The sequence below is a fragment of the Gossypium arboreum genome, chromosome 6 (genome assembly GCF_025698485.1).
Source record: "Gossypium arboreum isolate Shixiya-1 chromosome 6, ASM2569848v2, whole genome shotgun sequence".
Lineage (NCBI taxonomy): Eukaryota > Viridiplantae > Streptophyta > Magnoliopsida > Malvales > Malvaceae > Gossypium > Gossypium arboreum.
Window position 1 is genome coordinate 140,779,875 of NC_069075.1, and position 72,089 is coordinate 140,851,963.

Sequence of the window (72,089 nt, forward strand, 5' to 3'; positions counted from 1 at the left end):
ACAAAAACACTCGACAAAAACGTAAAAATTAATATTTCGGAATGTATTTAAATTTACGAAATTAATTATAAATTATTGCTGACATAGAGTAATGTAATAAATAGTAACTTTTATAATTTTTAATTAAAAATGGTTCTAACCTTAAGCTTTTATGTTTTGCGGGTCTTTGGTTTTGACCTCTTCGATTAGCGCTCTTTGCTTTGCGTTCGCTTAGTTCCTCGTAGCCACGTGGCTATGGGAATTGTGAATATCCGTCACTTTATGGATGGTTTTTAAATTAAGTTAAAATATGTAATAGGTGTCTATACTATTCATAAATTTAGAATTTAGTCTTTATGTTTTTATTTTTAAAATTTAGTCCTTTTACTTTTCGGATTTCAAAATTTAAGTCTAATTGTTAATATTGTTAAATTTGTTGGTGTGATATTTTGAAATAAAAAAAAATCACTTGATAGTAATGTAACTAAAAAATGACGTTCTTTAAATCTGAATTTAACAAAATATTTTTAACAGTGTTAAGAGTTGGACTTAAATTTTGAAATTTAAAAATAAAGAGACTAAACTCCTAAAAATAAAAATATAGAGATTAAATTTCAAAATCATGAACTTCCTAAAACTTGTTTAAGCAAGTGAGCTAGGTTTGTTGTTTTGAATGCAAGTTTGTAAGACTTTTAGAACTTCAACGATCAAATTTTGATTTTGATGATTTATGGACCATTTAGACATACTTAAAATATGTTGTAAAACTTAAATAAACTAGAAGAAACTACTCCATCTTCATCCATGGCGTTCTCCTTAGGAATCCACATTTTAACAACCTCTTTTATCCTTTTAGAATGAATCATTCTCAAGATTTTCAGAACTAGATCAATAGTCGAACTGATCAGATCATTGGTTTATCGGTTTGAGTGGTTTGATTTATGTCTAATTTGATTAAATAAATCATTAAAAATTTATAAAACATACAAAAATATTAAAAATCCAATTTAATATGTTCAACTATCTGGTTCAATCAGCTTTTTCTTCTTTTTTTAAATCGATACTCTAATTAATTACAAATCCAACTAACAGATCCAACCTAGTTCAAACATCCTTGCTTCACTCCACATGCCCAAAGGTACAACCTTTGAAGCACCATTTTGGAAGCCATGGAACATCCCCTAATATAGACTTAGTGGATCTATCCTTCAATACGACATTAATGGCTCTAGGTATCACTAAACTAGTATTAATATCAACACAAACTTTTGCATAAGCTAATATGTTTTACCCTACTATAACACCATCCACATCGAGTGGATTACCAAATGCACTCAAATTATAGCTTATCCCTAAATTTGTATAGAGCTCTAAGAGAACATCCCTCAAATTTATCCATACAAGCAACTTACGCAAATTAAACTCTAAATTTTTCATACTTGGTTCTCATTTGTGAACGATAATCAACTTATTTTGGATATGTTGAGGACCTTGATTCAAAACTCAATCTCTAGACCAACAAGTATTGAATGTAATAGTAAGACACATTATACTCACTCTTAAGAGAGAACACATGTTCGAACTCTTATAAACGATATTACTAGAAGGGACAATCATAAACCTCGAACATAAATTAAAAAAACTTTGGGCCACCAAAGATAACTACCGTACCTTCTCCCTTGCACGGAGTTCTAATTGAAAACCCTTAACCCACTATTTGTCACTTTTAGATGAATGACTATATGACATAGAAATAAATAATTGAAATATAACATAAAATATAATATAAAAATAGAATAATAACACGAATATATAGGAACTTTTAAAATTGGGATTGAAAATTGAAATATGTAAATTAGAAAGTTAGAAATTGAGATTTAATTTATGGAGAAATTATTTAATGCATTATCAATTAAATTTTATTTAAAAAATAAAGATGATATTAAAATTATTTATACTTTGTAATGCTATACATAATTTAATAAATAATTATTATTTAATTTTGATTAATTAAATTTTCTTTTACACTCATTTACGAAATTAAATAAATAATTACTAGTTAATTTAATCGTGGTATTCTTCTTGGATTAAGGGTGGCTCATTCCGGACCTTTAGAAATAATGCGCAAAGCCCAAGTGCCCAATGCCTAGCTTGCTATTCTCCTTTACAAATGGGTTAAATTAGACTTATACTAAAAAGCCTTAAACTGGAAAATTTATCTTCAACGTGTTCATTTGCATCTAATTGGTCTCTAAGTGTTTTACTGGATTTAGTTGGTCCTGAATTTGTATTCCATAAATCAGATTGGTACCTTCTACTAACATTGATAGTTTGTATTGACGTGGTATTGTTAGCCAATCCGGTGGTGCCACGTGGTAGTCTCTCAGTATATCACGTGCAATCATAAATTAAAAAAAATTAAATATATATAAATTAATTAAAAAAGTATAGTTTTTGTTTTATATAAAGAAAGAACCTAGACAACCAGTTGTCCAAATACAGATAGATATGTATAAATTTATAAAAGTTGACATGTTATCCTTTTGTTAGCATTTAACGACTTGTGACAAAAAAAAACTCATAATTAAGTGATTATTTTGTAACTTTTCATAATTAATTGACAAAAAAGAAATGTATTAATATTTGGGTGACTATCAATTTAGTTTACCCTAAAAATAAATAAAGAAAAAGAAAGTGTATATATATGCGTGTGTATGGCTTGTCGAGTTTTTAATTATAAATCTTGCTAATAGGGATGTTCATAAAAAAAATGTAAACCCTAATTTGATTGGATTGAATATTAATAATCAAGCCTTTAATTGATATCTTTTTCAAGTTTAATTGGTGGATCCTTACCTTTATATATAATGTGAGTAGAGAAAGATTGAAAGGACAAAGAAGAGACACATTGTCCTTTTCCTAAGGTCTAAGTCACTTTCCAAGATATGGTTGCAAAATCTTCCTGAGAAAAGGTATGAAAATATTAACAACATATATTTGGATTAAGTTTAAATTTTGGAGTCATTACTGTTAAGAGAGTTTTATTTAAATATCGCTCAAATAAAATTAAGTTCAGATTATAAAACGGATACGATCATTTGTGATTATACCAAAAAAATGTATATATATATAAATCGAAAAAATATTATCCAAGTTTAAAATTTATGGTTAAGATTAAAATCACAAAATAATTCATCCATTATTAAAACTGAAGTAACAGTGTATATACATGAATTCTTGAGTTTTTCAGAGTAAATTTTGTTAGCACTATGTATCATGATTCATATAAATAAAGAAAATCAAGTTGCACAATAATATATATATATATATATGTTGGGTGGGGTTCTTGAATTCTCCACCATAAATTTTGTTAACAAGGATGCTGATATAAAAACTATAAGTGGAAGTGTTGAATATTAATGTTTAAGTCTTCAATTGACATCTATTCCTAACTTGATTGCTGGATATCTTTACACTTGTCCATATATATGTATGTGTGTGTGTGTTTGGGGTATTCTTGAGTCCTCTATCATAAATTTTGCTAATAAAGATGTCCACGTAAAAAACTACAACATAATCTGGCAACATTGAATATTAATGTTCAAGTCTTCAGTTGATATCTATTTTAAATTTGATTGTCAGATTTCACTTATGCTCTACCCTCATAATATATATATATATATAAAGTGACAATAAACAGAGATTGAAAAGATAAAAGAAGAGACATATTGTCCTTTTCCTAAGATCCAAGTCCCTTTCCAAGATATGGTTGCAAATTCTGAGGATGGCCAGGGAAAAAAACACCTTCACTAAACCAAAAGCAAATTTCAATAATTGCTTTGCTCCTTCTATTATATGGATCATATTCTTGGTTGGTAGCTAGCTAGCTATCAAAAAATATGGAGGATGGAGTTTGATTGATGCTTTTGGGACCCTTCTTTGGTGGAAAATGATGTTTGCCTTTTTCCCTCCCCATCTTAAAATACTTGTTTGTTTTCAATCTGAAATAAGTTGTATATTAGTTTCTCCAAATTTAACCAACCCTACCTAGTTTTTAAGCTAGGTTGGCATTTTGCAGATGTGGGGAAAATGGTGGGTCATATTTCTTTTGAGGCTATTTGGGATCATTGAATGGGTATTAGCTGTTGAGGAGTCGGATCTTCGTCACGATAAGTATTGTTCTCGATCAGGGGTTTATCTTTTAATTTTATTAAGAGCTTTGATAGATTCATAAAATTAGAATAGCTCGAAGTGTTTTATATATTGTATTTTTAACCTGTAAATCTAACTACGACCTCATAAAACTGAGCTACATTGACATTTTCTTATACTATTTCTTCAATTGTTGTGTTTGGTGGGTGGAAATGAGTTCTATGGGTATTCCCCTCAAGGACCACCTTTTTTTTTTTCTTTGGTTATAATATGAAGTTTTTTTTATTAATATTGTATTCCTTATTTTCACTTGTTGTAATTGTTCTTATTTGAATTTATCTCACGGATTAATGATATCATTTCAATTAAAAAAGATAAAATAATTTTTTTATATATAGAGTAAATTGTACTATTTTAAGGATATTTTTATCGTGTTATATCGTAAAATAAAAAAATACTCATAATATTTTAACTCATACTTTTTTTATATTTATACTTCATCATTGAATTAAGGCCTCATTTATAATTAATATCAAAATTTTAATAAATATACTTTTTATATAATTTTGTTTTTCACCCGTATTGTAGATGTGTTAGAATGTCATATTTATTATATAAACCTTAAGAAATTAGATTCTATGCTAATAAAACCAGATTCTACAGGTTGGGGATAGATTACATGGTTTATATACTATGAAACGTGATGTCAAGAAGAGAAACTGGAGAAAACCTACAATTTTCACAAGTGACCTTATGTCATCACTGATAAAAATATATATACATATGCATATATAATATATTTACACCCCCAATGACAGAAATTTAACTTATTTTTAATGTTCATGGGTTGTTTCCCATTGCATTAGCAGGAGCAGATAAATAAGTAGAATTGGAAAAAGGAAAATGAAACAAGAATAAAAAAGGGAGTAACAAGATCCTTTGAGACAAAAGCTGTTACAGTCTACCCTTTTGTCAGTCCCAGTTTCTTTCTTGAAAATCACCTGTTCCAAGGATTATTATTAAGTCAATGCAGATTAAGCCATATATGTATGTATATATATATAAATTATATATCACAGCAAGTGAAAGAAAAGACCAACCTGAATCTTTTGTACCAGCTTTATTTCCAGGTTTCAAGTGCAATGTTGATTTACCCTGGAAGAAAGCTCACAGTTGACAATAACAATGGAAGGAAAAAAAACTGGTTCCAATTGAGGAAATAGTAAATAAAATACCTTAAAACATGTACCAGAGAAGCTTTGTGAAAAGTCCAACTTCTTGCTGCAATTCTTCTATACATACATGCATACATACACCAGTTATAAAAGAAGATATATATATATATATATGTGAAGTATATTGTACTTATAATGTAGAACTTGCCTTGGAAAAACTTGTTAAAGGGGAGGTGGCAGTGTCATCATCAACACCATGTTCTTTGATTTTCTTTTTGGCTTTGCTTCTTTTCTTAACTGGTCCAGAGCATTGGTCATAATCATCATAGTAATGTTTTGGACCAGAAGATGCATCAGATACCATTGATAAGTCCACCTCAGCAGCTTCTTCAGCCATGAATATACCTCCTTTTCCTACATATTCTTCATTTGGACGCTGAGTTTGTGAGTAGTAAGAGGATTGATACAAGTAAAATGTCCAACCAGACTCACAACCATTACTACCACATTGTGAAAGTGATATATTCATTATATGAAAATGAATGAAAAATAAAGGAACCTTTTTTTTTCTCTTGGATTTTCATGCAAAGTCCTTGAAAGGTGTTTGTGTATATATACACTCAAAATCTTAGATTAGTTTTGTCCTTTCTCGCACCCTTTGGCCCATCTTGTTTTTTCTTGTGTAAATCAAATAAGTGGTGAATGGTGATAAAGGGGGAATGGTTTGAAGTTCATTTTACCTTAGGGGAAATGACCATACATACGTGATGTCCATTTGGGGAAGCTGTTGGAATGCATTAAATGGTGGAAAGAGGGTCTAAAGTGACCCCATGAATGTTTTGTTAGATCATTGAAAAAAAATATAAAGCATCTAATGAATATTCCATCTTCCCAAATTAAGGCTAAGTTATCTCAAGAACTATATGCAAAAGCAGTAAAAGCCTATAGAGACTATGATTTAATGCTAATGCCAACACTTCCAAGAACTATTGATGCATTTGCTTGGTATTTGATGAGTATATTCAATTTTTTTCTTTTTAAAGCATATATATTTGGAGAGTTATACCTTATACTTGTATTTTAATATATGTTTGAGAAGCAACGAGTACTTGCCGCCTTGGCTCAGTTGGCAAAGGTTGTTGAGTATCAACACAAATTTATTGGAAAATATATTTTGTTAATGTTTAAATGGTAAAAAAAAAATTAACTTTTTGTGAGTAGTCTTTAGGTAGTAAGTTTAGTCTTAAATTTTATATTAGTAGGGGAATGAATTACACATCATTTAGGAATAAAAAAACAGAGGATTGTTAGTTTATATAAAACTCATATCTCACATTGCTTATAAAACCGAAGGTAGTGAGGCATTGGGTCTATATAAAAAGTTATATAGTAATTGTTAAGTGTACCAAATCAAAAATTGAATCTTTTATTTGATCTTTTAAAATCCTCATTTATTTCCTTATTTTGGAGTTTTAGGAGATATAGCTAAATTTTAGTTTAGTGGTGTTGTGAGTTTAGGTGCTCTACAAAAAGTATCAGAGCCAAGTTTAAGGAGTGAAACTTTTCTTAGTATGCATTGTGGTTGCAGTATTGTCTGATCTTTCACATTAGAAAAGACATTCTTATAGCTATTTGAAGATTATCTTTGGTTGCTTAATTGTAAGAATCATCTGTCAATACGATGACGGACCTGCAAGTTGTCAGTGGAATGAAGAAGCTTGATAACAACAACTATAATACATTGCCAACTTGTATAATGTCTTATATGTAAAGAAAAGACCTTTGGGAGGTTGTCAATGATAATGAAGTGACACAACCAGAAGTCAAAGATGCAAGTGGCACGCTAAGAAAATGGAAAATAAAATATGGTAAAGCAATATTCACGTTGAAGATGACGATTGAAGAGGATGTGTTGGAGCACATCCGAGATGCCAAAACTCCTAAAGAAGCATGGGATACCTTAGAAAGTTTGTTCTTCAAGAAAAATGACACAAAGCTTCAACTCTTTATGGGCGCGTTTTTGTTGATGGTGCAATGTGACATGACAATCTCGTAGGATTTCCACAAAGTGAAATCATTATGCCGAGAGATAGGTGACTTGGATCCACAAGCTTGATGGTCAAAGAAAAAGCCCGTGAAAGGTAATATTGCTACTGCCAACAATGAACAATAATGGGATGTCGACGCACTGTTTGTTGCAGAAGAAGAGATGACTCTTACAGCTATAACGTGCAATTGAGTCAATTATGAGAACGATTGGATTGTTGGTTCAGACTGTTCAAAGCACATGATAGGTGATAAGAAGTACTTGCAAAATTTGTCGGAGTACAAAAGAAGCCGTGTCGTGATGATTGCAATCTTGTTTACAAAAGGCTTGTGTGATAACAAACTCAAAAGTTTTTGTTATCAATTTGGCATGCTGAAAGTTGGTGTTGAGGGGGAGTGTTGAATATCAATACTAGTCTTAAGTTTTAGGTTAGTAAGGGAATTAATCCCATATCATTTAGGAATAAAAAAGCACGGGATTATGAGTTTATATAAAAACTCATATCTCAAATTGCTTAGAAAAACGAAGGTAGTGAGACCTTGGGTTTATATAAAGACTTATGTAGTAAATGTTAAATGCATCAAACCAAATTTTAGTTTAGTAGTGTGGTGGGCTTGGGTGTTCTACAAAGGTGAAGGTTCTGGGCTCTAAGTACCTAGATTTGAGACTCTTCGCAATTAAAATTTATAGATCTCCAAGTCCCACCATGAGTTATTTCCATGTATGAATTTTAGTTCAATGTAACGCCCCCTTTACCCGAGACCGTCGCCGGAGTCGAGCACGAGGCATTACTAAACTTATTTGAGCACTTAAACAAATTCAAACAATTTATATCACACTTTCCAGACAAGCTGTCCAACTGTGTCATAGTTGCTAAATAATTCATATCTCGAGTTATAAAACTCGAAATCCAAATCCGTAAATTTTCTCTGAATTTATACTCATATATCTACTTACCAATTTTTTCTAGAATTTTGGTCAAGCCAATTAGTACAGTTTATTATTTAAAATCTCCCTGTTTCAGGGTTTGACTACTCTGACCTTTGTGTATTACGAATCAGATATCTCTCTGTACAGAGCTTCAATGACTATGCCGTTTGTCTCTAATAAAACTATACTCAATAAGGAATCTGTACATATAAATTATGACTTCTAATTATCTTTGTAAAATTTATGGTGAATTTCCAAAGTCAGAACAGGGGATCCAGAAATTGCTCTGGCCCTGTTTCACAAAAATTTAAACATCTCATAAAATATAGCTCATATACCTGTTTTGCTTCTTCCATATGAAAATAGACTCATCGAGATTCGATTCCATAATTTATTCATTATTTAATTCCATTTCTACTATTTTTAGTGATTTTTCAAAGTCAAACTACTGCTACTTACGAAAACTATTTTAGTACAAATATTGTTAACTAGTTTATAACATCTTTACTTCAATTCATTCAAACTCTATACATGCCATATAAATCTTCAAACATAAAACAAAAGCTACGGAATTGATCTGGATAGTGTGCTTTGTTGTGTTGATCCGATCTACCCACTTCACTTCAAGTCAATCTACATAAAATATTAAACACACACAAGTAAGCTTATTGAAGCTTAGTAAGTTCATAGGTTAAAAGTAATGCTTACCAAACATAATATTTCCAAACAATACCAAAACATTTACTAAAGTTTCCTGCGATTCACAACCATTGTTATAATAATTCACATAGTTGAGCTCAACAAGATAACAACTACTCAATCTCTTTCATTTGGATCACTTCTCTTTATTTCTTATAATCAAATTAGGAAACGGCTTACGAAATTGAGTACGTCGTTGCTCAATGCCACGATTCACAACTCAGTATGGTTTTCCTCATTGAAATACCATACCTACATTTTTTAACTCGGTATGGGAAATGCCATACCTACATTTCTTAACTTCGGTATGGATTTGATAATACCATACCTACATTTCACATTTCAGTATGGATAATACCATACCTACATTTCACAACTCAGTATGGATGATACCATACCTACATTTCACACTTTGCCATGGAACAACCATGGTCTTATCCAATCAATTCATCACACGTCACGATACGAACGTACTCAATCCTGCGTTTTCCTAATTTGCATTTCCACATTTATTCTTTCATTAACAAAATCTACACAATCCCACAACAAATTCGTATATAATAACACATTATATACTTCAATCATTCACAAATAAACATCTAATTTCAACCATATGAACTTACCCGGCTAATTTGTAGAAGATATTGAAATTTTGGGACTATTCGCAACTTTTTCTTTTCCTCGTTCTTCTTTGGATTCTTGATCTATAATATAAAATATTTCTACTCATTAGCATTTATTTGATTTCTATTTCACTTCACAATTTATGCTGTTCAAATTTTGAAATTGCACTTTTACCCCAAAATTTACAGTTTTCACAATTTAGTCCCTACTCAATTCACCCATCAATTGAACTAATTTTTCTCAATTAACACTTTATTTTATCATTATAAACTATTTCAAAACCTTTTATATTCTGAATTTCAACAGCAACCTTCAATTCACAACTTTTTCACAATTAGGTCCTAAATATCATTTCCTATCAAAATCACTTAATAAAACCACCTTAATATGAAATTAGAACTTAAATTTCATAATAATTCATCATAAAATTCCCTTATCCATCCAGGGTAACTTCCAATTTCACCCATAAAATCAAAAACTAATGAATTCTACAAGTGGACCTAATTGTAAAAGTCATAAAAACATAAAAATTATCAAGAAAAAGCAAGAATTAGACTCACATGATGTAAAAATATGAAAAACCAGCTTTCTCCAGACCTTCTATGGCGTTTTGGCTGAGAAATTATGAAGAAAATATCTAGATTTTTCAATTACATCATTATTTAACTATTAACTTTTATCTATTTCCAATTTTGCCCTTGTTCACATTGTTTTCTTGCTTATTTCATACCCAAACCGTCCAGCCATTAATCTTTGGGTCTAATTGCTCTTTAAATCCATCTTTTAAATACTTAAGCTATTTACTCACAATTTAACAAATTTTGTGCTATTTTCAATTTAATCCTTTTCAATTAATTAGCCATCCAAACGTTAAAATTTTTAACGAAACTTTAATACTAACTCAATGACACTCCATAAATATTTATAAAAATATTTATAGCTCGATTTTCAACTTTGAGGTCTCGATACCTCATTTTTGACCCGTTTGACCTAATAAATTCTTTTAATTCACTAATTTCACCATTTCACAAATTCTTCTAAATTCTTACTTGACTCATAAATATTAAATTACTATCTTGTTCAATCTTATTTGTCGAATTTAGTGATCTCAAATCACCATTTCCGACACCACTGAAAATTAGGCCGTTACATTCAATTAGTTAGTTCATAGTTTGGATTGATGCAATTTATAGTTTGTGTTGTAATAGTTTGATTCTACACCAAATGGTTACTCAGACATGTATGTGTACTGTACTTATAAACTTTCACACACACACACACACACATACATACTTGAGAAGAGTAATGGATATTTTAAAGAAAAGAGTTAATATAATTTTGTGCCCTTGAACTTGACAAGTAGGTTCACTTTGATACTTTTTTTTTGTTCACTTTGGTACCTAAACTTGGCAACTAGTTCCATTTTGATCCCTTAACTTGGAAAATTAAAAAAAAATTAATGACGTAACTCTATAAGATTGTGTAATGTCATCATCTGAAAAAAAGTGGATCTAATTACGTGACACAACCTTATAGTGTCATGCCATCAAACTTCAACAATTTTCCAAGTTAAGGGACCAAAATTACCTAGTTGTCAAATCCATGTATCAAAGTGAATAAAGCAATACAAATATTAAAGTGAACCTAGTTGCCAAGTTCTGAGAAAAATTGCATTAATCCTAAGGAAAATGAAAAGTTCGGGTAATATAGAGTTAATGTGAGCTGAACATATATAGATGATGGATTAAATATATACAGATCTATTGCTTAAGAGCAATACCTTCTCCGATTTTAAGGTAGAAAATTCACAGTAAAGTACCATACGTTTTGCCCCCTCTATTAAAAAAAAGGGCAAATTGGTCATTATACATTAAATCAAAGAGCAAACTAGTCCTAATAAAAAAAATCATCCACTTTTACTGTTAAAAATTGGTCTTATACCTCTGCATGAAGTACACGTGGCATGCCGCATGTAACTATCTGGTTATTTTGCCAGCCACACCAGCTTTTAACAATAGAAATGAATGAAATTTTTAACAAAAAGGACTAGTTTGCTCATTAATCTAGCGTACAAGAACTAATTTAATCACTTTTTTAATAAGGAGACAATGCAATCTAACTCCTAATATATAAACCTCCATAATACTTTTAGTAAAGATTAACCCTAATATTTGCATTAATGCCAACACTTCCAAGAATTATGATGCACTTGCTTGGTATTTGACGAGTATATTCAATTGTTTTAAAGTTTATATATATATATATATATATATATATGTGTGTGTGTGGAGGATTATATTCCATTCTGAACATATGCTAAATAAGAATATTAGATATTTTAAAGAAAATGAAAAGTTCAAAATAGCTGTTCTTGGCCCCTACTAATAATGTTGAATCCTCATGGTTTCCAATGATGCAAAATGATTTATATGCACATTTAATATATGAGTGTAATAAGGCAAATCCTATAGCTACAACTTGCCTGAAAAAACAAAAAAACTGTATACATTTAACCAAAAGGTGAAAGACATTAACATATTTAGGCAAAAGTTGAACTTAGATAAATATAAAAAAACAAATGACAAGAACCAATGGCCCTTAAATTAGGCCGAAAGTCGATGCTTAATTTAAGATCATTTTAGATGAATATTTATTTTTAATACTATACGTTTAGTTTTTTTTTTATCTTACATTACAGTATATTTAGTCTCGTCGTCACCATTATTTTTATATAAACTAGAGATAAACGCATTGCTTATCTAAAAGGACCCTTAAAAAACAATGATTAGAAATTGCAACCCAAAAAAAAAAAACACATGAAGGGGGCCATTGTAGGATCTTGCTGTGGATCAAACTGGTCCCTCTCTCAGGGCATTAAACTCATCAGCACATGCCCTTTGGTTGTTTGTGGCCCTTTGCCACTCCATTGGCATTTGTTTTTCTGATATTATTGCATGATTTAATCTTTGGCATTTGTGTTTTTTTCTTCTCCTCTTTGATTGAAAATGATTCTAAGTTTACTCCATTATTATCATCGATTCAATCGGTACAAATCAAAATTTTCATTGATGTGAAAAAAATAATCGAGTGTTTAAGTTTATTACTGAAATTATGCACACTAAACAATACAACTAGAAAAGCAAACTCAAGCTTCCTTCAAACAAAAACTAATGTAAAATCTCTCTAGTTGCCTTTTGTGGTATATATAATTTGGTTTGCACAAATGATTGTGAAGTGGACAAGGATAGGTTAGTTAAAAAATTACCATGAAAGTCCCTATACTAGAAGTTAAATTGCATTTTATTCTCTTTATTTAAAAAAAATAGGTGAATTAGTCCCTATACATTAGAATAAAAAACAAACTAGTCCTTTCTGTTAAAATTAGCATAGCTCACGAACTGTGTATCATGTGCACTTCATACAAATGTACAAAGACCCGTTTTTAACGGTAAAAATAATAAGATTTTTAATAGAAAAACCAATTTACTCTTTAATTTAATGTACAAAGATTAATTTACATAATTTTTTAATAAAGAAGACAATTTAGTCTTACAATAAACTCCTCATCCATCGATTTTTTAATATTTAATATTTAATTAAGTTTAAAAATTATATTTGAGGGTTTTGAATTTTATCAAAATATTAAATTAATCTTTTAAATATCTTAAATTTAAAACAATTTATTATAATAATTCAATGGCTCTCAATTGTTTGTAAGTATATAGACTGTGAGCTAAGTCTCACCACAAATAAAAGCCTGTTGTTGGTTGAACACAATAATGTTTAAATGGGGTTTAAATGGGATTCAACTAAAAATTGATTGAAATACCGATTTGAAGAATGATATTCAATCAATTGGATTCAAAATTGATATAATCGAGTTTTTTTAATTTTAAAATTTTAATAATTTTTAATTAAATCAATTAGACCAACGAATCGATAACTTAATTAATTTAACCATCAATTTGATTCTAAAAATAGTGATCGGATTACCACATCGAATAAAATATTTATTTTAACAACGTTAATTAATAAAAACAGAACCATTTAATCATTTGTTATTCTAAACTTTAAAAAATGAGTTTAATTATAATATTTAAAACTAGACAAATATTTACTCCAATTCCAAATATTGGATTCTTTGTGCCTGCACAATTCTTCTTTTTTCTTCATTTTACTTCCTTCCTAAAACAGCGTCGTTTAAGAACCCTATAAATTCTAAACCTGTTTGTGAGCCTGCTCCAAAATGTTGGTTCCATTTTCTCCCCAAACTTTATCCAAATAAAAATTAAAAAATTTAAATTCAACTCAGACCCATCCATATTTAATAAATTAAATGATCTTTTTAATGATTTAAATTTCGTACAAGAAAAAAAAATCAAAGCTACAATAAGTTTTTCAAAATTAGAACATCTTAAGATAGTTAAAAACCAAAGTTTTTAGAACCGGATTAATGATTGAACCGGTCAAATTGTTGATTTTCGGTTTAAATAGTTTATCTGATTTAATTAAAAAATATTAAAAAATATATAATTTTAAGAAATAGAAAAAATTAGTTCAACTAGTTTTTTAGCTTGACTTAACAGCTTTCAAGCAATTTACGAGTCAACCAATCTAACTCTTCTTTTCAAACTAGTATCTCGATTGGTTTCAAGTTCAACCAGTGTTCGATCCAACCGATCTAACTGCCAGTCTAGTTCTATTTAAACAACATTGTTGAAAACTAAAATACACGAAAATTTATGAAAAGAAAAAAGAGCTTAACACATCATTTGTTACTTGAGTTTAACACCTTTTTTAAAAATATGGTACTTATATTTGGGAAATGTTATACATTTGGACTCCAAAGTAATAATGTTAAATTTTTAATGTTTAATTTGAGTTTTAAGATTAAATTAATAAAAATTATAATTAACTAGTAATATTATCAATTAACTTCCATCAAGTTAACTCAAAAACATCCTTAAATATTTTGCCCAGGTTAAAAAAATTTGCCAAAACTCGGCTCCAATATAAAAACAGACCTAGTATTTTGCTCAATCCCATTTTTTTAGCCTTTGTCCAAATCTTCTATATTTTGGATAGACTTTCAAAATTGGACATGTAACTCAAATTTTTGAACAAATCTATTTTTTTTTTCTTCACTTCTTCTCATCTCCTTTCTCTTTCTAACCCAAATTTTCTGACTCCTCTCTTCCATCAACCCAGAAGTTGGCTAAAAACCTATGTCACCCATTGTCGTCGATAGCCTATGGAGCCCTAAGACTCACCCTTGATTATTCTCGACTTCCCAAACTCAGTATGTTTTGGCCCCACCAAAGCTGTGTCGAGCAATGGAAGATACACGGAATGCACTAAATGGAAGATTTTTAACTAACATTGGTAATTAAGTTATTTCTTTTAACAATTAATTAAATTTTATTCTTTCATTCAACTATAATTTGATAGATATATTAAATTGAAGTTGATCATATATAAATTAATACCCCTTTTCTTGTTAAGATCATACACACATAAACTAATAAAATTTTATAGCTTCAATCATTACTGGTTCATGTAACAAAAGGGAAAAGGCCAAGAGGAAGAAACAAATTTATCATGGTATTTTTCCTCGACTCTGGTGGGCAATTCCAATTTTCTATTAAATAATTTTATTATTTGTGAAAATAATATTATTCTAAAGATCCTATAATTATTATTTATACAATATTAAATTTTGGTTTACATAAAATTAACATCATGAATTTTATACATGAAATTGCCAAAATTTCTTATTCATTTAATCATGTAGAACATATACTCGACACCTATCAAAATCATTTTCATCAATAAAGATATATCTTTGAACATTATCATGACTTCATCGCATAGAAAATGAAAAGTATGGGTCTTGAGTCTTCCCTTAACTAAAGAGACAGTAAACCCTAGCACGCAAAGGGAGTGGCTTGTTTGAGTTAGTGTATATAAACAACCCTAGTGTAATCCGAGGCTTTAAAATTCAGATTATGGTGCGCACGACATTCTTATCTCCACCTTGTTAATAATTGCAAAGAAGTCTAACAACAACAAATTTCTGATAATAATGTGAGAAATTTTACCATATTTGCGGCAATAGAAAACATTAATTTATCTTGCAATATCAATAAAGCCATTTTACCATATGGAAATTTTGGTTATAGTAAGAAAAATTATGATTTAGGGTACTTAAAGGAGAAGCAAGAATTTTTAGTTAGATTTTTGTTATACAATTATAGTAAAACATATCATAATCTGATTTGGTGTCCGACACAAGGTTTAACCCGAAAACTTCTCTTATATATACATTTTTAAACATCCTCTTTAGAAGAAAGATATTCTGAATACTCCACTTTGTTATCTTTTTTTCTCTGCTTCTTCACCAAAACATTCTCTCTTATTTTCCATTTCTATTGATGCCGTGTATTAATAATTATGTATGAAAATAAAAGGTAGGATAAATAAATATGACTTTCATATTCATAAATGTTGATATTATATAATTTAATTTAGATAGTTACAGGTGACATGTCGCGTATACCTCATTTTGAATTACGGGGGTCAATTTTTAACAGTAAAAATGAATGAATTTTTAACAAAAAGATTAATTTATTTTTTGATTTAACGTATAAAATTAATTTATTAATTTTTTAAATAAAAGAGAAAAATGTAATATAGTGTTATTCTACTTTTAGTTATTAATGTATGATATATATTAATTCTTTTAATGTTGGAGATTTTCTTTTCCATTAATATCTAAATATTTTTCTTGATATCCCAGAAAAGCTATGACTTGATCCCTCAAGGGGTATGAAATCACCAACAACAGATAGACAAAAACATGAATACACATCTCTAGAACCAGGACTTCTCAGAGAGAAGAATCTCAATTTTTTACTTCAACGTGGCAAACACCAACAGCACCGCTCTAACTGGGAAGAAAAAGCATCACACTTTTCAACGCAATAAGACCACGTTTTATCGAAAACCCATCACACAATCAGCCACCTGTAAGTAGAAACCCCTCCAATCACATTCTCACTCATGATCCATCCCCCCCCTTTGCATGCAATAGGAGACTAAGCCAATACCACGTGGAGCGACGACCCTCGAAATTAAACCGACAGAGAAACCCAAAGTGCCAAAAGTGTGCTGTTGTTGTGTCGTAATTTTGAAGGGTGGTGAGGGTGTCGAAGCCAAAATGAAATACTCACCAAACCAAACGCTGATAGGTGTAACAACGCATGGCCGCCAACGCCACATGTAGTTGTAAGTAGTAGTGACACACACAGGGGTTTTGATTGGTGTATGAGCGGTTCTAAAGTTACGTGTGGGATCGATTTCAATGCCTTTGCTTTTGCTTCTCATGCTATCTTTTGCTTTCCTATTGGTTGGTTTTTGACTCTGGATTGGTTGGATTTTGGTTTAGTTTATTGGTTTCGGATCATTTGGGTTTGAAATTTTTATATTATTTTATATTTTAAATTATTTTAAATTTAGATTATTTTATGTTCGAATCATTCATGGCGAGTCATTTAAGTTTGTCGATCAATTATTTAAGTCGTGTTTAGGATATTTTAAATTTTTTTATTCGAGTTTGAAACTTGAGTTTGAATTATATAAGTTATTTTTATTCTGAATTCGGGATCAATTTAGATTTAGATAATTTCGTGTCAAATTATTGAGGAGTTAATTCAAAATGGATGGATTTAATTTCTAAAATTTTCGAATTATTTTAGATTTTATATCATTTTAAATTTAGATTAATTTCAATTTTTGGTCGGTTTAAATCATTTTCAACTTATTATTTAACAATTCTTATTTGTACTTATCATTTTAAATTTGGATCATTTAATATTGAATTATTTTATATTCGAGTTGTGTTCATTTCTAATTCGGATATTTTTAAATTTTTTAAAACAATTCACACACCTTGAGTAAGAGCAAATCATTATCATAAACACACCAACTCGAATCCACGACATAGTCTACAAGGTGAACACTCATCATCATTAGATCAACTTGGGTTTGAATTATTTTAAATTCGAGCCTAGCATAATTGGATTATTGGTTTTCTATTAGTCATAATGATTTTGTTGGCCCTCTAACTTTACAGAAAAAAAAAAAGCTTTTCATTTAATTTTTTAACTCGTTTAGCTATTGAACTTGTATTTTTTGTCAAATCAACCCAAAATAGATGAAAAGGTTAACATTTGTTCACTTTACTAACGTTACATGCACACGGATTGCCATGTGGATGACATTTCAACATTTAATTAATTTTTTAAAATTTAAAAGTATTAAAAATATTTTTTATACTTTTTATAATGATTTTTAATTTTTAAAAATCAATTAAATATTGAAATGTTCTCCACGTGGCAACCTACGTATATGCCACACCAGCGAAGTTAAAAAACGTTACATTTTCTATCTATTTCGGATGATTTAACATAAAACACAAGTTTAAGGGTTAAAAAGAACAAAAATTAAATAGAGGGTTAAAATGATTTTTTTATAAAATTAGAGGGCCGAATAAGTTATTATGTTTTTTAATTATGGTTTTTTTAATTATTAAGGAAAAGGTATTTGAATTGATTTGTGATGTGTTAGCATGCATGTACCTATTTGCTACTGCAAAATCCCACATGTCTGTATCTTCTTAAGCTCCTCAAACACGTACCCCATCATTCAAATATCCAAATGTCAACATCTCCCCCGACCTCTAAACTTGCTTTCAATTCATTGGCTAATTTTCTACTCTTTAAAACCACCCCCATCACCCCTCTTCCAATTCCATACCTTTTGAGTGTTCAAACATAAAGTTTGAGAGAAAAAAAAGTCACCACCATGATCAAGACCTTGAATCCTTATTCAGCTAAAACAGCTGAAATTATGTCTAGGTACCGTCCTATAGCTCCTAAACCTGAAGTGTTACCTGAAAACTCCATTGATGAAAGCTCAGCTATGTCTCAAAAGATGAGACAGTCACCTTATTTGAGGAATTTATGGCCTCAGTTACAAGCTCGACCTAGTAGGAATAGAAAGAGAGGGAGAGGTACTGGCTTATCACCACCACCGCCAACAACAACAGCACTGAAAAGAGCAAGAACCCAATATTTCTTAGGGCTTTCTCCACCGCCGCCGCCGCCACCACCACCACCACCACCATCAACAACAAGTTTGGTCACACTCCCTCTTCTTCCATGTTTAAAGGTGGCTGCTCATGAAATACCGGAAGAGAAGGATTTTTTGAAGCAGCTCCAAGGTCTTCCTGTTCTTCCCACTAGTAGTCTTATAACACCTCAGCCAATTAGACCAGTGGGTTCAACCATCATTGTTGGGTGCATTAATGAAGCACCAGCACCAGCAGCACCATTGCAAGCCCCTAAGAAACCAGAGGAGGTTGAAGATGATATAGAATCTGAGTCCATGCCAACAATTATATCTGATTCCAACAACAAAGTCAGGCTAGCAAACTCAGCTTACAAAGCCATGGTGGGTCAACCTGAATGTCCCTGGCTTGATTCCATGGTGAAAGGCAGTGAATGCAAAAGAATCTGTGGGGAAGTGATGCTTAATCTATCTAATTCAAGTGTGCCTGTTAAATCAAAACGGTTCTCTTGTTGGGTGAGGATTGAATGGGGAAATGAAGGGAACAATAACAACAACAAAGGGTCGATCACAGCTTTTTGTGATGTAGTGAGATTATCTTGCCAGTCAAAAGACTATCTCTTCACATGGAGGTTCCATATACCCACCATAGGGAAAACATCTTAGTTTAGTTTCAATGTCTGAATTGCGAAAAATGTACAAAGTTTTTCTCTTTTTCTTTTACTGCAAAATGTAACCTTAACCAGTTAGTACTATATGCAAGTACAAATGTCACAAATATATATAGCATATAGTGTAGTAGTTTTTTGTCAGTATCTTTTGTGTATAGATATGCTATGAGAAGCTTTTAGTACTATTCTATATATGTACTTCTTCAACTTTATTGTTACTATCATATAGGAATTTGCAATTTGATCCTTAGTTTATCATTTATCAGCTCTTTTTTACATGAAGTATATGATGTATCAAATAAGAATATTGATATTGGTATACTGTTTTAAGCTCTGGTATTTCCTCCATGTACTGATTCGTTTATAACTTGGTGTCATCTTTTGCTGTAATTTAACTCACGGGTACTCACCAGAAACATGAACAGGTAGGCAACCGTGAACTGCTAACCATAAACTTCGATTGGGCCCTCTGAACATGAGAACATGAACTGGTAGGCAACCATAAATCCATGTTTATCTTAAGCAAAACATTTCACTTTCAATTAGGCATTTGGTATGCAATTTATGTTTCAGTTTATACCCTTGCCTTCTACCTCTTTTATGCAAACATTGGAAAATTACAGTGCAAGATTTTCCCTCCTTGAAACTAGAAGTAATAATATAACAAGCATTGACAGACTCAATAGTATATATACTATAAGAGACTCAAAGTAGGTCTTGTGGCATCCCATTTAAGTATACTACAAGATGCTGCACAGTATAGCATTTCAACAAAAACAAAAACCAGACACAGTAAAAACATATATGATAATATAGAAGAAAAGAAAACTAAAACACCATTGATGACAGAGATTTTAAGATTCAGCAGCAACTTCAGTTCCAGCCTTCTCGCGATCGCCTTCGAGCTGGCTTAAGTTCCCTTTTTCCTTAATGAGTTGACCATGGTGGTGCTTGCAGTAAAGTCTACCTTCATGTGCTATATAATTTGAAGGGCTTATAACACATCCTCCATGTGTGCATTTGAAACAACTCTTGTGGTAAGGGGTACCATTCACTGTAACCTTTTAGACAAATCAAAAACATTATTTTTTACCGTTTATATGTATACTAGGTAAAAGTATAGTAGTATAGTATCATGGACACCCCTCCAATAGGATTCAATTGCATTTTGTCCTTTTACTAAAAAATTGAGTAAATTAGTCTCTGTACCTTATATTAAAGAGTAAATTGATCATTTCTGTTAAAAATTCTTTTCATTCCTATTGTTAAAAACTTGTATAACTGATTGAATAACCAGACAACTACTCGTGATCTGTCATGTGTACCTTATGCTGACATACGAGATCAATTTTTAACAATAGAAATAGATAAAATTTTTAACAAAATAACCAATTTGTCCTTTGATCTAATATACATGGACTAATTACCATTCTTTTAGTAGAAAGAGGCAAATACAATCCGACTCCTAATAAAATGATTACCATGTCAAATGCTGAAACATCATAGGATAATGTTTACCCTCTCAGTTGGATACACTGTGTTTTTACAGCCAACACATTTATCTCTTGTTCCACCAAACATGCCTGATACTTTAGTAGCTATTGGTTTCTACACAAAGAAGGTTCATATAATCATGAAAATTTACATATAAGGACTTGTATATGTAATAAGCAAGGTAAATATACCTGAAAAGCCCCTCTATTATGGAGACCTGATCAAATTAGTCACTATTATTAAATAGATAAACTTAGTCTCTGTATAACAAAGTTAATATTTTAAAGTATTTATGGTTCTATAAAATAAAATATTTTTGTTTGGAATTGAAGTACAATTAAATAATAATAATTTTTGAGACATTTTTTATACAGTAAATGTTAATTATATTACAACTTGGAGATAAAACTACTATGGTGACTCGTGTATTAGGAACTGGATTGCATTTTGTCTCCTCTACTAAAAAATGAGTAAATTAGTCTAAGTATGTTAGGTCAAAGAGCAAAATAGTCCTTCTGTAAAAATTTCTTCCAATTCTACGATTAAAAATTGGCCCTTATATGTCAACATACTGATTATTTCATCAACTACGCCAGTTTTTAATAGTAGAAATCAATAAAATTTTTAACAGAAATGATCAATTTGCTCTTTAATCTATAATATAGGGTTAATTTACCCATATTTCAAGTAAATGAGGTAAAATGCAATTTGGCTCCTAGTACAAGGGTCTTCATGGTACTTTCACCCAATTTGAACTTATTTTATTTTTTTAATAGTATAAGGATTAAATTGATCCATTTAATAATAGAGGGATTAATTTGATTTAGTGCCTATAATACAGGGACCTCTCAAGTATTTTAACCTAATAAGCAGGCATAGTATAGCTTCTTCCATGTAATTTACCTCACCATCAACTGGTTTTTCTGGCTTTGCAATCTTCGGTGTACCTATGAAAGACAATTGAAAATTGAACTTGAAAAAATCAACTAGATCTATTCAAAATCATACCATTTTGAATCTATTTGAAATATATATATATATATATATATATATAAAGAAACCCAGAATTTTTATACCTTCAAAACTTTTCTCAAGACTACCAGTTCTTTTGAAAAGTTGATCAAAATGAGGCCTGCAATACAAAACTCCTTCAAAGGAATTGTAGTTGCCAAGCTGCAAAATGAGAATGAGATGTGTATGTCAATATTGATTTTGATGAAAAGACTTCATGGTTTAAATTATTACTTTCCAGTCCTCCACTGGCAAATTGACAATATTATGACATAATTTATCATACCAACACATCATGTATTGAACCATTACTTACCTTCAAAGTACCTTTGCAGTGATGGCACCTAAAACAAGCCTTGTGATAAACCCTGTTATCAGCTGTTAATTTATCGACCAAATACACAGTTTTGTCACAAGCCATACATTTCTGGGTTGTTCCTGCAAATGCCATGGTTGGGTTCTTTTGATAATATTCCCTTTCTCTTTGCAATTTGTTGTTTTGATGGGGAGTGAAGAAAAAATAGAAGAAGATAAGGAAAGGGATGATGGAGAAATGGAGCAATTTAGATTGAGGGGGACCAAAATGCAGGTGTATAATTTTAAAGGATCTTTTTGCTAATTCATTTTTTATCCAATCTTTAAGCACATTACTACCATTCTCTCTAGATATTTTTATATATCGATTAATATTTCGCACACTCGAAATTAAATAGATAACATGTCCTTGTCTGATTCAATGACAAAGAATAGAATTATATAATGTTAATGTATTTAATGTGAATTTATCATCTCTCTCTTCGAATGGATCTGAATTAATCTACTTGTTGAGAGATACATAGTACAAAGTGCTTAAATTTCTTGGGTATAATGTTAAATTTAGTTTTTAATATTTATATTTTTTTATCAATTTCGTCTTTTTTTAATTAAATTTGGCCTCGTCTTTTAAAAATAGTCAAATTTGACCATCAATTTTTAAAAAGAATTAATTTAATTTTTAACGAAAATATGAACTAAAACGTTAAATTTTTAAACATAGAAATCCATATGGCAATCCATGTCTTTTCTACTAATTCTTTTGATTTTTTAATATTCTTATAAAATTTAAAGTATTTATTAACGTGGCATATAATATAAATAGTATCGTGTCAACATGAAACACATATAGATCGTCACGCATGAACTATCATATCAATATTGTTAAAAAAATGTTTTAAGCAATATATCTATTAAAAAAATAATTTAACTTTTTATAAATAATTAATAATTAAATTTAACTTAAAATAAATAAAAATTAAATTAATAAAAATATAAACATTGAATATTAAATTTATTATTATACTGATTTACTAAAAGAATTAACCTGGATCAATGATTTAGGTGATGTGAAGGGTTGATGTCATATCAACAGTAGTTCAAATCTATGCTACCATTGTGGAGCTACTTTGCCTTAAATCACCCAGACATAAAAGCAATATAGGAGCTTCAGTTGTACGCTAAAAGTATATATTCGAGTTTTTAATAGTTGTCATACAAATTATGGGAATAGGACAGATGTTGAGTCTAGTGTTAAATTTTTTTGACAGAGGTAAGTTTGAATGGATGATTGAGTATAATACATTTAATTTATTTTTTATCTTATGTTATAATATTTAATTTTATTTTTATTATTGTTTTTAAATTAATTGCAGATAAACACACTGTTCATTTAAATTCACATTAAATCTTTATTCAATTTCTATTAATTTTATTATCTATAAAAAATATAAATTCAAGCGTATTAAAATATATTTATGATTCTATTTAAATATTTTAACATATTAATTTAATCCATACTCATCGTAATTATTGAAATTAGTTGGACAAAAACTTTGACTTTTGGTTCAAGAATTTGGGGACCCTATGAAATGCCAGCCCACCCTATCCAATATGCTTAGCTGTCCTCTCCTGCTTTAACCCCAATGATATTTTTCTCCCATTCTAAGCCAATGACATAGTTTCAAAGTTGAATATTTTTGAATTCTAAGTATAGATATGTGTTCGAGATTTAAAAAATTAAAGTTTTGAGAATTAATTATTGTAATTAAAATTTTAAAATTAAGAAATTTTTTATGTAAATGTTTTAGTTTAATTATTATTGTCGTTACTGGCAATATTCATTACAATTTATTAATTTAGCGTGTGTATTTTTCGTCAATTATATATTACATCATATGAAGATAGTTTAATCTATGAATAAAGTTAGATAAATTTTGATAGGAAATACTAAGATTGGGTTGAGAATTTTAAAATCAAAATAGTAAAACGGCTTAACTTTTTATGTAAAAGAGCTAAATCTCAAATGTTATCAAAGTTCAGGGATTGATAGCATACTTTAACCAAAAAATAATTTATTCTATTGTTAGTTGTTAGATGTAGGGATGAACGTTTGATCGAATTGAGTGAAAAAATTTCGAGTTCATCGAGTTCACGAGTCTTATTTTATCATCCTAACTCAATTTGAATTTTTTTAAACTCGGGTCGAGTGAAATCAAATTAAAGTCGAGTCGAATCGAGTGAAACTGTTCGAGTTAAATTAAAAAATTAAACATATCAAATAAAAATATTGTTACAATATAACTAATTTCATGTTAGAACACATAAATTTAAAATTATATATATTTGAAAAAAATTCAAAGCAAAAAAAAAAAAAACTTAAGTATGACAAATTTGAATAATTAATTAGTTCCCTAACATTATCATTTTAGAATATTTTAAAATCTTAACTTTTTTATATAATTTTAGAATTTTAAAATTTTTATAAATATTTTAAAATTTTAAAATTTTTTGAATTTTTTTGTAACTTTTGTTGAGAGAGACCAATTTGCTTATTTCCAAAGTTGATAGGGACCAAAATGTATTTGACCAATATGTTATTCGAATTGTGAAATTCAACTCGACTCAAGTTCGAATAACTTGATTCGATTAACTCAAAATTTGATTTTTTTATTTTTTCGAATTGAATCGAGTTTTACTCACCTCTAATTAAATGAACCAAAACTCGATGACACATACCACAACAGTAAATGTGCATGCCATATCACCATTTAAAAAAAAAACAATTAAATTATTCGATAAAATCAACGAAAAAAAAGGTAATCTTAAAATTAAAAATAAATATTTTGAAAAGTAAAAAGATTAAAAATACGAAACAATGTAAAAACATTATATTTCAAAAATATACATTTTATAGACCTAATTTTCCTCATTGCCCTATATGCATAGCCCTACCTAGAACAAACATGTTGCTTAATAATACAATTGAGCCCACATATTTCTTCATAAAGGGAATTTGGTTAAGTTCACTCCCCTTTGAACCAAACTACCAAAAAGAAAAAATTTCCATAGGTTTTGATGTGAATGGTTGGCAAATTTGCAATGCATTACAGCTTGTAATAATCATGCACCTTATTTGTGAACCCATGTGCCTGAACCACTGGTTGGACCACCTTTGCTTTATTGTCATTGGGTCCAAGAACCTGATCTTTAACCATGAGCCTAGGGGCCACTTGCTAGCCTTGCTTCCTTGTTTACCAATGTGTGATTGAAGATGATGAAAATTAGGTTGGGCAAAAAAATCGAATATTTGAATTGCGGTGTATAAAGGTAAAATATTGTGAAAGTTTTGTAATTAGAGTTTGATCGTAAAAAATAAGTAAATTAATTTATATACGTTATGTTAATTTTTTGTTAAAATTTTAATAATTTTATTGTTAAAACCGATCCATATACATCGCCATAAATTATAAATTACATGTCATTTGTTTTGGTTATTCTGTCGGTATACTAATTTTTAACAATACAAATGGTTATTCGTAAGCACACTAATTAAGATATTATTTATGAAAAGGAAAATACAAAGGATTGGAGTTTGGAAAGAAATATTTTAGGAATTTTAAATTAGTTTTAAATTTTAATTCATTTATGATCGACATTTAATTTGAATATTGTTATTTAATTTTGAATCCAAATTACTTAAAATTATTTGTTGAATATCTGAATTCAGTTAGTTGAAAAGATTTTTTTTAAATAAAAATTTAAAAAAAAAGTTAAGTGGATAAAAATTTTAATTCAATTGATGAAATAAACCAAATATCAAAGCTTTTAAAAATCATGTGGTCGAACTAGTCAAACCATTGATTTTCAATTCGATCGGTTCATCTAGTTTAATTGAATAAATTATTATAAGAATAGAATTAGAAAAAAATTACTAGTCCAACCTTTTATTCTAGACCAATACCCCGTTCAATTATCGATCCAACCGATTCAATATGGTTTTGAAAAATAGGAGCAAACCATTGTGAAGACAAATACAAAAAAAGAAAAAAAATGATGATTGGAGGAATTGAATTGATTTATGATTTATTATTATTATTGTTATTGTTTTACGAGTAATATTTTCTCAAATAAATGCAAAATAAGGTCAAAAGGTTGTTTCAAAAGGTGGGAGCGTTCGGGCAAAAATATAAGTTCATAAATAGATTCGAACAAAAATAATACTCGTTTTCTAAACAGGCTGGGTATTAGGCCTGTTCAAATCACGTCTATACTTTTTTTTGTATTATCAATTTGTTGAGAAACATTTATTTTATTATTTTTACTGTATTTGATGTATTATATTTTTTAAATTTGTTTTTATATAAAAATGATCTAAAAAAATTATTATGGTTGGGTAGGGTCAGACTCGATTTTAGTTTTTTTAATATAGGTCGAATTTGGGTAAAATTTTAAGTTTATTTTTCGAGCCTAACCCGGGCTTAGAAAGAGGACCTAAAATTCTGCATTGATCCGACCCGGCCATGATGAATTCTATATTGGGCTACTAGACCTGATCATGGATCAAGTCACCTATTTAGGCCCGAATGTCCACCTGAAAAGTAAGAGGGTTTTGATAAAAATGTAGAGCCAAAGATGGGCTTTGATTAAAAAAATAGGCCCATTTTTCAATCTGTCCGGACCTCATGTAAGAAAATTTTGGGCCTGTTTTCACACGCCTGCCTACCCTTTCTTTTCCTTTCCTCTTCAGCCGACTCCCCCAATTTCTAATCCCTGACATCTAATTTCTAAATCCCTAACGAAATAACTTTCCCTTCTCCACTCCAACACCTACCGGCCACCACCACCATCGTTCACCAGTCAGGCAGTCACCACCAATCCACCACACACCCTCTGGCGACTTTATAGTTTTAATACGGATCGAGCGAGCAAGCTTGCCATTTCTTTCTGAAGCGTTTCAAGTTTTAAGACGTCTCACTTTCAGCTCACGTTTCAGAGCAGGTGAATTTCAAAATCCTTTTTTTTTTCATTAATTTTTATTTTCTTTTGGTAAATGGAGGCATTTCAATGATAAGCTTGAGAGAACTAATATTGGCCTTACCTTCATTTTTTTTCAGTTTTTTTCTAATCTGTTGTGCACATTTAATGTTAAATTTCTTTCTTATTTTTTCATGTAGCTATTGTTACTTTAACCACTGTTTGGTTTCCGAGAAAACCGAGGAACTTAATTACCAATTTTCACTTTGTTCCTTTTTCTGTCTGAACTGAGTTATTTATTTGGAGATTAAGCGGTTAAAGCTTTTCTTTGTTCTTTTATTACTTTAGAAGGAATTTTCTTTTGTTTACTCTTTTTGTTGTTGAGGATGAAGACAGTGTTGAGATCCTATACTTTAATGGCCCATAAATCTGAGCAAAAACTTGATATTTTTGGTTAGCAATCTGAAAATATTTCTTTTATTAAGAATTAACTCATGAGCATCGAAGTAGATACGAAAACACCTACTTCTTTTTCCCTTAAAGTGTTTGGAATTCTTGCATTGCTATTATTATTTTTAAATTTGTTTTATATAATAAAATAATCTAAAAGTTTGTTTACTAAAAGTTCCTCTTTTCTTCTTTACTGAAAATCAGCTACCTTTTTTCTTGTAGGAAAACCCTTCGAATTAAGATGGTGTTTGGGCAAGTTGTGATTGGTCCACCTGGATCAGGAAAGACTACTTACTGTAATGGCATGTCTCAGTTCCTCAAACTTATTGGAAGGTTTCTGAATTTTGCTTTTATGCTCATATGTTTAGATATATTTTTATTATAGCAAAAAAATTGACTGTGCCCATGCTTTATTTTTGTAGGAAAGTTGCTGTAATCAATTTGGATCCGGCCAACGATTCGTTACCGTATCCTTTTAATCAAAAATTTTGATTTGTGATGTTTTTCATTGTCCTGAATGTTTGATCTTATATGAACTTTCCTTAACATGAATGTAGTTATGAGTGTGCTATCAATATTGAGGATCTCATAAAACTAAGTGATGTTATGACAGAACATTCTTTGGGGCCTAATGGAGGTGTACTTTTGTTTTGCTCTCTTGGTTAATGTTTTTTTGCTTTTAGTCTATGATTGTATAAAAGGGATTCCAAAATTTCGGTTGGATAAATCATAAAATGAGTAAAACAGGCAAGTGATATCCGTATAAGTGGCCTAAAGATGTTAATGACTATGCACTTATGCAGTATTTGCTGGTTTATTGTGGGATAGAAAAATGCATATAAATTGTGCTAATGGTTGTTAGGCTCTAGTTCCGGTTCGATTTCCCTATGGCATCTAATGTATATTTTTCATGTGCAATCAAGAACCTTAGATGCCAGTTTTTTAAATATTTCTTAAAGATCTTAGTGACTATGCATTTACACAGTATCTGCTGGATCGTTGTGGGATAGAAAAGTGCATATAAATTGTGTTTATGGTCGTTATGGCTTGAGTTCCTGTTTGATTGTCGTATGGTATCTAATGTATATTTTTCATGTGCAATCAAGAACCTTAGGTTCCAGTTCTGTTAAATATTTCCTAAATATCTTAGTGATGATGCAGTTATGCTGTATCTGCTGGTTTGTTGTGGGATACAAAAATGCATATAAATTGTGTTTATGGTCATTATGTCTCTAGTTCTGGTTCGATTGTTGTATGGTATCTAATGTATATTTTTTATGTACAATCAGGTCTTGTCTATTGTATGGATTATTTAGAGAAGAATATCGATTGGCTGCAGTCTAAACTGGAACCTCTTTTGAAAGGTCTGTATCTATTGTCTTCTCTTCGTTTCACAAGTTTAGGCACTCGGTTTTGTTTCATAAATACCATATTGTGCATGGAAGACCATTAGGCTTTCTCAAAAAGGGATGATATGCACAAGGCTTTGAGCTTGTCTTTCACGTGGAGCCTTACGATTGAACAGTTGAATATTTTGCTTTTGTGTTTGTGGTTTTGACTTTCTCTAGGAAAACCCAACAATAGGAACATTTACAAGGGAGTAGCCTTGATATTATGCAGCGATTTGTAGGCTATTGTGCTTATTGCTGATAAATTTTCTAATTTTTTTTATAATTTGCAGATCACTATCTTCTTTTCGATTTTCCTGGCCAGGTTGAACTATTTTTCCTTCACTCGAATGCCAAGAATGTAGTCATGAAGCTTATTAAAAAGTTGAATCTTAGGGTATGCTTCTATCTTTTCCTCTTGTAGGGTGCTGACAGTAAAGGTGATTTCCGGGTGTTATTCCGATGTTAGAACCGTAGAAAACCGAGTTAATTTATTTTATGCAGTTGACTGCTGTACATTTAGTCGATGCCCACCTATGTAGTGACCCGGCGAAGTATGTCAGTGCTTTGATTCTCTCATTATCTACCATGTTGCACTTGGAGCTGCCACATGTCAATGTCCTTTCTAAGATTGACTTAATTGAAAGCTATGGAAAGCTCTGTGAGTATGCCGGAACTGTTTTAATTATGTTACACGCCTCAGAATGGTAGCACTCGTGGTTATTCATCTTATCTTCGGATGTGATGCAGCTTTCAATCTGGATTTCTACACGGATGTCCAAGATTTATCGTATTTACAGCACCATCTTGACCAAGATCCCCGCTCTGCCAAGTTTAGGTTTGTTATTGAGACCTGTTTATTTTTGCATTTTTCACTATGCATGAGACACAAATGTTTCTCCTTTTGATAAATATACATCATACGAGGTTTTGCTTACAAGTTTAAACTTTTGCTTTTGAAAATCCTTAATGGAGGTTTGTTATCGAGGTTTTTCACTAATTTCTTCTTACAGAAAACTTACAAAGGAGCTTTGCGATGTAATTGAAGACTTCAGTATTGTCAATTTCACAACCTTAGATATTCAGGCATGCCGGGAACTATTTCTTTCTCGAGTTATATCATTCAACTATGCTTCATTTTATAGTTTTTACTCTGTTAATCGGATTTCCCCTTTTAGGATAAAGAGAGTGTTGGGAATCTTGTGAAACTTATCGATAAGAGCAATGGATACATATTTGCCGGTATAGATGCCAGTGCGGTTGAATTCAGCAAGATTGCAGTACGACAAGTTGATTGGGATTATTACAGATATCCTTCTCATCTATCGTTTAATTCTCTTTATTTATATAACATGTGATAATCTACCTAACATCGTGAAATACCTTATCGATACATTAGCAAGTTTTTCTTAATGAATCGGTTCACAGCTGCTGCGGTACAGGAGAAGTACATGAAGGACGATGAAGATTTCGATAATGATGATTAACGATGCCTTGTGATGGGATCACGAATTGAGTGAGTTGCCACCTTCAATATGCCTTCTTTTTACCTTGTTTATATGTGAATTTTATGAATCCAGGCTCGATAACCTCAAGTTTATACACCTTTCGATGTTCTTATCTTATTCTAAATTAGTTCTTAAACTTTTGAAACCTTTTTTTTCAGACTTAAAAGTATCATTATTTAAAATATATAAATCAAATTGTAAACTCGTGTGTACTTATTACATGAATAGCTTAGATATGATATCTTCTAAAAAGGTGTTGACTTTTATCAACACATTACATCAAAGTTGTCAATGCGGTATGTATATATTTGTTTGCAATTTGATCCATGTGTTTTAAATTTGCTCTATGTTAAGTCCAAACATGCAATTAATGCTTCCATTATAACGTTCTTGAAGTTTAGAGATCATTTAGAAATTGGACAATTGTTTAGGGATGTTTAGTGCAATTAATCCTTTACAATGAATTGAATGTGGATATGGTCACCATTAACGACATGGTCATTGTCTTACCATATGACCTTTGAAGGTTTATTTATTTATATATATATATATATATATAGCACGTGATTCGCAAGTATTTATTTCATTTTTTTGACTAGTTTGTTTTTCTAAAAGAAAAATCTCTAAATAGATATCCATTCTTTGAATAATTGCAAGAAAAATCCAAACATTTGGCAACTGTTGACATCGTATACTCGTACTAATTTAATAGGAAATTTACAGATTTATCATAATTCATACTATTCTTATCATATTTTTTTCCCCTCAATGGCATACTTTCTTTTATTATAATTATTATAATTATAATAATAAGTCCTTTGTTCCAAATTCTAGAGTTTCTTAACTAGAACGTGTTAATAATTACATTACAATTTAATAAAAGGGTTAGTTTCACTATATGTTCTTAAAGTATGGTTTAAATTTCAAATTGGCCTTCAAACTTTCAAATGTTTTAATTAAGTTCTTTAAGTCTCTTGGTAGTTTGGGCGTTGAATGTCATTTCTAATCAATTGTGGAATATATTTAAAATATGTGAATCAAATGGTAAAAAAAATGTACTTATCACATGAATATCTTGAATTTGACATGTTAACTTTTAAGATTTTTATTGACGATGTCTGCAATTCTAAACACGTTAGATTCAAGACATTTATGATTGATACGATATTGTTATTTTAAAATGTTGGAAATTTTCAGAGTTTGAAAATTAAACTAGAATATGAATCATAGTTTGAGGACCAACCCTAATAATAATTCCACTATCATTGCATTTTATTTTGTATAATATGTCAAAATCTTTAGCCTTCATAAATAATTAATTTATAAAGGTACAGCATTTTATTCCTATTCATCCTTTCCGACACTAAATAAAGTTGTACACAAACTAGATGTCAAACCATACTGTAATCCACGACGAAGCTTCCATTCACTCGCAAGTTTCAAATCATTAAATTTGACTGAGTTGGATACATGACTTAATGATCACACTGCAAATTAACAGTAGGATCAATTACATCCCACGATCTCAAACTATAGTTTAAATTTCAAATTGGTTCATAAACTTCGAAATATTTTAATTGAGATCATAAAATATCAGTATTATATCAATTAGATTTTGTCAATTTAGTCATTAGGTTTAAGTGTATAATACCAGTTCAAGTCTATCACGGAACATATCTAAAACATGTGGATTAAAGGTATCTTAGACGTAACGTGTTAAAAATAGTAATATTAGAATTTATGATTGACGTATTTATAATTTGATTAATGCATTTAAAATATGTTTCACCTCATATTTGAGTTATCGTTTAATACTCACGCTAATGTTTAGACTGACGAACAATGCGAATACTTTAGAGACTCAATAAGAACATTTTGAAACTAAAGGACCAATTGAAAACATAAATCATAATTTGAGGACCAACCCTAATAATAACACTGCATCACTACGTCACTCTTTTGATTAAAAGTCAATACAAATCCACCTCTTCGCCAAGCAAATACAAAGTCAAAATCTTTAGCCGCAATAAATAAAAAAAAATTATAAAAAGGTGAAACATTTTATTTACATTTATAGTCTCCAACCCTAATTAAAACAAGAGGAAGATTCCATTTTACTCGCAAGAATTTCATCTTTTTGCTTTATTTTGACCAAGTTGATACAAAATTTAATATTTAAGTCCCAAAGTCCTCCATTTCTCTTTTTCAATCAAACAAATCCCCCTTCAAAAAATCCCCATTAACCCAAAATTTTCAAATGTTTCATCCATTGATCTGTGGAGCTTCTAATCATCAAGAAAATGCTGATTCTGATCATAAAAGCCATAACAAAGACAACAACAAGAACCCATATTCCGACCGCGGTCTCGACAAGTTTTCTGCACTTTTATCCGAGCTTGAAGACAAGAAACAAAAGATCTATTTACAGACAGGTTCTCGAGACATATCCATGGTTCGTTTCATGTACAAAGATTCAACAGATTTTGTCCCTGTCGTTGTAAAGCTCAAAGACAAAGAACCAAAGCCAAAACCTGTTGAAACCAAACAACAAGAACAAGAAGCATGGGATCATAAGCATTCAATGGAAACCTTAAGTGAAGCCAAAGATGTAATGAAGAAGATATCAAGATTACAACCAGACAAGCAGAAGAACAAAAATGGGTTTTCATGGAAGCGACCATATTTTTATTTACCAACATTTTTTGTGTTGGTTTTGGTGTTATTAGTGTTCTTTGGAAGATCGGTTTCGATATTGGTAACTTGTGTTGGATGGTATATGGTTCCTACAATACAAGGAGGGAATTACAGTCATGTAAGAAGAGGAATAATGAAGAAGAAGAAGAAAGATCATGTAAGAAAATTGAGCAATGAATCTGAGGTTGTTCGAAGTAAGTCTTCATCTCCTGTTCGTGATTACCGTAAGAAAAGCTGATTATGTTATGTAATTATTCTTTTTTGCTTTTGGCTGTGTTTTTGGTGTTGGATTGAAGGATTCAATTCATTCTTTTGACTGTAACTTGAATTTGATAATGGGAGCTCTGCCCTAAACAACTGTTGGATTTTAGTCAAGAAAATTCTAGATTTAGTTTTGAATATTTTGAAGTTTTAATTTCGTCCTTTTAAAGTTTAAGGTTTAATCCTTTGACTTTTAATTTAGTGTATCTTGGTATTGTATAATATTATTAATACTTTCAATCTGATTAACTATTTAGGGTTTGAATCAGGTAATTATTTTTATATCAGGATTTGAATATTTTTCTAAGTTAAGCCTTGAGCTTGACAATTATTCTCATATTGAAGTTTTAAATTTTTTTTTTTTGTTCAAGTTCAGTGGCAATCTAAAATTAGATGTGCTACATAACAATCGATTCAAAAGAAGAAAAAAATAATATTCCACCATAACAATCGATCTAAACATATAAACAATCAATTTTTGGGAGGGCTATAGTATAAATACAAAGGAGAAAATTGCAAAAATCTTAAACCTTTGGGGACCTACTTATATTTTTGAGAGAATCATAGTATATCTACTAGGCTCCGCCATTGTTCAAGTTAGTTCCTAATAGTTTTAGATAAACCCTAAAGTTCAGCCTTGGGAATAATTGTCCAGTTCAAGAATTAACTTAGACAGAAAAAAGTTTAAGCCCCAATACGAGAATAGTTGTTTAATTTAGGCCCCTAATGTGGGAATAAATGCTAATTTCAAAATTTAACTTAGACAAAAAAAAATTAAAGTTCCAATATAAAAATAATTATCCATCAGGACCTCAAATATTAATTTAATCCATGCTAAAATACTATTTTAAAATAATCAAACCAACTCCAAGTAATAATAAATTTATATAACAGTCTACTGCTTATCATTATTTAAAAAATTACCTCGTCACAGTAACTATATAAATTAACAATGATAACATTATAAAAAATGAATATTATGCTAACTTAAAGTAGATAGATAAATTATAATATTTTATTGTATTCAAATAAAGTTTAAAAATATTTATTTAGGTATAAATTAAAGACAAAAAAAGTGATGCAGATAAATATTAAAATTGATAATTTATTGACTTTAATATAATATTTAGTACTTGAGTTTGACATTTTTTATACAGATTTATTTTTATCCAACACGATATTTGTATTTGAGAAAAGCTATATAATTTGATATCCAAACATAACGATTTTAATTTTTAAATGATTACTTTAGGATTTAGTGTTTATTTAATGAAATTTAATTATTTATATTATTGGGTTTAGATTTTCGTGATTTTCTTAATAGAATAAATCAATATAAGTTGTTACTTTGTTTAATTTGTTAAATGCAATTTGGTGGTTGGGATTTCCTTTACGGGTTTTAAAGTTATTTTTATGAAAGGTGGATTGCTAACGTTATTAGTTCATTATAAATTTTATCAATTCATTCTTAAAACCGAATTAAATTTTTTATCACTATTACGTGTGAATGTCAAAATAAATAACTTTTACTAAAATTAAATATTACATTAGAAAAATCAAAATCGAGTACTAAATGATGTATTAAGCATAACTTATTAAATTTCAAATAAAAATTGAAAATTTTATTTAATTGTTATAAAATTACAAATAAAATATCTAAATAAAATAATAATAATAATTCTTTTATTTTAGTTAGTATAGATTTATCCAAGCATGGCCCATTAGTGTCATATATTTAGTGTTTAGCCCAAAACCTTAAACCCTTGCTGTTTAGTGGACTTGGATACGAAAAATAAATAAAATTTATAAACAAACAAATTTATGTGACATATTTAATAGGTCAAATTCTGTTATTAGACCCTGTATTTTGTGTAAATTGTGAATTTAGTACTTGTATTTTAATTTGTAAAATTTTGTCCCTATACTTTTCAAAATTTGAAATTTTAGTCATGACCCAATGGTAGCAGTTAAATTTGTTTAGTTAAATCATGTTATTAGTCCTATATTATGCACAAAGTTATAGATTTAGTCCAGGTTCACTAATTGGATCATTCTTAGTGGTTATATTTTTTGAATTTCAAAATTTCAGTCTTAATGCAAACGAAAATCATTAAATCTATTAACTGATTTTTCTTGTAAGTAATATGTAAAAATAAAATACAAACAGAGCATTACACATGTGATAATATGTTTGACGCTTCAAATTTTAAAAATAACAGAACTTAGCTCAATAAATTTAATAGTTGTCATTTGGTTAGGACTAAAAGTTTCAAATTCTAAAAGTACAGAAACTGAAAATGACCAAATTAAAGTATAAGTACTAAATCCACAACTTATGCAAAGTGTAGGGTCTAATAGCAGAATTTGACCTATTTAATAAAGTGAACTTGAGCTTTCAAAGCCTGCAAAAACAACAACTTGGCCACGTTTTGTTTGTTGGATAATGGTGAGATAAGTAATTTATTACGTAACTATCATATGATTTCCACAAAGTAAGGTATTTGGTATATTTGATAAAATATTAATTTCACCTGATTTTTTTACTTAACGTGGGTGGTAGTCACTGTTGTTTCAATCGTATAGATCGAGAAGAAAATTATTAGATTAATTGATCTGAGAATTAGTACGGATCGATTAAATTAGGTGGTTGAATATGACTTTTTATTTTAAATATATTATTTTATTTTTTTAAAATTTTTTATTGATTAATTTAATTGAACTGGACAAGCCTCTTGAATTGACAAATTGATGGCCTGACCAGTTCGACCACCTGTCCCGTTCTAAAAATTTTGATGATAGCTTTCATCTATATCAAAGTAAATATATATAATAGAATTTCTCACACAAGAATTTCACATATAAAAATTCTAATTATATATTCGTATTTATATAATTATTAAAAACATTATGAATAAAAAAATAACATGAGAAAATGACATTATATAATTATATATTCATATTTTGCATCTATAGTCATATTAAAATAATATGAATGAAGAATATAAGTAAAACACAAGATTTAATAAACAAATCAAATCACATATGATTTTAATACAAAACACTTTATGCACGAAGTGTGTTATTTTCGTAAATAATTTTTTTATAAAAAAAAGAAGATAAATTAACTGAATTTCGACTAAATTAGGAGTCAAGTTAGACAAGACGGTTAAATGAGAGGTGAGCTCTCTAACATTGTTGTCTTTTTTCATTTACAATACTCGGACTTAAAACTTTATTTAAGGTTAAGTTCTGGTATTAGTCTCTATACTTTACGAAAGTTGTAGATTTAGTCCCTATACTTTTTGAATTTTAGAATTTTAGTCATGACCCAAACAATAACAATTAAATCTATTTGGTTAAATTAAATTACTAATATTGTACTATGCAGAAAGTTGTAGATTTGGTCTATGTTCTCCACGTGGATCATTTTAAGTCTCTATACTTTTCTAATTTCGAAATTTCATTCTTGACGCAACTAATAGTCGTTAATCCATTAACTAAATTTTTAGTGAGTAATAAGCGGAAATAATAAACTGACATGAAATTAATAATATGTTTGGCGCATCGATTTTTGAAAAATAGAAAAACTTAGGTTAGTGAATTTAATAGTTAACGTTTGTGAGGACTAAAATTTTAAAATTTACAAAATAAATGACTAAAAATGATTAAATTAAAATACATGAATTAAATATATAATTTTTGTAAAATAAAAATTCAGAACTTTATTTAAAAATATTTATTTTTTACAATTCAACCCAATAAATATATATTGATAATAATATCACAATTTTCCTTTTTATTTTATTTTCCTTGCTTTGTAAGATAAAGATGTCATAATTGCAACAACTTAGACCAAACAGTAAAAAATATCATATGTTTAACTTGTTAGCTAAAATATTGCAAATATAAATTGAAACAAATTATAAAAATATTTTTCCTTTGTTTCTCTTTTTTAATAATAATTGAATCTTCTACGTTTAAAATAGTAATAAAAAAAACACAAGCATGGAGAGTGTTGCTTTTAGAAAAAAATATATTAATGTTGACACTTGAGGGAAAGACTGCCAAGTTTAGGGACTAATTTGAACAAAAAAAGTTTAAAACTAAATGTATGAACAATTGTCTAATTTAGTTTGGGCCTCAATACAAAAACAATTATTAAGTTTAGGGACTAATTTGGATAAAAAAAATTTAGGCCACAAATAGTGATTTAACATTGTAAAATATATGCTTTTTAGAGTTTACAAGTATAAAATAGTTTAATCAAATCAATACAAAGTATAAGTAGATGAAGAATCAGAATATAACCAAACAAAACTCACTTATGACAATTGCTTATGGTGGAACTGGAAATTCGCACATGGTAATTGCACACGGGAGGGACAAGTATATATATTTGATACTTTTTTATGGAAATTTTAATCTATAGAACTCTAACATTACGATTCTAACAATTAATTGATTTAGCCGATTGAGTTTCATATTATTTATCATCGTTGTTGTTACAATAATTTAAAAGATACGAGTTCAAATACGTTTAAGCATATAATATCTTATTTGAACAAAGATTATACTTAATTTAAGTATCGAAAAGATTCATAATTTTAAACCAACCAAAAGAAAATAATGCTTCAAATGAAATACTACTAAAAAGATATTTACTAGAAAGATTATTAAGTGTACCAATCATAATTAAAAATTAATAGGTAGGCATACATAGATTAATGGATCATTATATCTAATTAAATAAAATATCTACAAGTCATTTAATTTAATATTTATTAGATCATAGAGTTGAATTCTATAGTTGATATAATTAATAAGTGAGTCCACTTACTAACAATTTTTTAAATTAATATCGATGGATTATTTAATTAAATTAGACTGATTGAAAAGAGAATTAATGACTTGATAGATTTAATTATTGATCTAATTTTAAAAATTTTGCTCAAAACCTACACACAGGGGCAAAGGCAGGGGCTTGCATGGGCCCGCCTCCTAAAATATAAAATTATTTTTTAGGTCTTTAAATTTTTTTTTAAATTTTAAATTAGTAAAGGTAAAATTACACTTTGGCCCCCCTAAAATTATAAAAATTTTGATTTAATCATTTACAAATTATAAAGATATAAACTATAAAAAATTAAAATTTCATCTGGCCCCCCAAAAAAAATTTTCTGGCTTCGCCCTTGCCTACACATAAAATTGGACATTATAATTTTTGGCTCTTGAATTTGGCATCTAGGTTCAATTTGGTACCTGTACTTTTTTTGGTCCCTAAACTTGAAAAATATAAAAGTTTGATGATGTGACATTTTGAGATTGTGTCACACCATCACTTGAAAATTAAATAATTTATAAAAATTTCCAGATTATATGAGGTACAATCTCAGAGTCTTACCTTCAGTGTTTTAATGATCGAACTAATGGTTGAATAAGTTACACCACCGGTTCCTGATTCAAGCAGTTCATTTGGTTCAACTGTCTAACCGAGTAGTTAAATGAATAATAAAAATTCATAAAAATCTAAAATAATTTTTAAAAAAATATTAAATTGGTTCAACCTCTTCATTTGTTGATTTTTGTCCCGATGTTCAATTTTTATCAATTTTAAGCAGTTTTCGAGTCAACCTGTTCAACCTCGTTGTTTGAACCATTATATCGATCAATTCTTAATTTGTCTGATCCGATCTTATTCTAGTAACATTGGTCACATCACCAAATCTTGATAAAATCTAAGTTTAAGAGCCGGAATAAACCTAGTTACCGAATTCAAGTACCAAATAGAAGAAATTTATATTATCTAAAAATATTAATATTATCTGGTCAAATCGTCGTCATTTTTCAAAACACTGCGTGTTAAATTAGCAATCAAGAAGTCAATGGAAGAACAAAGCTGTTACTACTTATTTTATTCTACTCTCTTATTTATTTATCCATTTTCATCTCAGTTTCCTCTTATAAGTATTCCTTTGAAAATCAAAATACCTAAAGATCATCAAAAATACAAAATCAACACAACCCCATGATTACAAAATGCTCAAAATCTAAACCAAGCTCAACAGCAATGGATCCTGTAATATGGAGCAAGTTACCCCAAGAACTACTCGAACACATACTGTGTTTTTTGCCTCTTAAAACGTTTTTGAGCTTAAGGTCAACGTGTAAGCATTTCAATTCCCTTGTATTCTCTCCTACTTTCATTATCAAACACAGTTCTGGTTCTGGTTCTGGTTTATGTTCATTTTTGTTGCTTTCACACCAACAGTTTTACAGTCATTTCCCTTTGTACGACACCATTATTGGGTCATGGCGTGATTTAGCACTACCTTTCTCTTTGTTTCCTCCTTTTGGTTCTTCACAATTCAATCTTATTTCATCGTCTAATGGTCTTTTATGTTTTGCCCTACCAAGCTGTTGTTCTTTTTTAGTATGTAACATGTTAGCCAAATCATCAAGGGTTATTGAACTCCCTTTTTTCCCATTTTCATTCGAGCTCCTCACTCTAGTTTCAACCCCAAAAGGGTACAAAATCTTCACCCTTTGTACCAAATTCTCTTCCAATCAAGCCTTCGTGTACGACTCGGTGGTCCATTCTTGGACCGAACACGATGGTTATCAACCACTTTTATTCGAAAATTTCCATCAAGAAGGTGCGTTCTACGATGGGTCTTTATGTTTCACCACACCGGAGCCATTTTCAGTGGTGTGTTTCGACTTGGGAACCGGCAAATGGGGGAATCTCAACGTTGAAATGCCGAGGGAACTAACGTTTGTGAGGCTAGTAAGTGGTGTTAGTGATAGGAAAAAGTTGTATATGTTGGGTGGTATTGGGAGGAATGGGATTTCAAGGAGTATGAGATTGTGGGAATTAAAAGAAGGAAAGAAATGGGAAGAAATGGAGAGATTGCCTGAATTGATGTGTAGGAAATTTGTGTCTGTTTGTTACCATAACTATGAACATGTGTATTGTTTTTGGCACCGTGGGATGATTTGTGTTTGTTGTCATACTTGGCCGGAGATTTTGTATTATAAGGTTGAGAGAAGGAGTTGGCATTGGTTACCAAAGTGTCCTTGGTTGCCTGACAAATGGAGTTGTGGGTTTAGGTGGTTCTCTTTTGTTCCTCAACTACATGCTTTGGCTTGATTAACTTGTTGTTTTCTTTAATGTTGTTATTGTCTTTCTTGTTTGCCAAACAATGAAAATGAAATTTGATGTATTGTTAATCTTAGTCGGTGTGATAGTGTGATGGTTAATGTATCACTCTATTTTTAATGATACAAATTGTTGGATTTGTTGAATGTAATGATAAAGTACACTGATTTTTATTTTTATTGAGAAAACTTATATATCAGAGATGATATTATTAAAAGTGGCAGACAAGAACTCTAATAGCAGGGGCCTTGCTCCTCCAAAGTGGTAGAATTACTTTAGGTACCCTTTAAGAATTGTAAGAATACCTGTTAGTATAGTTGTAAAATTTTATTTTGGCCCCCTGAACATTTATACTTTACTTACTGTCCCTTCAAGAAAAATTTCTATCTATTAGTCTTTATAAATTGTAAAATGAATAAAATGAATATGAAAGATATATTGACAGTATAAAAAAATAACTTATTGGATGTATTGTTTCTCCTTCGTCTAGCAATCATTTGCTTATGTAATAAGTAAAAGTAAAGGGAGTTGAGTATTCTTATACATTAACCCAGAGAAAAGCTGAAAAGGAGTTTTTCTTAAACAATTATGAAGTATCATTTTTATCCTCTCAATTTAGGTCAATTTGAATAGAAGATCCTTTACTATGAGTTTTTGGAGGATTTAGTCCGTATATATTATAATTTGATATTTTTAGTCCTTTTACTTTTTTGCAATGTGCATTTTTAATCTTGGGGTAACTTTTTTCCATTTATTCTATCAAATAACTTGGCATGACTTATTTTTTGAACATGGAATGATATCACATATACATAGGGATGAAGTCAAACTTTTCTTAGAGGTCAGAATTAGATTATAATTTTTATATTGTCAAAATATAAATTTATTATTGTATTAATTTATAATTTTATAAAATTTGAAGGGTCCAAACTAATAATTTGGGAGCAAAATTAATTTATAATTTTAGAGGGTTAGAATTAAATTATAGAGTTTAGGAGCAAAATGAAAATATATCATTCTATTAATTTGCACCAATTTGGGGACCGCCCCTAGCATCATCCCTGTATATACACCTTTACATTTTTGCATTCTTAACAATAATGGTTAATTTTCAATTTTAGTCCTCTATACTGTGTTAAAATTTGAGATTTGATCTTTATACTTGAATTTTTTTATATATAATTTGGTACTTCAATATTTATAATGTCATTAGTTAGTTTAAATATTTTATTTTAATTAAATTGTTGACGTAAATTTAAAGATTTGTTAACATCATTAATATTTTTTTGTTAAATTCAAGTCCATTATAACGCAATTTTTAGTGATACGATTATTGAGTGAGTACTTTTTTAAAAAAATTTAGAACATCACATCAATAAATTTAACAGAAGAATTTAACGGTGTTAACAATTAAATCCAATTTTAAATTCAAAAATAAAGAGACTAAATTCTTAAAAACAAAAAATTAGGGATTAAATTTTAAATATATAGAGAGTACAAAACTTGGAGCATATTATAAGCTTTAAATTTTAACTATTTAGTAAAAAATAATTAACCCAATGTGAAGTATAGGTCAAAAACCATGCTAGTTGTTGAAAATAAAATTACGAAAATTACATACCTTAATAATTTTAACAAATGTACTTTTATGATTTGTTTTAACTACAATCTCCTTTCAAACATAGTATTAAAGGGTAAAAGTACTATAGAGGCCCATATATTAAGAGTTAGATTGTATTTTGTTCCCTTTATTAAAATAAATGAGCAAATTAGTCTTTGTACGCTAGACTAAAGAGTAAATTGATATTTTTTAATAATTTTTTGTTTCATTTTTACTGTTAAAAACCGGCGTTGCTAATAAAATAACCAAACAATTACATGCGATGTGCCATGTATACCTCAATGTGATGTACAAGGATCAATTTGTAATAATAGAAATAGATTAAATTTTTAACAAAATGATAAATATACTCTTTAATCTAATAAATAATAACTAATTTGTCTTTTTATTAAAATGATTATTACAAAATACTTTCATGATACTTTTTATCGATACTTCATATTCTAAGTTCGACAACAGCTGAAATGTTTAAAATAAAAAGGAAGTTCCCATTTATATTCATTTATTGTTCTTACTTGCTTTTGGTTCAATATTTATGATTACTTTTAATGATAAAAAATGGGCTAATTGCCTCTCAATGTCAACTATTATTATTATTATTACTAAACTTATGATATACTCATGGATAAAAAATTTATGGAGTGAATATATTTATTTAAAATTTAAGTGGTACTTTGATTGTAATATTAAAATCAAAGGTTTTATATACATGGTGTTTTTTATTCAAATTTTATGATTGCCAATTTACTCGATCAATGATTTAAATATAAGTTTGTTTGTATTTTTGGTAAAATTGAATAAATTGATTTTTAAAAATTGAAATAATTTAATCCATGTTAATTTTGAAAGTGAGTAATTAAGGACAATTAATCACGACGTTAATATCTTCTATAAATTGTACATAATTTTGATTAGTATAGTAACAAAATTTAACTTTTAATGTTTACATATTTTGTATTAAACTGCTCTTGAAAAGAATCAATTTGTTTAATTTTGAATTTACTTTGGAAGAGGTTAAAAAGGGGAACACCAGATCGATAGATCACAATTCAAGTTTCAAAAAACAAATACATTTTTTATCATGTACAAACTCGAACTTAAGCTACATCCAAAAAAAAATTTACACAGTCAGATCAAACAGGAGAACTGAAAATAAATATTTTTAAAGATAAAGAAAAATAGTGCATGGTCCAAGGAAGTGATCCGTTTTACACGCTTCAAGTTGGAAGGCAAGTGGGCGATCATCTAATGTTTTTATTGCATTTACTTAATTTGATGACCTCAAGTATTGAATAAATAAATAAAGATATTTTGATTGCTAACTTAAGTCATATTTATGAGAGTTTTTTTTTTTCGAAATTTTTTTGCCTCTTTTTATCTTAAAAATTGGGTAAATTAGTTCTTATATATTAGATTAAAGAATAAATTGGTCCTTCTGATAAAAATTTCATCCATTTCTACAGTTAAATTCTGGTCTCTATACATCAGCACGTGTCATTATTTGGTTCTTTTGTCAACCATGTCAGTTTTTAATAGTAGAAATAGATAAAAAAAAATTTAATAGAAATGACTAGTTTGCTCTTTGATCTAATGTACAAGGGCTAATTTGCTCACTTTTAGAATGAAGAAACAAAATGCAATTTAACTCTTAATATAAAAGCGTTTATGATGCTTTTACCAAAAATAACTCCATCCTTGAATAGATATGATTTTAAAATTACAATCAAAATATCTTTCTTTATTTATTTGTTCAACGCTATGCAGTCATAGATTTAAGTACATGTTATTAAAACAAATAATATTTGTTTTTTAGTAAATGGGGCAAAATGCAATCTGATAATTAGTACAAGAGTTTCTGTAATAATGCAATCTGACAATTAGTACAAGAGTTTCTGTAATATCTCTACCGTTATTTGTTTAAATTTGAAATTTGAGAGAATTTAAAAAAAAAATATTATGTTTAAAAACAAGATTAGGGAAAAAAGTTTAAACCTGTTTCAAATCTGAATTGGATTTGAGCTCCAACATCCAATGCTAGACTTAATTTAATTCGTTAACTTTTTTATACAATTAATATTTTAATAATTTAGTCGTTGAATTTATCAAGATATTTATACTTATCATGTAAATTTTTGATCAATCCGATATTTCTATCATACCGATCTAAAATATTGTATATATTAATATATATTTAATGGTTGAAAGCCTCTTACATTAAAACATAATTAGAAAATTTTAATTTATGCCAAACTTGACATGCATGATTTATATAAACGGTGCATGCAATGTGACGATTGGATTATTGAAATATTAAAGCTTAATACACGCTTTAGTCCCTAAAATATATCGTTTTTCTCACTTTTGTCCTTAATTTTTTTTGACTCACTTTAGTCCCTCGTTATCAAATGTTCCCAGTTTATTCTTTTGATGAAAAAATATTTTAAAATTTACAAAAATTATTAAAATCATTTAAAAATAAAAAATTATAAAATTACAAAAACATATAAAAAATAATGAAAATTTTTATAAATGACTAAAATAACTAAAATTATTTTTAACATCTAAAGGACTGAACTGGGAACGTCTAGTAATGTTAGGGACTGAAGTGGGCAAAAAAATTTTAAGGTCCAAAGTGGGAAAAGAGGTATATTTCAAGGACTAAAGTGTGCGTTAAGCCAAATATTAATCATATAAAAAGTTTTGAAAAGGTGCAAAACTACTTTAGTTTAATACCGACGGAAGTGCATCTCTCCTCAATATTATAATGTAAACATTAAAAGATATGCTAAGTTGTCTATATTTAAATTTTTAATAAAAATTATTAAATTAAAATAACGCATAAAGCAACATTTAGTCCTTGAACTTGGCAACCTTTTCACATTGATCCTTGAACTTTTTTTGTCCATAATCAAATGAAACTTTTAAATTTTTTATTATATATTTTTAAAGATTTTATATAAATATTTTTTAATTTTTAGGTGATGATAGCAAAATTCTAAGTGTCATGTTATCATACCTTAATGAAATCCAAGTTTAAGAATTAAATTATAAAACCTATTAAGTTTCGATCCTAATGTGAACAAAAGGGTTTAAGTATCAAATTACAAAAGTTACTGAATTCTTTTAACTTTAAAAATAAAATAAAAAAAAAGAAAATTTTAAATAAATAGAGAAATGAAAATGATTTGATTAATTAGATGAACTTAAAAAATTAAGATTTATATTTTAAATCTAGTTAGCCTTAAACAAACATGAGATGTATTAACTCTATATATAAGCCCGGGATCAAATCTTTCTCGACCCATCAACACTTCTAATGAAAGGTAATATGAAGTATTGGATTTTGGGTGACAAAACAGTTTGTGAAATTTGAACCCTAAGGACGATTGGGCTTTAAGCCCATAAAATAGCCCACCATAAATAAGAGTAAGTAAAGTGCCATATTGGGCCAACAATTCATTCATTGTATGCTATATAAAGGTATTTCCAACTTAACATTAATAGTGTGATTGATAATAGTTTTAATTTGACTTAATATAAAACATTTTAACAAAAACGTACTGAATAAGATAAATAGGTAGGTAAATATTTTGTCACTTAATGTAATTTTATTTTAGTAAAAATAAAATAAATAATCATTTTAAAAAATGAGATATTCAAATTTCCACATATGTACCTTTATCCAAAACTATGAAAAATAATATAAAATATTATATTAGTAAGATTAAAATTTAAAAAAATTATTTTTAAGATTAATATTTACTTCTATCAAACATCATAATTATATCTCGTACTTATATTTACTCATTTATCAAAGAATTTTTAATATAAATTCAACACTTACAAAATTTAGCAAGTAAAAATTCAATACTCAATCTTTTAACACTTAAAATTTTAATTTATCAAAACACCCTTAAGTAAGAGATAATTCTACCATAAGACTACACTATTTACTAAAGTAATTACCAAGTAATTAAAACTTAATTGAGCTTGCCAATTGAGTCTTAGTACAATTGGTATCGTTGTCACTGTAACAATAAGAAGAATGTAAGTTCAAGTGCATTTAAGTGCGTATTATCCTTCAATTTACACATTATGTTAAAAAATCTTATTTAATTGACCTTGTTTTACTAATAAAAAAAACTTAATTGACCTTGCAAATAAAATATTTAAGTGTTGACTTGAATGGAGCGCTAGTTAAAATTATTATCATATGGTATATAAAAACTTATTTAAATAGTAATAACAATTTACCTTTAAAAAATTAAAGAAAAATGTTTGGAAAGGAGGATAGCATAAGACTACCTAAAAATGATGGTTGGAAAAGTTCATGATTCGAGTTGAATTGAGTTTGGGTTGAACTTATGTATGGTATTGGTATACCTTATACTTATATAAATTTGTCTCGATTTGTAATATGAGTTTCAAATTTTATCTAAATTCATCCATATTTGTAAATGATTAATTCAATTCAACGAAATATTTTTATCCAATCCTTTCGGATATTATATGAAATTTCCACATGCACTTGGACGAGTTTAATGGTGGCCAAAAAAACCTAGAAATGTTCATTGCCTTTCACTTTAAATGAGTAGTTTAAGTGCTAAAGTAACTAAAGTTGATTGGCTTCCAATATTAAAAAGCAGTAATCAATTAACAGCCAATCAAAATCTCATGTTATGCATGCACTTGATTTATGATAAAAATTGATTAATCGTAATAAAAAATATTATGGATCGATTAGATTAGAATATTTTGCATTTGAGATATTTACAAATTGTACGCTCCATATTACTCTAATGGAGTCTTATGTCATGTTTAAATCCAATTAAGTAGGCATTATAACTACTAATTAAATAAGGCATTACTAGCAGATTGAGTCTAAATTTTATTTATTTGTCCTATATATGTATATATTTAGTATTAGTACATTATATATAAACATGTATATATATAAGTGTGAGCAACCAATTGAATCCTCGAATGGAGGTATCATTCTTAGGGTATCAGCTCGATTTTAGCCTTGAGTTCTTGTTTCCCTACTCTAAGCATAGACACCTCAAGGCTAAAATTGATCATAAACACCTTAAAAACAATACTTCCATTCAAAAATACGATTAACTACTCAAATAATGATACTTTAAAAACTTTTCCACCTCAACATTATTTATTGTAAATAATGACTCCACAAACTAAACAAAAATATAGAATAATAAGACTCGAGCACTATCACCATCAATCTCCGAAGGGAAAGGATAGGAAAAAGCAATATCCCATACCCATAATCCACCAATGAGAATGCCGCAATCTTCCAAGGTTTCTTTATACTATATTTTAAGTTAGGTTAAATATTTATTTTAAAAGAATTTAATTTTTTTAATTTAAAAATTTAAATTCAATGATTAATATTATTTATTTTTATTGTACGATATTAAATTTAACAAATAAATTTTAATAATCTTAACAATTGAATTTATATATTTAAACCTAAAAATAAAAAAATTAAAAACAAAAACAAAAAACAAAATTGGATAATATTTTAACATTTTAAGCTTCTAAAATAATCTAGATAAATGCACTTTCGGCATTTTGTAGTGATAGGGACTTAACTTCTTGGTGTAGTCCAAGTGTCCATTACCAATTTTATAGTATCAATAGCTCTTTTTCTAGTAATCAATGGCTCCCTAAATTAAGCTGCCTACCTTTTTTTACCAATATTTTGGAATCATATCAATGATGCAATCGATTAAATTATCCATTTTTGTCCTATTATTTTATTTGATTTTAAATAAATAAAGTATCAAGAAAATTAAAATATTTATAAAAATCAGTTAATCGATTTTTAATTCAATCCAACTAGTTATAAATTTTTTAAGTTAATCAATTTTTATTTCTTTTCAGATTAATACTTGACCCATTTTGATTTGACTAACTAATTCAATTCAATTCAAACAACATTATTTGTTACACACGTACATACATAATTATATATAGATTTATGTTAAAACTAACGTTGATAATGTCAATATAGAATGATTGCAAAGCAAAAAGAAAAGAAAATTAAAACATATAAATTTTACGTGGAAACCCTTTCAGGGAAAAAATCACGGGCACAGAAGGAGAAATTCACTAATATTAAAAACTGAATAATACAAGAGGAGATTTGACTACATCTATTTAAAGGTTGAAGAATTTTACAAATCCCTTTATTTTACTATTGTATTTTTTTCTTTAATAAAAATTCGAGTCACATAACTCTAATAATATATTATTCAATTTAAAATAACGATCAACACTACACATTTAATGTAATTTTAATTTAAATGAATTATGAGAGTTTTTCTTTGGGCATCCCACCATTACAAATCAATATTGTACTACAAAAAGAGTTACAAGCATTAAAATGATTTGTAAGCATTACATTTATTCTTTTTAAAACGTTGGGTTGGAGGAGTGGGTTGGAATAATTGAGCACCCAGAGTCAGCTTTTTCTCAAGTGTTCAACAATAAAAAAGTTGACCATTTTCCACATTATTTATTTATTTATTTAAATCAATTATTTAGAAAAATAAATATATATAAATTTTTTTAGTTTGAGATTATTTTATATTTAGAAATTATTTAAGTCGTAATTAAATCTAAAATTAAGTAAAAATAAAATATTAAATAAAGAAAAACATTTTATATAAATTAATATTACTTTAATAATTCACAAAATTGGAATAATTTGATTTAAATATTCATTAAAAGCCAAGTCATATTTTAGTATACCTTTGCTATTAGATGGCAGCCCACCATCACCATTGGATTTCCAAGTCAATAATTGAATGCTGTTGATGTGTTATAATTTTAATAATATTATCACACCTACAGGACTTTCCTGTTTTGATTTAGAAAATGCATAATGCATGATGTGAAATTTTTGTACAATAATGGTGTAATGTTTTTACTAATAATAATATGAGCAAAATAATAATCATGGTTAAGATTCAGATTTTAAATTAATAGTCTTTAAAGCATCAGGTTATATGTATTAGCAGTTTTTAATTTCAATTAATTATAATAATTTTTTTATCCACTTATTTTGCCTTCTTCTTAGGAAAGAGAAATTTTACTGTCTGATTATATTCACATTTTCATTCTTGATTCTTAATACGAAAGAAAATTTGGTCAAAATTAAGATAGATATTTTCGTAGACGATTTTATGAAATTACACTACTAAACCAATTAACAATCTAAATTATATAACAATTCAAATGCTTGTGGTGGGAATGAAGGTCACATGATATGAATACGTGTCAAATGGATGTCTAATAAGAGTTTTAACCATCGTTCCATACAATACTAGATAGTCTATATTTTTAACTAGTTCGATCCAAGTTGTTCATACAATAAATAGACATATTTACCAACTAATTCACGTATTTTAAATATGTTTCATATATATCTGAATTGACCTTTAACGCCTAAATTAATTATTAAACTAATAAAAAACATAATTAATACAATATTAATACTTTAAAACTCAAATAAAACGTTTTAATGTAAAATTTAAATGATAATTCGAACACATTTGCTGTAATTAACCCTTAAAAATTCAAAAATGTTTTAATTAATCCCAACTTCTAATCATTTTCGATTGAACAATGAACTTAACTCCTATGGTTGTAATCATGGACCAAAAAGTTAGAACCACCAAATCAAAGCAAAGGTCGCTTACCATGCAAGTATAACTTTTTCTCCTTTGAATTCCATTTTGAAAGCACAAGGCAAAGGACAAATGCATGTGGTGCTTCTCTTCTCTTTGCATAATTGTACAACCAAATATGAATGGTATAATTACAATTGTTAGTACCATAATTTATTTGGTACAAGTTGGTTAAGAAAACAAGGCCAAAACCATATATAAACTCAAAATTTTAGATCTATTTGTCTGGATATAAATCGGATCTGAATGAATTGAATTAAGAAAAAATAAATTATTAGGGATGTCAGAATCAATACTTCGAGATATTCTTTGATACTTTAATTTTAACCAGCAATTGTGCAAGTCTAGTAGTGCGAAAGTCCTAACTTATCACAAATGTTGGGGGTTGAATGTTATGAGGATAGAGGTTGATTTGGCGCGAACTTTGTTTTAAGACCTTGTGAGCCATATATCTACATAATGGTTTTTTTGGAATATTTTTGTGTTAATTGCTTTAGACATTTCGAAATTATATTCAAAATTTAGATTAGTTTTAAACTTTAAAATGTTTCAAGTAAATTTTTTAAAGTGTTAATATTGTATAAATTAGGTCTTTTAGTAACCTAGCATTAGTTTTAGCCTTAAATGTAAATTGAATATAATGTGGAGTATACTTAAAATACGTGTCTACTTATTACATTGACAATTTAATTTTAAATATAAAAATAATATCATTAAAATTTTAAAATATACTTTTAACACATACTCATCTGAGGAATACACATATATTAAGAAAAAATATACTTTAGGTCATATCCGATTTAGTATTTAACATCCAAACTTAGGGTGAATTTAGATGGGTGGTGCATTTATTTGCAATTAGTGTAAAAATAATAGCAACAATAAGATTATATATTATAATGATATTATAACGTGAGACAAAAAATAAGCTAAACACATTTCACTATACCGGACCGTCTATTCAAACCCGAGTAATAATTATAATAGTTGAGAAAATAACATGTCGAATTTCCCATCCGGTGGCGTGATCTGTTTTGATGGTATATGATTGGTGAGAGCATGCACATGCAACCAATTGGGGGTATTGGTGGAATGGCCAAAAATAAAATGAAAAAGAAAAAAGGGCATTGGAGTTTAAAGCAAGGGTACACGTGGCAATATTTGGAGGAACTCAGTGTACTGAAAAGGACCTTTATCACAGTACCGAAAATCTTTGCTTTGCTTTACTTTTTCCGATCAATCTTTGAGACATATATTTGCACCTTTGATTTCTTTGATTTTTCTTTTTCATAAAATGGGATCTTTGTTAGATTTGTGTGTTCTTTTTTTAATTTTAATAAATACTAAATGTTAAATGCTTAAATTAAGTCTTGACTTTTTAACTTTAAGAAAATTTCATACGTCCGAATCTAGAATGTCATAAATCATAAGAATCAATCAAATAAGCAAAAGAACAAGTATTTTCATTAATTATTTCTGAAGCATTCGGAATAAAAAGTCCATGGTTGCAACAACCCTTACTCATAAAACTGTATTACTTTTACCTAAACTTTTCCTAATAATCTGACAAAAACCAAATTAGCTCGAATATTATGAACATAAAGCACATCAATTAAGGTTAGGGTATTTCTAGATATAAATTTGAGCATAACTTTACATTTTTCAAGCACATTTGCAATTCATGAATCTTCTAAGATAAATAGTTTCTTCTCCTTCCCACACTTGGTAGTAGGACACAAATGGATTTAAATTGCCATAAATTTGCCTAGTTACATTGGAGTCTATCGTCCACTCTTTCATATTAGTCATAATATTGACTCAAGAAATGATTGTAACAATTATGTCGTTTGCTTCGATCAAATTGATATTTAGTTTGGTTCGATAATCATTTCTCCCTTTCTGGTGTCTGCATTAATGTGCATGATGGCTTAGTTTGCCAAAAATGAGTAATTTCCTTCTTCTTCTTTTTCTTAAAGATAATGCTTTGTGTTTTGCGTTTGTAATCATGTTTATTCATACCTCTTTTTGCCTCTTTTTAGTTGGTGTCTTGGGTTATGATATGAATGATTAAGTCTATAAGAGGGAGTTGCTTGTGCTTGTGTTTAAATTGCTACTTGTAGTCGTTCCATGATTGTGGCAACTTTTCAAAAAACAACTTAGCAACAAATTCTTCTTATAGGGTAATACTTTCAAACTTGAGGTCTTCCAACAATTTGTGGTATTCATTAATTTGCACTTTTATGTATTTGTTGTCGGTTATCTCTCACTTATAACACTTTTGAATGACAAATTTTTGCTTCCTAGCTTGAAATTGTCCTCGTCAAAAATTTAAATCCTAAATATATTAACGAAGGGCTTGGCCTAAAAAAGCTAAACACAATCGAAGAATATATAAGAAAATAGGAATCATTTCTTGAGGCATCTATAGCACGATCCTTAAAAATAATTCACCCACAACATACTCTCCAAAATTCGACAAACACTTACAAATTAGTACTCAACTACTCAAATGAATGAAGAAGTCACGACTCCTTCCTTTCTACTAGTTCTTACAAGTTAAATAACATATTATGGTTAATAAACAAATCTAAAAGACTATCAATGTGATGTGGGGTTCTTTTGAATTACACTTGTATTTCCAACACCTACAAGTTTGAAGCTATAAAATTCGAATTTATTTTTTAAAGTAATAACCCTCAACTTTTATATATTTTATCTTTTAACTTTTTTTTTAAAGTTAAATTTGTCTATTATCTTTTAAAAGAGTGAAATCTTTTTTTTTAACAACAACACAGGATAAAATGTTAATTTTTCAACAAATTTAGTGGGATAACCCGTATAGTAGTCCACATGTACTTCATATTGATATAACATTGTTTGTCTTATATGACATGTTAACAAATAATTTAAAATTATAAAATAAAAAAATCAAAATTTAAAAAGAAATTATAAAAGGTTCATATAAATTATAAAAAATAAATCAAACATAAATTGCCATGCAAGTTATTTAAAATTTAACGTTTAGCCAGCATTTTTGTTAAAAAGTTTTAAGTTGTAATTTGACTCTTTTTTTTTAGATTGAGCATTAAATTTAATTAAAAAATGGTTAAATTGATAAAAAACTATAAACGTTGAAAGATAAAATTATCATCATGTCTTTTTAAAATGCAGCAAATTACTTATAAAATTTAAAACTTAAATTCAATTGTCATAAGCTATTCATAATTATCTCTCTGTTAATTAAATTTACTGTTTTAGAATCAGATTAAACTAAGAATTACTCGATGTACTGATTTGAAATAAAAGTTAAATAAATTGAATTAATTATTAAACTAAATAAATTAATTTTTTATTTTTAATAATTTATTTAATTAAACTAATCAAATAAATTAAATCGATTAAACTAAAAATTAACACCCATACAATTTTCAAAACATTTATTAAACTTTCAAAACCGTGGGGAATTGTTTTATTTATCATTTCTTTTTACCAATGAACCACGGGGAGTTTAATTGGTGATAGAGAAGGCAACCAAGGGGGACTGCGTCTTCGATAATAAAAAAAAAAAAAGCGTTTATCGAATGGCGAACCTTCGACGCACGCGCTTAAAGGGACAGACCATTCGCACGTGCTCAACAATGGCTTATAAAGTTTTTGGTACGGTCAAAACCCTGCACGTGTCAACCCAAAACCCATTGTAAGCGTCCAGGTGTAGCTCCCTTTTGTCTTTTGCACTCCACCCTTTATATTCGCTTCCTTATTCACTATTTTTCAGCGCTTCTCAAGTAACCCGAAAATTACCTTTCACATTCGGATCCGGGTCACCCGATTTCAAAAATATCCGGTGAGATTTTTGATGCAGTGACGGCGTGGTGGTTTTGGATATGGAGACAGAGAATGCAGTGAATTACAAGTTTATGGGGAGGAGCTTTAATGATTTGAGTATCAACGATGATTCTTCTGCTTTTAGTGATTGTAATAGCGACAGATCCGGTGAGTTCTCCACGGCGTCATCGCAAAGCCGGAGGTTATTTCTCGCTTGTACTAATTCTGATAACTCCGATGAATTTATACGGCAACTCGTATCGGATCTCGGCTCCTGTTCGATTGATGAGCAAAAGAACGCGGCTTTAGAGCTTAGATTGTTGGCGAAGAACAAACCGGAGAATCGAATCAAGATCGCTAAAGCCGGTGCGATCAAACCGTTGATTTCGTTAATCACATCAACCGATCCTAACCTTCAAGAAAACGGCGTGACGGCGATTTTGAATCTGTCTTTATGCGACGAGAATAAAGAACTTATAGCTTCATCTGGAGCGATTAAGCCACTGGTTAGAGCTTTGAGAACCGGAACTTCAACGGCGAAGGAAAACGCGGCTTGTGCTTTGCTTCGGTTGTCACAAGTGGAAGAAAACAAGGTTGCAATCGGACGGTCAGGAGCGATTCCACTTTTGGTTAACCTTCTCGAAAACGGTGGAATTCGCGGCAAAAAAGACGCATCAACGGCTCTGTATTCATTATGCACGGTTAAAGAGAACAAGATCAAGGCCGTTGAAGCTGGAATCATGAAACCGCTAGTGGAATTAATGGCAGATTTCGGTTCCAACATGGTTGACAAATCGGCTTTCGTTTTGAGCGTGCTGGTATCAGTACCGGAAGCCAAAACGGCATTAGTTGATGAAGGAGGGATTCCCGTTTTGGTTGAAATCATTGAAGTTGGATCACAAAGACAAAAGGAAATCGCCGCCGCAAACTTGTTGCAGATTTGTGAAGATAGTGTGGTGTACCGTACTAAGGTGGCCCGCGAAGGAGCGATTCCTCCCTTAGTCGCTTTGTCTCAGTCAGGCACCAATCGCGCCAAGCAAAAGGTAAGTTACTAGTAACGGTAATATCAACCATATATTTCTATACTAACTTAAAATATTGGATTTCAGTTAAGAAAAATACAAATAAGATCAATTTATTTAAAAATAAGTAATTTTAACTTTTTTATTACATATATTTTATTTAATTTTTAAATATTAATAAGAAAAATAGATTTACCTCAACAAATTAATAAAATTAAATAAGTAATTTTAAAAAATAGAAACCACGTCCTCTTTCTCTCATACAATTCTTTTATCAATAGAGACTCAAAATTTTTTTTATCAAGAACCATTTATGTATTTTTATTTCTTTATTAATAATTTTAGTTTCTTTTAAAATATATTATTTTCATTTTTACTCGCATAGCGAGTGTTCATGCAATTATTAATTTGAAATTCTAACTAAATCTGGTGTTACAACACCATCTCAATCAATAAATTTATTAAAATAAAATTATAAAGATATTATTGTATTTTACTATTTTTAAAATTAATATTAAATATATTTTATTCATTTTTCTAATCACCATAAATTATTATTATTATGATTTTCATGTACGGTTGGTTAGTCATCGTTGGCTGACGTGGCATGGCTATTTTTGGGAGAAAAAAAAAAGTCGCGGAATCACCCACGCCAGTCGCAGAAATTTCTCCTTCCATTTTGGTTAATTAAAAAAAATTAAAGAAAACTCATAAAGAAACCAACAAAACGCGCCTAGTCGCAAAAGAGGCTAAACTGTCTTTTCAAATTTAATTAATTATTTTATTTTAATTTAATTTCTTTTCCAACCAGTTTGTTGAAATTTCTTTTTCTTATGTTTTCATCATGAAAGGCTACTACTGTTTTGTATTATTGTGTCGAAGATGAATAGAATTATTTCATTGTCGTTTTGTTTCTCATGATTCATTTATTAATTTGGACATTTATTTTGTACAGGCAGAGAAATTGATAGAGCTGCTCCGGCAACCAAGGTCCGCCAACGCCGCTGCCAGTCCCTCAGATCTGTAAGCATAAAAATCTTTTCTTACATCACATAAATGATTGTAATTATTTAAAAAAAACTGAAATAGAGATTTTACGAGATAAAAAAATGTGAATAAAAAATGTAAATATCTTTATATAAAATCTATCTTGCTATGAAAATGATGTGAGACTTATGAGGAGCAGATTGATTTCTGGATTTTGGTTTGTCCTTTTCGCATACTTTATGAAGTATATATTAATCGTTTGGGTTATACAGTATTTTATTTTATACCATATTACATATTATATCACATCCTAAATGTGTATATAAATCAATTTTTCATATTAGATTTTATCACACTTATCATAAAATTTATTTAATAATGAGTCAATTAAGTGATAATAAACTTGTATTTTTATGTTAATATTTGAATTTATAATTTATAATTGTTTTATTTTAAAATGATATAAAAATAAGAAAAGAAAAATTTGTCATTATAATCATATTAATTATATTTTAAAAGATATATTTTTATAATTTTATAATTGAATTTGTGACTCTGTTAAGAGTAACACTAACTTATTTAATTTTATATATTTATATAAAAATATAGTTATTGAATGAACTACATGTTGCGGTTAAAGGTTTTGTATACAAAATTTCTTCAATTTCGGGATCGATTCATAGATTTAGTAGTGTTTTTAATTATTTTATTTAAAATTTTAGATAAAAATGTGAAAAACAAAAACAATACCATGATAATATTTATTATTTCTTAAAAGATGGTTTTTAAGTTTTTACTAATTGATTTAATGTTCGATCAGCTCATAATATATTTAAATGTATTTTATACTGAAGTTATTTTTTTATGAAAATGTGTTAAAATTAAATAATAAAGTATTAAAAGGAAAATTTTAATTATACTTTTTATACAAATTATTTGTAATTTTAGAGTTTTAGAGAGATTAAACTACAAATTTATTTTTTTAGATATAAACATAAGATAACAAATAGTTAGATATTGTATTATTTTGTCTTTTTCTTTCTTAAACTATAAGTTTAAGGAAGTATTAAAGTGGAATAAACGAATGTCATTTGTGGTCCGGAATTGTGGCTTCTTTGTTTTAGTGGTACTTTTGCTTTGTTTGGTAACATTTCATAGTTTAATTAAGTGCATATTTTATATAAAGTGTAATCTTTTTGCTCTAATTTGGTATTATTCAATCTTTTTATTTTTATAAAATTATTAGGAGGACTAGATTGATAACATCATTAGCAAGGGCGAAGCCAGAAGGGGGGTCGAATGGAAATTTAATTTTTTATAGTCTATATCTTTATAAATTTTTAAAGGATTAAATTGAATTTTTATAATTTTAGGGGGGCCCAAAGTGCAATTTTACCTTTATTAATTTAAAATTTTAAAAAAAATTCAAGGGCCTAAATATAAATTTTCTATTTTAGGAGGGGCCAAGGCCACTACCAGCCTCCCCTTGTATCCGCCTCTGATCATTAATTGTGATCATTAATCGGTCACATTATTTAGGTTATACGAAAATTTAGTCAATGACGTTTAACCTATAATAAATTTATATGTTGCTGAAAGCTTAGAACTATTTAATAAACAATTGACTAAACTTGACCCAATGTTACTAAACTATTCGAAAAGTTTAAGTTTTGGTTACTCAACTTCAAAATGTTATAGAATGACTACTAAACTATTTGAAAGATTTCATTTAAGTCACTAAATTATTCAGAAGTCTAGTTAACGAGCTCCAAGTGGCCATTGAATAATCGGTACGATAAATTAATATTCTTTGATGAGTAGAAGATCAGAGAAAAAAGTTGTTTGAATTTCGATTCTTAGAATTTTAACTGTCAAAGTTGTTTCGTGAAAAACAATTGAATTATAGAAGAGAAGGAAAAAAATGTTTTCGATTAATATAAGTGGTGCAAATAGAAAAGGCCATATGATAACAAATTTAATAGCCTAATAACTTAAATAAAAAATTTAAGAGATTAAAACATAAATTTATTAATAATTTAATTTACTTTAACTACAAACAAATAAATCAAACTATATTAAATTAAAATAATCATTTTAGAGGGACTATATATTATAGTTAAAATATTTGAAAGGAAATCCACGAGAAACTCGTGCATGAGGACGAAATAAAGAAAGGGGTGCCCACATTCATTATTGGTGTTTGATTTTCTTGTTAATTAAAATTATTTTAACCATCTTATCATCTTTCTACGTGTCGAAATCTCACACTATCACTAGCTTGGTACTGTAACTTTTTAAGTTTATCAATTTTCTTTTTCTTAAACCAAATTTGTGGAGTAGAAACAAACAAACAAACAAAAATAGTAAATAGATGATTATTTATAAGACGAAACCTAATATCTGGTTATTATTTTATTCACTTTTTTTTTCTTTTCTTTTTAGAAGAGCTTTGTAATGATTTGTTCTTTTCTCTCTTTATTCGACGTTATATCACTTTCCAATTTCCATATGGTGCATGGTTAAGCTCCAATATTATATTATATTTGGTTAGTTTCAAAAAAAGAATTATTAACTATATATATATATATATATTAGATGCTTCGTTTTTTGAGTAAGCAAAGTTCATATAGGTGCGCAATGCTCTTTTTTCTTTTTCTTTTTTTTTTCTATTTCTTTTTTTTTTCTACTCAAAGACATTGATTCCATTCATCTTTACTAGAACTTTGCATGTGTTAGGTCACTCCATCAAATCGAAGATCTGTTTGAAAAATATAAACTTAAAAAATAGATTTGAACGAAAAAAAAAAGATTCATTTAAAAAACGAACTAAATCTTGAGTAAAGCTTTTTTTTGGCTCGAGTCAGGCCCAATCTAAATTAACAAAAAGACAAATAAAAATTGTTATTTTTTGTTATTTTCTCATTATTTTACTATCATTTTATTATTTTATTGTTATTATTTAGATATTATATAACTATTATTTTATTATTAATGTTGTTACTATTTTAGAGGTATTGGATATTAATATGTTTTATATAAAATTTAAATATTTTATTGAAATAATATATTAACTAAAATTTATTATTTTTATTTCACTTATGTATAGAATTGATTTTACTAAATTTTGATACAGGAAGCTGATATAGAGAATTTACTTTAATAAGGAGTATACTTTGTTGTTATAGATGAAAAATTGTTATACAGTGTAAAAATAATACATAAAAATTTGTTCCACAACAAATTTAGTTGTTATAAAGGGTTATTGTTATATAAAGGATTGACAAATATTAATTGAGGTTCAATTATTTTAGCTTTGAGTCATTTTGAGTTCGGGTTATTCAAGTTTGCAACTTAAGTTATGATTTTAGATTATTTTTGGTTGTGATTGCTTCATAGCCATTTTTTGTTTAGATAATTTTAATTTGAATTATTTTCATGTCGAATTCAATTTTAAATTCTTATCAATTTAAATTCAAATCATTGATATTTTATAATCAAATCGAGATATTATTATCATCCTCTTCTCCTATGCAGCAAAATAGTCTTAATATTTGAAGTTTTAAATTCAAAATTGCTAAAACTATTTAGCCCTACTCCAATGATTAGTTTGGGTATCATACTTTGCATGTAGACCTTTGTAATATGATGAAAAAGTGTACATCTCCCATTACAATAATCTCTAATCCCTATGCATATGAGTTTGGGTTCTTTCAAATATATATCTTAAATTATCTCTAACTAATTAAAGAAGATATTATAACCTAATCCAAACCTGCAACCTCCACCAAGAGTCTTTTAACAATATCCACTTTTAAATGTTTTTTAATCCTTAAATAAGATAATCAAAAGGATTTAATGTTAGTTAAAAAATTGTGATTACACAAGCATGTTGTTGATGATCAACAATCTTTTTTTTTTTTTTTTCCATTTGCTTAATCCCACACTAATACTCCACATTAGAGAAATTTAAAAAATGAATGAGGATTGCTTTGGGTTATTGAGTTCAAAGTCTCTAGGCTACTTTTGGATGGACGATGATTGTAGTGTGGTGAAATCTTTTATCTCATAGCTATAATTATTAATCTCACAAACATCGTTGTTTTTACTTTACAGTCTATCTAAAAGTACCATTATCTTGTGACAATTTTTATATATTTTTTTGGTTTTGTTTAAAAAGGCTAGACTAGGAAGTCTATGCTCTTGCGATTTGGAGTGGTAAATGGTACGATCTCTCTGTAATAGAATTCTCTAAGATTTAAATCCCGTTCTTATAAAGTTGACTCGAAATTCCACCCACGTCCATTGAGCTAACCATCATATATATTTTTATAGTTATTTTGAATCAAATAATCATGGATTAACAAACCTATCATTGGATTTTAATATAATATCTCAAACACAATTCTATTTTTTTTTTAAACTTAGAGGTTCAAATTTGTTTTATTTTTCATTACTAATAAAATATGTAACAAAAATACACAATTTGGTTTAGACATTAATTACTTAATTTAGGGTGAAGTTAAAAAAATTGTTTCTAAAATTCTGAAAGGGCTAAAGTTAAAATATTTATGTTAAAATAATCTTCTTTAAGGATTAAAATGTAATTATTCCATTTAATTAAAGGTTAAAATATTTAAATTGAATGTTTTAATTTTTGAAGGGCTAAAAAGTAATTTTACCATGTAGTTAAGGATGGCCATAATCCTTGTTTACAAATTACACCAATGAAAAAGTAATTTTACATGAAACCCTTCCCATAAAAAAAGTATAATTACAAGATTCATTTACCAAAAAAAGAGAAAATATTGGTTAAATTGTTTAACAAAGTAGCACTAAAAAAAGGCACGAGCTGCACCCCAGCTAACATAATTTTGCAAATTTATATCAAAATTTAATTTTAATTGATAAACCCTAATTTTTATTTAGCTTACAACAAACAATACAGAATTAGGGGAGAGATTTTCGTATACTGATGTAAAATTAAATTGATTTTACACAATTCGTAAAATTTTATACGATTAATATTTATCAGTTCAATCGTTATATTTCATATTTCATTCATATCATTCATGCATGTTACTTTTGGTGTAAAATAAATATTTTTAACTATTCATTTTATTTAAAAAAATAACCGTTAAATATATATTCATATAAACAATATTTTAGACCAATATGATGGAAATATCGATTGATTAAAAATTTACTTGCATGATAAATGCAAATATCTTGATATAAATTCAACAATTTAGATTGTTAAATATCAATGATATAAAAAGTTGCAAAAGGAAGTAAAATAGAAACGCTTTACATTGATGTAAGTAGACCTCTCCCGATACTAACTATTTAAAAGGTATATAAAAATTAGATTAATGTATATTTTATGTATCATTATATTAAATTATTTAACTATCATTTATTATATTTTAAAATTTTAAAATATTTTATGTACCATTAATTTTGTAAATAATTTATATTAGTTACTTAAAAGGTATTTAAAATTTATATTTCATGAATCATTATATTAAATTATTTAAATATCATATAACTTAACTAATTTTTTACTTTACACTATTGTTGATACCTTGTATCAACAAGGGAAGAGAAGGTGGTGGTGTAAGTAAGGCATGTTTACCCTTGTTGGGCAGAGAACCAAAAAAGTAGGAGAATGAAGAGGAGAGGGATGAGAGCTTAGTCTCTTAGGGTTTGTTGAGAAAGAAGAGGAGGCCCTTTTTATGTTGTATCTTAGGGTATTAATGGGTAAGCGGTGGTTCCTGAGTGGTCTCCTCTTGAGGAAAACACACTCGTTAATAATGGATGACCTATCGAAGAGCCCAACCGGGTGGTTAAAGATGGATGATTCCTCTCGTGTGTGATACGAAGCATACAAGTAGTTGGTCATTGATTAATCATCCAGACGATATAAAGTGGAGGGCTGCCTATGGGCGTCTTTCTAATCGCTTCTCATGTTACTACGTGTTCAAGTCAAAGAAGTGGTATAACAATTATTATGTTAAAAGAAAAAAAGGACATTTTAACCTTCAATTGCAATTTTTAGCAACATTACTAAACATTTAAAATTAATAAACTATATTTTTCACAGCACGTTTTCTAATAACAATTTAAAAAGCACTTTTCAGCTGCAACATCCACGAAAAACTAAGCATAATTGTTCAAGTAGATAAGCATAATTGTTCAAGTAGATAATGACATGGCTTAAAATACTTTTGTAATAAGATTAACAGTACCATTTTTTAAGTGATACAATTTTTAAGCAATTTTATCTTGAAACAAAACCTTCTTTATAATATAAAGAAATCGAAAACTAAATAAAACCGAATTATCATCAACGATCTAAAAATTTAAAAAAAAAATCGAATCAAATCGGATCGAATCCAACCAATTTGAATCTCTACCTTTCAATGTTGGTCTCCTTCAAATTATCTGTTCAAATGTCAAATTAGTTCCACAAAATATCTTCTGGGCTGTGGTGGAATTTTGTTGCTATCACGGCCCATGAGGCCGCCACGTATTTATACAAAAGCCTTTCACCAAATATTTACATTTTATAATTATTATTTTCTATTGGATTTTTTCGACTTAATTCAAATAAATAATTTGATTTTTCAAATTTCGAGTCAATTTAAATTTTACAATTTAAATAAATTGAATAACATATTAATATTTTGATCCCTGAAAATTCCAAAATTTCATAATTTTTTTAAATTCTTCAAAATGGTGAATTTGAGGACCTAAACAAGTAAATTATCAATTTTAATTTATTATATTAAACTATTTTTTAAAATATATATGGTTTTAATTTTATGTGCTTTGACATAGAATTAATTATATTGTAACAATATTTTAATTTAAAATGTTTATATTTTAATTTAACTTAAACAATTTCACTCGATTAAACTCGACTCAAATTTCATTTAACTCGAATTGATTCAAAAAAAATTCATGGTACATCCATTTAAATTATTTACACATAGATATTTGCATATTCTTATAGTTATATCTAGGGTTAATGCATTGTTTCAGGCCTAAATTTGGTAATTGTTTCTATATCGAGGTATGAATCTTTTTCTCTAAGTTAGTCTCTAGATTTGATAATCGTCCCCACATTAGGGCTTATTTTTTTTATCCAAGTTAGTCCCTGAACTTGACAATTATTTTCATATTTGGGTTTGAACTTATTTTGATTAAACTTTTTTTAAGGAAATAGCATGGATTAACTTGGATAAAAAAAAATTCAAACCCTAATATATGATTAATTGTCAAGTTTAGGGGCTAATTTGGATTAAAAATCAAAATCTAATGTGAGAGCAATTGCCAAATTTAAGGATTAAGTTAAACAAAAAAAATTAAAACCCCAATATGAAAATCAAATTCAGATTCCAAATAATACATTAACCATTATATTTAAATGAGAGAAAATATAATAAAATATTTTAAAAATAGAAAAAATAGGCACGTCACAATTTTTTAAAGATACTTGTAAAATAAAAATATATTACTAATACATCAAATACCAAGTCTTAATTTAAATGCAAGTTTAAACCAATTCAAAATATATAATAAAAAAAAAACCTATGCAAAGCTCATACCTCAATTAATCATTAATTAATTTTTGTTTTGGTTAAAAATAATTTAATTATAAAAAGCTTGAATATATATAATATTATTAACAGTCATGAAAATAAAGAAAATAAATAGAAACATACTTCAAATTTCAAGATTAAATTAAAGGAAAAAATTAAAATAGTAAATTTTTGTATTAAAAGTCTAATTATATTTTCTTTTATCTATTAAAAAATAGATAAATTAATCTCTATATATCAGATAAAAAATTAATTCTTCTGTTAAAAATTTCAATTATTTCTACTATTAAAATTTGATATTTGTATGTTAAAATAAGATACACGTGACATATTACACATATAATTATTTAGTTATTCTATTAACAACATAAATTTTAATAATAAAAGTGAATAATTTTTAAAAATAATTAATTTACTTTTAGATAATTCTTAATATACTACTATTCTTATAGCGAAAAGCATCCTCTCGTCACGTCACAATCACGTGGGTATTCTTATCCTAATCCTATGGGAGGGAAAAATATCATGATAAAATAATATTTAAAAATCCCAAGGACCCTAACGTCCACAAATTTATGTATATATAAAAAAATACAAATTTATGATTTATTATTACCATAATAATAAAAGTTAGATATTTTATTCATTTTCTATATATTATTTTGAATATAAAGTTAATTGCATCGATTTATTATTGAAATGATACACACTGATTAAAATGATTAAACCCAATGCGAATTTGACTATATTCAATTCAACTAAAGTATAATTTAAATGACCCAACAAACTACTTAAACTCAAAATCACAATAACTTAAAATGATGTAAAATTGAAAAATTCAAATGGGTTAATTAGTTAATTGACCCTTAAAATATACATTTTCCTCAATTGATATCTATGCATGAATTATCTTCTTTTTTTCATTTTAAGAGAAAATTAGGAGAAAATTAAGAAATTAGATTTTATTTTTCAACATAGAGATTACGTTAAAGAGAAAAAGGGTTTGAATTATCACTGTATCAACACCAGAATAAAAATCCGACCCATTGGGTCCAATTGGCATTGTTGAAGTAAAAAAACACTAGAAAACTCACCGCGGAAGGGCTCGCCGGAGCACTTGAGCAAGCAACACCGGCGCAGTCAAGTGCGGTAAATGGCCTTCTGTTCTCAAAATCTCCACCGTGGTTCGTCCCCCAAGATGGGTCTTTAAATACTCCGCCACCGATGCCGGAACCGACACATCTTTCGCCGTCTGGATCACGCAACACGGCACTCTCACTTTCCCGAGTTCCCCTCTCAGATCACTGTTGAATATCGTCCTTGAAACGAACAATGATATGTCCGGTCTCATGTTGAAAAGTGTCCGGCTGAACTCTCGAACCGCCGTCGGCACATCGGCCCCCACCAACACTGGGGCAAACCCGTTGACCCAAGCTTCGTAATTGGCTTCCATTGCTGAAAATACTTCCTCAATCTCGCCTAGCTCGAACCCTCCGTGGTAATTTTCGTCATTGAGAAACCTGCAAACCATAAATTTCATTTTGGTCTAACTCTAATTTTAGTCGTTGTGTTATGCTGAAACTTTAAATTTAGTCTTTTTGATTTAATTCAATCCTTTATTATTAGGTCTAATTCTAGACCTGAAATTTTGAATATTTAAATTTTAACATATTTCACCGGTGAACCACAAAGGCCAATTTTTTTTCCTTCCGTTTTACCTGGGAGAAGCGCCGATGAGGATGAGTTTGGAGAAGAGTTGAGGGCAGCGAATGGAAGCCAAGATACCGATCATGGCGGAGACGGAGTGGCCGACGTAAGCGCAACGGTGAACGCCGAGAGCTTTAAGAATATTAAGCAAATCGTCGACGAAAGCATCGAGAGTGTCGTACCTAGTGGAATCGAAGTAATCGGGGTTGACGCTGCCGGCACAAACGAGGTCGTATAGGATTATACGATAATTAGGTGTGAAAAATGGGAGAATCCGTTGCCAAACCGATTGGTCCGTACCGAAACCGTGAGCCAAGACAAGGATTCTGTCGCCGGAGCCGACAACTCGTACGTTGAAAGCTTCTAAAAGGGTGTTTGCCATGTTTATTTTGGGGGGTTTCTGTAGCGGGAATGTGTTTTTGACTTGGGGATGTAGGGTTTGTTTGATTGTTTTTTACTGGTTTAGACATTTATTTATATTGGTTTTTGCCATTGGTGGAAGGGTTAATGACTTTGATAGTGATGGTGGTCTTATCTGATATAAGTGTATTGATGGGGCATGCCGTACAGCTCAAATGTTTTCTTGGGTGAAGTTGTTTTTGGTGGGTTTTTTCTGAGTTTGGATTTTTTTTTAATTTGATTTTTTGAATTTAGAATTTTAATTTTTTTATAAAATTGAGTTTGAACGGATCTGGGATTGGGAATTTTGGGTTTAGGGTTTTTAATTTCAAGTTCATTGTACAATCTTTGGTTGTTAATATTGTATCGATGAATATATTAATAGAATTGTGTTTTAGTGTTTCGTTTCAAATTTATCGATATGGTGAAATATTTTTATAGTTTGATTTCTAGTTCTATTATATATATAACCTCAATTTAAAAGTAGTAATTAGATTTAATGCTTAATCTAATAATTACTTCATTTTAAAATGTAATAGTGAAAATTAGTTAAGTTACAGTTATAAAAATTAGCTTTTTTTTTTGACAAAATGAAAAAATAAATTACATCAAATCAATTGCTTAAAAATACCATTCGCTTTGTATTGTTGTAAAACTTTTAAGATTTCATTAGGAGCCATATCAAAAATTTTTAAATTTGACTTCAACGTTAGACTAAGTTTAGCCAACCAATCCTCAATTATGTTGTGTTCTCTAACTACATATTTAATCTGTCATTGTCCTTCAGATCTCATAACTCGCTGGACCATTCTAACCACAATGATACCTAAATCCTCCAATCTAATATCAATTAAAGCCTGAACCATATCAAGATTATCAGTCTGAATTGTAGCTCATCTATACCCTTTATTTAACAGAACGAGAAACCCATCCAGGATACCCTATATTTCAACCTCAAAATGCGTATATATACCCTAATAACGATTAAATCCCAAAATCTAATTTCCAAGTTGATCCTGCAACACACCTCCAACAGAAGCATTTCATGTAGCTCTGGCCACTATGCCATAAATGAATAAATGGACCCACATACCATCAGCATGAGAGTTATATCCCAAACTAAGAGTATTATTCTTGTGACTATTGAGCCCAACTAATAGAGATTTCAACAACTTCAATTGCCGACCAAGTAACATTCTGAAAGATGAAAAGATTTTTATTTTTCTAGATACGCCAAGCGATTAATCCAAAAAGACACGACCATGTAATGCCCTGATCTTGCAGCCTTATATGACAACAAGGTTATAAGATAACCAAACCTGAAAAGTTTAAGAAAAGGATCTTTGTTGATGCTCTATTGGAATCATATACATCCACACTTCCTTTGCTACCAGACAATCCCGAAGCACATGAATACTATCTTCAATTCCATACCCACATATAGGACAAGAATAGTTATATCCAATCCCCCGTTATGTACACTCTAAATTCGTTAGTAGTCTCCGCTTAAATGCCAACCAAAGGAAAAATCTCACTCTTTATGGACCCTAGTACTTCCATGAATTCTTCCAAAATTCTTCTCAAGATTCCAAGTTCCTTCTTTTAAAGACCAGAACGCACTACGTACTAAAAAGGAACCTAAGGCCAAATGAGCCCAAATTATCCTATTTTACCCCGAATTAGGATGAGGAGGAGGGACACTAACAATACGATTAATCACTTCTTCAAACAACCATATACGAAACAGATCCAAATTCCAAGTACTATCAAACTTTACCAAATCCCTTAGAGTGCAATCCAAATAAAGAATAGCATAGGAGGGAATTTGCGAAATTAAAGGACCAGTATATGGGATCCAAGAATCTTTCGAGCAACGAATATTAGCACCATTTCCAATGGACCAAGCTAAGTTGGTATAGGTTGGTGATGCACTGGTATATATTAGTCTTGATTGAAACGAATTGAAATACGATAAAATAGCTTAAACATGTTGAAATTTTGATGAAGATGAAACTTAAGTTGTTTGATATTGGCTTAAGAAAGAAACAATGTATACCAACCTATAAAACTATTATTGATACAATATAGATGACCATGGTTTCATCACTTGACTTTCTTTTTAGAGTTCTTGTATGTTCTAGGTTAAGTGACTAGATGGGTAGCCTTAGAAGTAGTTCAAAAGAGTAAAAGGGCTTTCTTCAATCAAGCGAGTCACTTTTTTATTTCATTGTTGGTTTGAATATTATTTTTATTCAACATGATTTTCATTGATTTATAATTACATTGAAAATACAAATCAAAGAAAGTTGAATGAACACTTGACAAAAATCAAGTTACACTAAAAACATATTTGGACCAAGCATAAGATATTGGCCGAGAAAATGTTATTGTCACTAATACAAGCCATATCATGATTGTCAAAACCACATAATCAAATAGCAACAACCAGGACTAAGAACACGAATTGGTGTGTTGTAACCATTATTGACAATCTTGTCATTCTCGAAGCTTACTTTAAAGTTTTAGAATGCATTGAATCCATTTAGTTAAACATAGACAAAACGAGTGAGTTTGTAACAACCTGATTTTCAATGATACCAGAAAAGACAGTTTCAGAATCTCATTTTCGTTCAATTTTATCTATTAATTGCTTAATTAGGGTACAAGGACTAAATTGTAAAAGTCTTATCGTTATAGGTTTTTAATTGGCCAAAGATATAAAGGCTTAAATTGCAATTAGCTAAAAAATAAAAATAGTAAATTAACCATTTTTCAATAGTATTTAGTGGCTTATGATGACATCTCTCACTTATGTTAATTAAGATTAGTTTAATGTTAATTAAAGCATGATTAGTTTAAATTAATTAAGTTAATTAGCCCTAATCTAACTATTTAAGTTAAAATAAGGTAAAAAAATATATCATTTTTCATTCATCTTTTTCCTCTTGTCGAATGTAAAAGAAAGAAAATCCATTTAATTTGAAGGTGTCGGCGACACAAACATTGACGAAAACTCGATAATAGGAGGCGAAAAGTGCAATAAGGAACAAGAGTAAGGGTATTTTGAGGAGAGAGGGAGAAGGGAGTTGTAGATGGTGAGAAGGTGACAATGGCACTAGCATCGACGACAACTCGACGATAATAGGAGAAAATGAGAGAAAAAAAACGAGAGAAAGAAAATGAAAAATGAGAAGAAAGGAAGAGAAGGAAAGGGGAGAAGAAGGTGGTCGTCAATCAACCCTAAACTGATAGATAATAGGTCAAAATAATGAAAAAATACAAGAAAAGTCGCTATTTAGGTTTTTAAGGGTTTTAACCATCAAAAGAGAATAGAAATGTCCATTTGGAGAGAAAAACAAAACTGATGAAATCTGTGAACAATAACACAAAATACAACCACCACATATTAAAGAGTGAATGTGCATTCGTACTTCCACTTCAACCAAAAAATAACATATTATGAACTTGAAAAATGGTCGAATCATGTTTTATTATTTTAAGAATTTTATTATTTTATAAAAAATTATTTTTAAAACTTTTTTATTTTATATTTTTTGCAATAATACTATTAATTTCATCTAATTTCTTTTCAATTATTGTATTTTTTATAAATTTTATTTTATAATTTATATGTTTCTTTCTTCTAGATTTTATATATAGTTTTGAACTTTTATATATTTATTTCTATTTTTAATATTTTTAATGTATATATACATTTAATAAAAAATATTTTTACATAAAGATGCCATGTGGTGCTTTGTAATTGGCTATAATAATAATAATTTTTAAAATTTGTAAAAGATGGACTAAAAATATAACAAATGCATATTTTAGATACCAAATTGAGAATTTAAATATACTTTAGGTACCAAATTAAGACAAAAAAGTTTATACATCTCAATAGATAAACAAATATACTTTAGAAGTAAAATTGCGAATTAAGCCCAATTGAATAAGGGTAAAATTTCTTCCCTAGTTTTTAACATCATTAAATTGTTCTTGTATCATTACTTCAAAAAAAATAATGTAAAACTAGATTTTAATATTTTAAAATTATCCTTGTATCATTATTTGAAGGTAATATAAATTATATTTCACTTTTCAATTTAATCTTAATAAAATTTCAATTTAATCCAATCAATTTGGTAACACTTTATTATACACTTTTTTTTAAATATTTTTAATAAAATGGATATATTTACATTATTGTTTTGTTACTTATTATTACTTATTAATATTTTTAATGAAAAATAAAATTCTTAATATTACTTATTTTACTTCTTCTAAATTACTATAATTTCATGTTTTTATATTATAATATTAAATAAATTTATTCATATTTTAATTATAATATTATTTATTAAAATTGAGATTTTATAATTTATAATATTTGAAAATTAAAAAACTATTATAATATTTTATATAATATTTAAATATGGTGCTTTCCTAATAGAATTGTTAACAAAACAGCTAGAGCATACTTAAAACGAGTTATAGAACATATTTAGATAGTGAAAGATTTTTAATTAATAAAGATATTTTAATTAAAATAAAATAAAATATTTTTAAAAATAAAATAAGTTTATCTAAATTTAAAACGAAAACTATTCAAATCGAGCCATAAGATTTTTATTTAAATGTAGGATAAAATTATGAATATGTTAGAAATATATATAATAAGAATTAGTATTAAAAAGTTTTAATACACAAAATCTCGGTAAAATGAGTTCTTCAGTTTCACTCAATTTTGAAATTGAGTAAATTGATTTTTTTTTTAAAAAAAACTTAAGTAATTTAGTCCTTGTCAATTTCGAAAGTGAATAACTAAGGACAATTAATCACGGCGTTAATGTCTTTCATCAATTGTACATAATTTTGATTGGTATAATAACAAATTTAGCCTTCAATGTTTATATATTTTATCATTTTGGCCTTAGTTTTAAAAAATTAAATAAATTGAGCCTCAACAAATTTACACAAATATTGCGGGATACATTTGTTAAATTGAGACCAAATTGACAGAATGTGTAAAATTTGAGGGCTAAATTTGTTATTATACCAATCAAAATCATGTATAATTGATGGGAAATATTAACATTGTGATTAATTACCTTTAATTTCTCATGTTCGAAATTGATAAGAGTTAAATTGCTATGAATAGGGACCAATTTGTCCAATTTTGAAATTTGGAGGAATTGGAGAGATTTTTTTACCCAAAATATCGTACCACAACTCATATTGGTTTTGACGAAGTTGATTTTTGGTCGGTCTATTTACATTAAATCAATTTAATTTTAAAATTTTTAGATTATTACAATTTTTAAGGCAAAGTATAATTTCATCATTATATGAACTTGTGATTTCCTAAAACCTAAAAAGGATTATATAAAGAAATTTTTATTTTTGGGGTGGCGAAGGCTATTGCCTATCCCTTCCTTCTGCTCTTGATTATAGTTTAGATCATTTTAAGTTTAAATCATTTTAGATTTTAATTGTTTTTTAAATCATTTGAGTTCTAATAATTTTTTTTTATGATAAAATCAAAATTACTTTCAGCTCGAGTTTCAATGTTTGTGTCAGAATTGATAACCCTACTTGAACTTAATTAATATTCTTACCAGAATCACCAGATTATTTGATGGGAGAATTAATTGCTTGGCTTAATTAAGTTGGGCAATCAATGTTATACATGGAAAATAAGCAGACTCCCATTGTAAGGTCACATAGTTGGAATCTGATTCAATATACAGGTGTACCTTTCACCAACCAAAAACTTACTGCATTGTCCATCTTTTTCCTTGTATAGCCCCATCCAACTCATTGGCTACACAGTTGAAAACACTATTATTTTCTTCAATGCAACTCTTTAAAAAAAGTTGTTCCTCTTTTACCCAATATTTGTCTTCAAAAGCATAAGAAACTGCTTTATCTTCCATCTTTAAAAAGCTTTGTTTCAGCATTTTCTTGTTCATCTTTACAAACCCCTATAAATTTATCTTGGTCTTCCCCACTAATGGCGCTTTCGGGAAAAAGGTAAAACAAAAGGACCATGGCATTATTACAAGCACTGAGGAACTAGATTGTTGTAGGAATAGTGTGGATACAAGGTTTGAGGTTAGGTGACTTGGAGTGGCTCTTATCCTAGTGCTGAGAACTGTAGGAAGGGGTTAGAGAACAAAGAGATCCCCGTTTTTTGATTGGAGTGTCTTGATTGCCTATTGTAGCGACGTAAAAAAAATTTTTAGTTTCGCTTGGTCGCTAATTGTGGCGATTTATTAAACACTTGAAAACCAACTTTCGATTTTATTAACAAAGGGAGTCGCCACCGATCCTTTTTTATAGGTGTGATCGGACACCTAATAAAATTATTTTAAAACAAAAATAAGGCCAAATTTAGGTCTACGTGAAAGTCCAGAGAAAAATTGGGGTTCGAGTCGATTCTGCGAGGAAGGTATTAGCACCTCGCGACGCCCAAAATTGGTATCTCATAAACATGTGTTGACTTGATTTTCAAAATACGAGTTCAATATAATATTTAATCGTGATCCGATTGAAAAATGAGAA

General features: G+C 28.6%; 8 protein-coding genes across 9 annotated transcripts; 5 read left to right on the forward strand and 3 right to left on the reverse strand.

Annotated features, from left to right (window-relative positions):
- Positions 1 to 4,867: 4,867 nt before the first annotated feature.
- On the reverse strand, positions 4,868 to 5,895 carry LOC108487912 (protein SOB FIVE-LIKE 5-like). Its single transcript, XM_017792250.2, has 4 exons — positions 5,515 to 5,895; positions 5,367 to 5,423; positions 5,232 to 5,286; positions 4,868 to 5,132 (listed from the first exon to the last, which is right to left on the reverse strand). The coding sequence occupies exons 1-4, from the start codon at positions 5,833 to 5,835 to the stop codon at positions 5,104 to 5,106; spliced, it is 462 nt and encodes a 153-aa protein (XP_017647739.1). The 5' UTR covers positions 5,836 to 5,895; the 3' UTR covers positions 4,868 to 5,103.
- A 12,424-nt stretch (positions 5,896 to 18,319) lies between these two features.
- Positions 18,320 to 19,661, forward strand: LOC108485405 (uncharacterized). The gene has a single exon (XM_017789237.2). The coding sequence runs from the start codon at positions 18,469 to 18,471 to the stop codon at positions 19,396 to 19,398; it is 930 nt and encodes a 309-aa protein (XP_017644726.1). The 5' UTR covers positions 18,320 to 18,468; the 3' UTR covers positions 19,399 to 19,661.
- Positions 19,662 to 20,033: 372 nt separating this feature from the next.
- LOC108484318 (LIM domain-containing protein WLIM1-like) lies at positions 20,034 to 22,629 on the reverse strand. 2 transcript variants are annotated; one of them, XM_017788057.2, is made up of 5 exons: positions 22,225 to 22,629; positions 21,974 to 22,070; positions 21,801 to 21,844; positions 20,922 to 21,011; positions 20,034 to 20,464 (listed from the first exon to the last, which is right to left on the reverse strand). In XM_017788057.2, exons 1-5 carry the CDS (start codon positions 22,357 to 22,359, stop codon positions 20,258 to 20,260), a joined length of 573 nt encoding a protein of 190 aa, XP_017643546.1. In that variant the 5' UTR covers positions 22,360 to 22,629; the 3' UTR covers positions 20,034 to 20,257. The 2 variants fall into 2 exon arrangements, with proteins under 2 accessions (XP_017643546.1, XP_017643547.1); XM_017788058.2 differs by lacking the exon at positions 20,922 to 21,011 and having other exon boundaries at positions 22,225 to 22,610.
- Positions 22,630 to 26,909: 4,280 nt separating this feature from the next.
- Positions 26,910 to 30,745, forward strand: LOC108484250 (GPN-loop GTPase QQT1). Its single transcript, XM_017787967.2, has 11 exons — positions 26,910 to 27,221; positions 27,870 to 27,980; positions 28,070 to 28,114; positions 28,205 to 28,284; positions 28,937 to 29,011; positions 29,329 to 29,432; positions 29,540 to 29,696; positions 29,786 to 29,873; positions 30,049 to 30,121; positions 30,214 to 30,344; positions 30,462 to 30,745. The coding sequence occupies exons 2-11, from the start codon at positions 27,889 to 27,891 to the stop codon at positions 30,520 to 30,522; spliced, it is 906 nt and encodes a 301-aa protein (XP_017643456.1). The 5' UTR covers positions 26,910 to 27,221; positions 27,870 to 27,888; the 3' UTR covers positions 30,523 to 30,745.
- Positions 30,746 to 32,648: 1,903 nt separating this feature from the next.
- Positions 32,649 to 33,747, forward strand: LOC108484861 (uncharacterized). The gene has a single exon (XM_017788751.2). The coding sequence runs from the start codon at positions 32,801 to 32,803 to the stop codon at positions 33,473 to 33,475; it is 675 nt and encodes a 224-aa protein (XP_017644240.1). The 5' UTR covers positions 32,649 to 32,800; the 3' UTR covers positions 33,476 to 33,747.
- A 5,691-nt stretch (positions 33,748 to 39,438) lies between these two features.
- On the forward strand, positions 39,439 to 40,842 carry LOC108485815 (F-box/kelch-repeat protein At5g43190-like). The gene has a single exon (XM_017789663.2). It carries the CDS (start codon positions 39,524 to 39,526, stop codon positions 40,643 to 40,645), a length of 1,122 nt encoding a protein of 373 aa, XP_017645152.1. The 5' UTR covers positions 39,439 to 39,523; the 3' UTR covers positions 40,646 to 40,842.
- A 12,868-nt stretch (positions 40,843 to 53,710) lies between these two features.
- Positions 53,711 to 55,975, forward strand: LOC108485468 (U-box domain-containing protein 4-like). Its single transcript, XM_017789311.2, has 2 exons — positions 53,711 to 54,852; positions 55,787 to 55,975. Exons 1-2 carry the CDS (start codon positions 53,869 to 53,871, stop codon positions 55,856 to 55,858), a joined length of 1,056 nt encoding a protein of 351 aa, XP_017644800.1. The 5' UTR covers positions 53,711 to 53,868; the 3' UTR covers positions 55,859 to 55,975.
- Positions 55,976 to 64,379: 8,404 nt separating this feature from the next.
- LOC108484530 (strigolactone esterase D14) lies at positions 64,380 to 65,570 on the reverse strand. Its single transcript, XM_017788349.2, has 2 exons — positions 65,138 to 65,570; positions 64,380 to 64,939 (listed from the first exon to the last, which is right to left on the reverse strand). The coding sequence occupies exons 1-2, from the start codon at positions 65,506 to 65,508 to the stop codon at positions 64,510 to 64,512; spliced, it is 801 nt and encodes a 266-aa protein (XP_017643838.1). The 5' UTR covers positions 65,509 to 65,570; the 3' UTR covers positions 64,380 to 64,509.
- Between the last annotated feature and the right edge of the window lie 6,519 nt (positions 65,571 to 72,089).

Coding starts and splice junctions, on each gene's coding strand:
- LOC108487912 (XM_017792250.2), bottom strand. CDS start 5,835: ATGAATATATCACTTTCACAATGTGGTAGTAATGGTTGTGAGTCTGGT. Junction 5,424..5,514: donor CTTTAACAAGTTTTTCCAAG/GCAAGTTCTACA, acceptor ATGTATGTATAG/AAGAATTGCAGCAAGAAGTT. Junction 5,133..5,231: donor AGCTGGTACAAAAGATTCAG/GTTGGTCTTTTC, acceptor TCCTTGGAACAG/GTGATTTTCAAGAAAGAAAC.
- LOC108485405 (XM_017789237.2), top strand. CDS start 18,469: ATGATCAAGACCTTGAATCCTTATTCAGCTAAAACAGCTGAAATTATG.
- LOC108484318 (XM_017788057.2), bottom strand. CDS start 22,359: ATGGCATTTGCAGGAACAACCCAGAAATGTATGGCTTGTGACAAAACT. Junction 22,071..22,224: donor ACTGCAAAGGTACTTTGAAG/GTAAGTAATGGT, acceptor CTCATTTTGCAG/CTTGGCAACTACAATTCCTT. Junction 21,845..21,973: donor TCTTGAGAAAAGTTTTGAAG/GTATAAAAATTC, acceptor TGTCTTTCATAG/GTACACCGAAGATTGCAAAG.
- LOC108484250 (XM_017787967.2), top strand. CDS start 27,889: ATGGTGTTTGGGCAAGTTGTGATTGGTCCACCTGGATCAGGAAAGACT. Junction 29,433..29,539: donor TTAAAAAGTTGAATCTTAGG/GTATGCTTCTAT, acceptor TATTTTATGCAG/TTGACTGCTGTACATTTAGT. Junction 29,697..29,785: donor TGAAAGCTATGGAAAGCTCT/GTGAGTATGCCG, acceptor GATGTGATGCAG/CTTTCAATCTGGATTTCTAC.
- LOC108484861 (XM_017788751.2), top strand. CDS start 32,801: ATGTTTCATCCATTGATCTGTGGAGCTTCTAATCATCAAGAAAATGCT.
- LOC108485815 (XM_017789663.2), top strand. CDS start 39,524: ATGATTACAAAATGCTCAAAATCTAAACCAAGCTCAACAGCAATGGAT.
- LOC108485468 (XM_017789311.2), top strand. CDS start 53,869: ATGGAGACAGAGAATGCAGTGAATTACAAGTTTATGGGGAGGAGCTTT. Junction 54,853..55,786: donor CCAATCGCGCCAAGCAAAAG/GTAAGTTACTAG, acceptor TATTTTGTACAG/GCAGAGAAATTGATAGAGCT.
- LOC108484530 (XM_017788349.2), bottom strand. CDS start 65,508: ATGGCAAACACCCTTTTAGAAGCTTTCAACGTACGAGTTGTCGGCTCC. Junction 64,940..65,137: donor CTCATCGGCGCTTCTCCCAG/GTAAAACGGAAG, acceptor TATGGTTTGCAG/GTTTCTCAATGACGAAAATT.